Source organism: Schistocerca americana, chromosome 11, assembly GCF_021461395.2.
Source record: "Schistocerca americana isolate TAMUIC-IGC-003095 chromosome 11, iqSchAmer2.1, whole genome shotgun sequence".
Lineage (NCBI taxonomy): Eukaryota > Metazoa > Arthropoda > Insecta > Orthoptera > Acrididae > Schistocerca > Schistocerca americana.
In genome coordinates this window covers 19,506,718-19,578,806 of record NC_060129.1, presented here as the reverse complement: position 1 = coordinate 19,578,806, position 72,089 = coordinate 19,506,718, and the positions used below count along the sequence as shown (strand labels likewise).

Genomic DNA, 72,089 nt, shown 5'->3' with positions numbered 1-72,089 from the left:
GCCACGTGTCTCGTCGATGCTTTATGTTTCCTTAAGATTCTCCCTACGAATGTGTCTGGCATCCCCTTTTGCTGCTAATTGGTTTCCATCCTCATTCCACATAGGTTCGCTGTGGATAGGTACTCATAGATTTACGACTGTCACAGCAGGGGCCACAGAACCACTTGTTCAGAATGTAGTCTGCCACTACTAGTCACACATCCACGGACAGGGATGCCAAGTCTAACTCTACGACAGCAGACAGGGGAATGAACGTTGGAAATGTCGTCTGCCAGAATACGTACACGGGGACGCACACTGATGCTACGAGTGATTTAGATGTGCAAGTCCAGTGCGTCCACCGCACACTTCTCGTAAGTTATTTTTAGTGTTTTTTCATTACCTCCCACCTCACAGCTGTTGCCCCAATAAGTTTCTTCTCCGTCGTTCGCGAGCTGTAACGCTTGTACCGTAAACACTGCTCAATAGTGTGATGACTACGTACATTTTAAAGCTCAGCATAACAAGAACCGTAAGATGCTAGGATCCCACCTAATTTTGTTGTATTTCACCAATCACAAAATCAGTAAGACGATTTCTACAGCCAGTCTATTGTTGATATTCATAACAAGATTCCCAGTCACTATTCAGTAGTTCCAGAGGAGAGCAGCGCGTTTCGTCACAGGTTCGTTTAGCGAACGCCAAAGCGCCTCCTTCTGCTGGAAAAGTTATGGCTATGGTATTTCTCGATTCCAAAGGACTCTTGCTTGTGGACATCATGCCAAGTGGAACCACCATAAATTTTGGTGCATATGTGATGACACTGAAGAAACTTCAAGCTCGATTGGGTCGTGTTTGACCACATCGGCAAAAGCGGCATGTTTTGCTGTTGCACGAGAATGCACGGCCACGTCAGACAAAAAACCGTGGAAGCGATCACAAAACTGGGAGGGACAACACTGAAACACCCGCCTTACAGTCCTGACCTGGCTCCATGTGACTATCATCTCTTTGGGAAACTGGAAGGCTCTCTTCGTGGAACAAGGTTTGAAGATGATGACTCCCTCGTGCACACTGCCAAACAGTGGCTCTAACAGGTGGGTCCAGAATTTAACTGTGCGGGTATACAGGTGCTGGTTCCAAGCTGGTGCAAGGCAGTTGAGAGGGATGGAAATTATGTGGAGAAAAGAAAATGTTCTTCCTAAAGGACGTATCTACACAGTGTACAACTTTCAAACATGTAGAATAAAAGATGGATATTAAAAAAATGGTGTGCATTTCTTTTGGAGTGACCCCCGCATAGCAGCTTTGAGTTAAGTTTCCTGTATCAGCATCATAAGTTAACTTTTGTCACTGGCCTCACTATATTATCTCAGTATGTCTGACCTAGAGTAGTGTGCAAAGTATGCACTGTGGCCACATGCTTAAGCAATAACTATGAGTTACAAACAGTACAGTCATGTTTGTGCATTAAAAATGTTGCCGTCAGTGATATTAGTGATTCATGTTTTCCTTTCGAATATTTCAGTTGCTACTTCTTGCAAAACATCTTGTTCCCTGCAAATAACATACTCAAAATTGAACAAAATGAGAGATGTGAGAAATTGTTTTTCTGTCTGCGATTCTCTCTCAGTGCTGGCTACTGGATCACACGTGTCACTGAGCAGTGAGAGGCCATGAGTGTGAGTGGCCCACCTGTTATTAAGTGCACCTCTATAGAACTTGTTACAGTGGTTTAGCCAAGTATACAACATCAGCACATCTCGTAATCAGAAAGCCTTGTCTTCTCAAGGCAAGGCAAGGCAAGGCAAAGCATACAGTATCAAAGGGAGAGCCACCTGCGAAATGACACATGTCATATACCAGCTGTTAAGTAAACAATGTCTTCTACATAGGCAAGACTACCACCAAATTATCAATTAGGATGAATGGGCGTAGGCAAATGGTGTATACTGGCAACTCACAATATCCTGTTGCAGAGCATGCTCTACTACATGACATTCGTGACCTGGGGACCTGCTTCATCACACGCACCATCTGAATTCTTCCTCCAGACACCAGTTTCTCAGACCTCCGCAGATGTCCTTGGTTCTCATCACCTGCCTGGCCTTAATTTATGTTAATTTCTTCTGTCTCAGCATTTGTTCACTGTAACTACTCGTTGCTTCACTCCATTTTGGTTTTCTACATCTTTCGTTGTCTGACCTGTCAATTTTTCACTGCCCTCTCCACCTCTATTATGTACAATGCACTTGGCTTTTTAGTCTTATTAACTCCTGGATGATGATTAAGCAGTAATCTGTCTGCATATTACCCTGTCTTCCATCTTTAAGCTCTCCGGTTTTCGAATCTTGTCCGTTGCAGTCCCCAACAATAAGTATTTCCTTTTCATCCTGTCCAAAGTATCTACCCTCACCTTGGGTACTGGGTGACTTTTCTGAACTATACCCCTTCTATAAACCTCTCCACTACTTTTCCTTCACCCTTCTTCCTTCCCCTTCAACCCTTCTGCCTGAAGAAGGAGCCACTGGCTCCAAAGGCTTGTAAAAGTAAATCCTTTGTGTGTGTGTGTGTTCCCCTGTCACTGCTTGGTGAGTCAATTTTTTATCTATCTGTTTATACTATAATTGTATTTCTGCATTTGTCATCCTGATAAGACTTTCAAACCAACATTTTTCTTTGAAAACCCTAGATTCAAACAAGAACAAAGAACTGTTTAAGTTTGTAGGACTTTGGTTCCAACTTGCCAACTTACAGAATTGAACATTATTTTTGTTGGTTGAGGTGTATCAATCCTGAAAGAGTTTTTAACCTTATATTTTGATATCAGTATAACATGTGTTAATCAAGAAAGCCACAAGTTTTATTATCACAGCCAAGTGCACTTCCAAACAAAAAGGGGAGACATGAAAATAATTTCTGTGTATCATTTGGACAGCGCAGCACTTAAATTAAGCATAATTGGCTCTAATGTATTACTCAGCCAAGCAAACCATGGACCTGGGCATAGCTGGAACTGGAACACTTACCCTGTGACGACAGTGTCATTAAATTTGTTGGTAAGAGGAAGTCACAACTGACAAAATGTGAATAAAACAAAGTAAAGAAAACAAAATTGAGCAAATATGTTTCTAGGTACCAATGTTTTATGATTAATTGTGCTTCCATTCTGTGCACCATATTTCATTGATAGACCCAGCTGTCTTTCAGGTGCTCAGAGTTTTGCTGTTGTGTGCTCACTGCTTGGACCAGACTGAAGTATTGTTTAGTCTCTCACTTACTTGTAGCTGAGTTACATTCCTGAACTGTACTATACCATTTGATGGACATGTCCTTTTTTTTTTTTTTTTTTTTTTTTTTTTTTTTTTTTAAGAGCTAGCATTGATCCTGTCAACTGCAAATTCAGAATTTCTAACTCTGGAAAATGTTATGGGCACTGATTGCCATATACCAAGCATTATTTAAATTGATCCCCATGTCTAGTGTAACAGGTTCCCTGATGTCTTTATTTCAATATATAAACTATGCTGTTCCAGTGACTGTTCCCACCACCATACTAGTTTCATATTTCGTTTCACAATTATATTGGAGGCTCTGCTTGGTGACAGCTGCTTTGCTCTGTTTTAGTCAGTCACTGGTGTTCCTTGCACCTTTCTTTACCTGTTCAGGCAGTCTGCCACAGCTAACAGATGCAACATTCACATGGAATATAATACGCATCCAGATTTTGGAGACCTAGGTCATCAATATTACAAAGGATAGCTTCTACCTTACGAGGAGAACGTAGCAAGTGCCACACCCTGATTTCCCAGAAACTTCATTCAGTTTAAGAGTGGTCAAAATAAGCGAACACTTTACTTACCTGTGTAGACACTCTACTGTTTTGAGTAAATGACAGTCAAAGTTTCAGGAACTTTATGTACCTTTTAGTGCATAAGTAATACATGAAGTGGTGGCAGAGTGGCTAGCATCACAGCTTCACATTTTGTGCCCTGTGTTTGAAACCCCACTAACTTGTATTTTTGTTTTTTATTTGTCTACCCTGACCCACATAAGTTTACTACACAAATATATTCCACTGCATACTGAAACAGCATTGGCCATGTTTGCTGCTGAATAAATTTGAGGAAGAAGAATAAATCAATAAGAAAATTGTTTGAAACTTTTAAGTGAAAATCATGTTGTGTATCTTTACCAAAAATGATTAACAAGTGGATGTTTCTAGAAAAGTGATGATCCATTACACATGGTTTGCAAGTCAATTTATTGCCCATGTGCGAAATCTTCAATCTTAATTCTGTTTTGTAAGTGAAATTCATATGGAGAAATGTCACTGGCAAACCTGCATTCTTGCAATGCTCATGGTATTCAAAATGTGTTTCAAATTTTTCTGTGGTCAGCATCATTCAAGGGTGTGCTCCAAGTCTTTCTGAAGACTAGACACAAGAATAAAACATCTCATTCTTATATTATGAGACTAAAAGGATTGTAACACCTTCAAATACTGTGCAAACATTTAACTGGTTGTTACTGACAGTTATGATAAGTCTTAGTTTGCTACACAGTCATGGTGGCACATCAAGTAGTCCCTCATTCATTATATCTGAGAAATAAAATTCTGCTAAGGGGTTTACCAATTAAAAGTTAATCTAGGCCTGTGCTACCCCCACAGCAACTAGTTGGGGCCTTATGATTCATTGAACACCCAAGGGCCACTGAGTACCATGTTATAAATTGTGACTATACACATTTTTATCCCTTCAATTATATCACCATCAGCGACAAAATGAAGAAATTGCTTGAGATAAAATGTATGCAGATTTTGCTTTAGAATCTTAATCTGAAATATTCAGTGGGAACTGCAGATCATTGCAAAGTAGGTCCCTGCCACCCACACACAAAAGGGGGCAGATCGAGTGGGGTATTGTTGGATGTTCACTCTTAAACAAACTGGAATTGTAACTTTTTTGATCTAATGTGTAGTTTGAGATATTTCAATGTCATCACTTAAAATGAACACCCTGTATAATAAATGTGTGACGCAAATCCAGTTGAACTTTACAATTAATGTAACTCTTTTACTACTCAAATGGTTATCTGATTTGGGAATACCTCATGGAAAAAGAAGAAGTAAAGAAAAAAAATCTGTTTTTGATCACAGGGTGGAAAACAGGCTGCAATACTTGCTACTGTGTTACTATTTTGGCTGAGATTAGTGTGCTTTACGACACATAAATTACATCTACAACTGTTTTTTACTCAGCTACTTTCAGGTATCTACACATAGCCAACATTCTTTCCCTTATTTTGCTCTTCTTACACCAAGAAAAGTTTCTGGGAAATATAATTAGGACACTTGCACTTCCTCAATCTCTGTCTCTTCTTTCTCAAGCATTCTTGCCTTTGACTGTATTGCCTGTTCAATAGTTCAGTCTTGTTGGATTTCAGGTGGCCAGTACACAAAACAGCCAAACTCCCAGAAACCTGAAGATAGTTATGCCATCAAAGTATTGTGCACAAAAATCAAAGCAACATCTCTGCCAAATATTAGGTTGTACACTATTAACTCCATTGAGTAAATGAGATTACAGTTTCTATGCAGTTAGAAACAATACAAATCAATAACTCTACAGTTTTTCATAAATACTTACAGGCTAGTGAGAATACAATAAAATTGTTTATATGGGATTTGATCTTTGAATATGCCAGGTAAATGAGTTGTGCAAGCAAGATGACAGCTTCAAGAATAACATCCACCAAAATTTATGTGAAAGTAACCATATTTAAGGGATCCATGATGTGGGAAACTGACCAACTTAATTTACTCATCATTTTTAGTTACATTCCAGAATATGTGAATGTCTATTCTTTGACCTCTGCTTTGCAAGATGGCCAGCCTGGTGCTAAGTGAGTGTATGCAACGGCTGAGCATCATTACAGCACTGTTTTCATTTTACTCTTTGTGATTGGAAATAGGGTAGCACCCATTTCACAAGAATTTCTGCAAGTATGACATCACACTCAACATTGACAACTGCAGGAGCTATGATCTACTCTGTAACTAGGAACAATACAAATTTTATTGTTGTTTCTTTCACTCACAGTAACTTAAACTGTCCTCAGGTTTCTGCCTAGCCCCATACTCTGAATTTACCAAAAATTTATTTCATTATCTGTTTTCAAATCAGATGGAAACATAAATAACATTTAATATTGCAGAACATACTTCATTACATTCCTAATAAAGTACCAGAATGTGTTAACACTAAGAACAAAATATTTTCATGTAGCAGGAAAATAACCTATGTCAACTGCATAAACTACGACATTATCCATTATGTTAGCACCTCATCATGTGAATTAGTGTCCTGTGTCATGAAAGCACCTTTTGGAAGATTAAATTGATGCATTGTTAATGACATTTAGCAGTAATCATGACATGTCAGAAATTTTCAGTGCACTGTTATCTTGAAACAGGGTACTGCAAGTTTTAATACAAGTATGTTCCATGCTTAGCCACCAGTAAGTCATACAATCAATTGTACCAAGGATGGAGTGTTTTTATAACTTATACACATGAATGAAGTCTTGTGAGGCCCATATCTCATGCTAATTAAAGTTTATGGCAGTTCCTGCTGCTGTTAATAGAGGATCTCTGTCATTCTCTCTGTCCAGAGGCCCCAAGTTGCCACGTATTGGAGAACTAGTGTACCTGCCAATGAATATAGACACAACCATCCCCCCCCCCCCCCCCCCCTCAATGTCAATAGCAAATGTTATAAAATCTGTCTATAGATACTTAGCTAACAAAAACATGCTTGATAATAGTAAGTGAGGGAGAACTCATTCCCAGTGAAGGTTTCAATAATTGTGTGTGGGAATGCATGCCTGTAATAGTGTTTGTGGCAAATGTAGGATAAATCTTGCAATTCACAACCATATTACCCAAAATCTGAATAATTTCCATGTGAATTATGCATCCCTTTTTAGGGGTTCATAATGGAAATTTTTATACTTAGGCACACGTCACATGCTGCTAATAGAGGCTGTTTTCATTTTGCAAATCTACAAGGTTTTGGAAGACCAAATATGGTTAAGCTGTAGCTACAAAATATACTGTGTGAAACATATCTTGTACTTTTAAAAGATTTCTTTCCCTTGTTCTGCTACAAGGTCCTTTGCAACATTCTTTTTTCTTTGTCTGTATGAAATTAAATAAACTTTGGAATTCCTATGTTTATGTATTTTAATCAGTGGTGTTAACTGAGCTTGTTTACTTCCACAGATTGGACCAACCCAAATACACTACTCTTTAGACATGGCCACTCTCTATGATTTACTCATTCTTACATTCTGCACTTCTTTCCACAATGAGCCACCCAGCTTGCCTTCGTTACACACCCACTCATATTTTCTCACAAATTATGTGTGTACTGTTGTTGAAATGAGTGAGATATGTAGATATTTTGAGACTCCAAATATGAAGGAATTACTTCATATGATTTGCTTGTATCTTCAACACCACCTGTTCCAGTGGTACTGTTTATATATGGTGCAGGTTTACTGTTACCAGTTACACACCCTTAGAACTGTGCAGTCAGTTTTCTGCAGCTGAGACTCTGGAACTCACTGAAATAATTTGCTATACTGTTTCAAACTGAAAAAATGACACCTTTCAATTATGAGAACATTTTATACACTTATCACTTAGAAATGTAATAAATCAGGAGTGGAAACAGGGAATTTACACACAGAATCACAGAAGTAAATGGAACTGTTTGCTTCTGTGACTACCTCTTTGCTGACAAGAAAATTGAAACAATACCCATCCCATCCTTCCATGTTGTGACTAATGATTAAAGCTGTTAATCACACTGTAAATACACAAATGGAAGACACAGTGACTGAAAATAAATAGCTCAACTACTTACTGCAATAAATCATAGTAGATGATTAACATCTGACATTAAATGTTCCATAATTAAGGATGTAATATCAGTGTATGGAAGCAGGAAATGTTTTTATTTTACCAATGCCTTCTTATAGCTTAAATTTCAGATAAGAGTGAAGTTAGATTACAGCATTAAAGAATGCAACACCAGTGCCAGAAAGCACTAAGAAGTGAGTTGTCATGAATTTTCATCGATCATGTTACATACTGGCTCTTGTGCAGTATTCATTCCATTCACTTGCTTGAACACTGTTCCTTAAATTCCATCATAAAACAGAGCCTTATATTTTCCCTCTCTTCTTTCATATTAAGATGTTCCGATTTTAATCTAAAATGTGGTCGGGATTGTTGGCGAAAAAAGTAAAGGATATTTATTACAATGTTGGCATCACATATATTCTGCACAGTCACAAATACAGTTTACATTTATGCTAATGGTAATCAAGGTTGCTATGGAGGCACAAGTATTAGTAAAAATGGATAGAGTTTTGCTTGTAATGGTTTAATTACATTAGCAAAACTTGCCACTCGCTAGAAGATATCAGAAGTAGCCCGAAACTTTTACTGTTATTACCAATTAAATTAGTTGTTGTGAAGAGAGGCAACCTATGTAGAGTAAAGATTTGTACTCATGAAAAATAAGTTTATTCATAGCCAGATGGCATTTGATGTTAAGCATTTCCGTGACAGAAATAAATTCAATTGTGATCTCACAGACATTGTGAAATAAACCAAAGTCTCGTTGCTTACTGCAGTTAAATATGTCCATGCAAGCCCATAAAAATTCAGATAAAATGAACTTTGCAAATATTAATGCTTGAAAATTATAAATATGCAAAGTATTTATAATGTTAATTTGAGGGTGAAGCCAATATTTAATATCTAATTAAATATTTTGTAGTGGCTGATTGTGCACCATTACAATAAAAGCCAGATGGCCAACCTTCTACAGACTATGCTTTAAATTATTTTTCACTTAAATGTTTCCCCAGAGAGGAAGAGATTTTGAGTAGGAACAGGAGAAATTCACTTTTAACCATATATTACAAAAGAAAATACGTATGTCAAATACCTAGCGTGTCAGAATACCAAAGCGATTTAATTCTTAAACATCACAGACAAAAGTAGTAGTCAGTCTTTGAAACAGCTGTTTTTTTTTAATTTTAATGAGATTTGATAATAAAATACATTTTGTTTACATTTTTAACACAAATATCACTGAGTTGCAGGTTTTATAGTTACTTGTTTATCACAGAAATACAGGTTTGTGCTTTCTTTACAATGGACATTTAGACATGTGGTATATGTTTAGCATCATTTTTATAGGGCTTTCCAGGAGAAGTCACACCCTTCAGCAAGTGTGCAAAGTGTAGTAGTCACTAACAGGCAAAAACCACCATTCCAAGCAGTTTTTTTTATAAATACACTAAACACAAACTGATTAGTCTAAGGATAACTTAAAAAATTAACAGTGGACTTCAAAAAACAACTCATACAGATTCAGATTCAGCAAATATTTGAGCAAATATTTGAAACACTACACAGGACACTATCATCTGTGTACCTACTGGAAAACTCAAAACTACTCTGTGTTAAACATTACAGCTAAGGGGAATTTACATCCTTAAGTTTGTGTTCTGGAAAAATATACAAAAAGAGTCTAGTAAGATAATATCTGAAAATTCATGGGTACTGCAGAATGTTTCTGCTTCATGTTGTAATATTCCTAACTTTTCACATTTTGTAGTTCTTGTTGTCAGTCTTGAAAAGATGTTTGTTCACCTTCCAGTGGTGTATTACAAGTTCACTTTCATTCATCAGTGCTCTAATCCTAAGATTGGATTGTGTAGAGTACTTTCCAGATAAAATACCACAGGTCAACACTTCACATAATATGAGAGGCTTAACAAAGCTTTTAAGGTGTTAACGCAGGCATTATAAGGCGTAGTGAATACCAGCTTCACACTCTCTGAAAACTACATGTTTACAATTTTATTCTGGGGTACTGACGAGTTACATAAAGAAACAGATTGTGCATAAGTTCATTGCTAGGCCCCAACTCTGATAGATTTGTACGTCAACAACTGTGTGATGACTTATGCTTTGTGCATGATCCCTATTTATAGGTGAAAGAATTACAAAAACTATACATACACAAAATACTCATCTATTACACTTTAGCTGTTAATTAGAAGATAGCAAACTTAGAGGGTCCAAAGGTGCTGTTGTTGTTGTGGTCTTCAATCCTGAGACTGGTTTGATGCAGTTCTCCATGCTACTCTACCCTGTGCAAGCTTCTTCATCTCCCAGTACCTACTGCAACCTACATCCTTCTGGATCTGCTTAGTGTATTCATCTCTTGATCTCCCCCTACGATTTTTACCCTCCACGCTGCCCTCCAGTACTAAATTGGTGATCCCTTGATGCCTCAGAACATGTCCTACCAACCGATCCCTTCTTCTGGTCAAGTTGTGCCACAAACTCCTCTTCTCCTCAATCCTATTCAGTACCTCCTCATTAGTTATGTGATCTACCCATCTAATCTTCAGCATTCTTCTGTAGCACCACATTTCGAAAGCTTCTATTCTCTTCTTGTCCAAACTATTTACCGTCCATGTTTCACTTCCATACATGGCTACACTCCATACAAATACTTTCAGAAATGACTTCCTGACACTGAAATCTATACTCGATGTTAACAAATTTCTCTTCTTGAGAAACGCTTTCCTTGCCATTGCCAGTCTACATTTTATATCCTCTCTACTTTGACCATCATCAGTTATTTTGCTCCCCAAATAGCAAAACTCCTCTACTACTTTAAGTGTCTCATTTCCTAATCTAATTCCCTCAACATCACCTGACGTAATTCGACTACATTCAATTATCCTCGTTTTGCTTTTGTTGATGTTCATCTTATATCCTCCCTTCAAGACACTGTCCATTCCGTTCAACTGCTCTTCCAAGTCCTTTGCTGTCTCTGACAGAATTACAATGTCATCTGCGAACCTCAAAGTTTTTATTTCTTCTCCATGGATTTTAATACCTACTCTGAATTTTTCTCTTGTTTCCTTTACTGCTTGCTGAATATACAGATTGAATAACATCGGGGAGAGGCTACAACCCTGTCTTACTCCCTTCCCAACCACTGCTTCCCTTTCATGTCCCTCGACTCTTATAACTGCCATCTGGTTTCTGTACAAATTGTAAATAGCCTTTCGCTCCCTGTATTTTACCCCTGCCACCTTTAGAATTTGAAAGAGAGTATTCCAGTCTACATTGTCAAAAGCTTTCTCTAAGTCTACAAACGCTAGAAACATAGGTTTGCCTTTCCTTAATCTTTCTTCTAAGATAAGTCGTAAGGTCAGTATTGCCTCACGTGTTCCAGTATTTCTACTGAATCCAAACTGATCTTCCCCGAGGTCGGCTTCTACTAGTTTTTCCATTCATCTGTAAAGAATTCGTGTTAGTATTTTGCAGCTGTGGCTTATTAAACTGATTGTTCGGTAATTCTCACATCTGTCAACACCTGCTTTCTTTGGGATTGGAATTATTATATTCATTTTGAAGTCTGAGGGTATTTCGCCTGTTTCATACATCTTGCTCACCAGATGGTAGAGTTTTGTCAGGACTGGCTCTCCCAAGGCCATCAGTAGTTCCGATCCGTAGAATGCCAGTTTTCTTTCTCCTGATAACGACATCCTCTTGAGTAGTCCCCGCCCGGAGATCCAAATGGGGGACTATTTTACCTCCGGAACATCATTTAATCATACAGTAAAGCTGCATGCCCTCGGGAAAAATTACGGCCGTAGGTTCCCCTTGCTTTCAGCCGTTCGCAGTACCAGCACAGCAAGGCCGTTTTGGTTATTGTTACAAGGCCAGATCAGTCAATCATCCAGACTGTTGCCCCTGCGACTACTGAAAAGGCTGTAGCCCCTCTTCAGGAACCACATGTTTGTCTGGCCTCTCAGCAGATACCCCTCCATTGTGATTGTACCTATGGTACGGCCATCTGTATCGCTGAGGCACACAAGCCTCCCCACCAGCGGCAAGGTCCATGGTCATGGGGGGTCCAAAGATACTGATTCTGAAAATACACCAGAAAGTTTAGAGAAAGTATGCTTTAAACTTGGATAGTTAAATAGAAGTATGCATTTAATAAACAGAAAAATGAAGCCTCCAAACCTATTTTAATGGATTGTGAAAATAACTTGATTTTAGTGTTTGAACACTGTAGATAAAAATTATGACTATATAGTTTTTGGGAAAAGTGTTTATTGACCATAGGAAAATGATTGCTTTTCAATACATTATAAGAATCTGAAAACAAGAAATCTAGCAACATGGAAAATTTTTTATCTTTTGCATGTATAGTAAATTAAAAATAATTTAGATTCAAATGTAGCATTATCAGAAGTTTGAAAACGTCACTGTGAATAAATTTTAACAGATGTTCAAATGAGATGAGTAAAAATGAAGCATGAGAGAAGAGTTCAACAGCGTGCAGAAAACACTATGAAGCCTCAAGTTTCTGTGCAACAATGCCCTGCTTTCTCGCGTGTTTTTTTGGAGATTAGTATTTTCTCAGTACCTCAGAAAGGACATAGGTGTACATTCCATCATACAGGGCAATTATGAGGTCAGTAGAAGCCATTGAACAATTTAAAGAAAGCCATGTGCTTGAACAAGGGAAGCAGAGAAAGTTATTTCAGAAGAGCATTTCAAAAACATTTCACTGGTTCCTAGAAGATAATTAAGCAAAATGACTTCCCAAATTAACAGGAAACAATTTTGTCAGGGCATTAGAGACAATGAAGCAAATGCTAATTTCAAACAAAAATACTCAAATCCTACATGAAAGATATGAATATTTTGTACATTAAGAAATGGCCCTGTGACATTGCAAGCCCACTGCTACACTCCTGGAAATGGAAAAAAGAACACATTGACACCGGTGTGTCAGACCCACCATACTTGCTCTGGACACTGCGAGAGGGCTGTACAAGCAATGATCACACGCACGGCACAGCGGACACACCAGGAACCGCGGTGTTGGCCGTCGAATGGCGCTAGCTGCGCAGCATTTGTGCACCGCCGCCGTCAGTGTCAGCCAGTTTGCCGTGGCATATGGAGCTCCGTCGCAGTCTTTAACACTGGTAGCATGCCGCGACAGCGTGGACGTGAACCGTATGTGCAGTTGACGGACTTTGAGCGAGGGCGTATAGTGGGCATGCGGGAGGCCGGGTGGACGTACCGCCGAATTGCTCAACACGTGGGGCGTGAGGTCTCCACAGTACATTGATGTTGTCGCCAGTGGTCGGCGGAAGGTGCACGTGCCCGTCGACCTGGGACCGGACCACAGCGATGCACGGATGCACGCCAAGACCGTAGGATCCTACGCAGTGCCATAGGGGACCGCACCGCCACTTCCCAGCAAATTAGGGACACTGTTGCTCCTGGGGTATCGGCGAGGACCATTCGCAACCGTCTCCATGAAGCTGGGCTACGGTCCCGCACACCGTTAGGCCGTCTTCCGCTCACGCCCCAACATCGTGCAGCCCGCCTCCAGTGGTGTCGCGACAGGCGTGAATGGAGGGACGAATGGAGACGTGTCGTCTTCAGCGATGAGAGTCGCTTCTGCCTTGGTGCCAATGATGGTCGTATGCGTGTTTAGCGCCGTGCAGGTGAGCGCCACAATCAGGACTGCATACGACCGAGGCACACAGGGCCAACACCCGGCATCATGGTGTGGGGAGCGATGTCCTACACTGGCCGTACACCACTGGTGATCGTCGAGGGGACACTGAATAGTGCACGGTACATCCAAACCGTCATCGAACCCATCGTTCTACCATTCCTAGACCGGCAAGGGAACTTGCTGTTCCAACAGGACAATGCACGTCCACATGTATGCTGTGCCACCCAACGTGCTCTAGAAGGTGTAAGTCAACTACCCTGGCCAGCAAGATCTCCGGATCTGTCCCCCATTGAGCATGTTTGGGACAGGATGAAGCGTCGTCTCACGCGGTCTGCACATCCAGCACGAACGCTGGTCCAACTGAGGAGCCAGGTGGAAATGGCATGGCAAGCCATTCCACAGGACTACATCCAGCATCTCTACGATTGTCTCCATGGGAGAATAGCAGCCTGCATTGCTGCGAAAGGTGGATATACACTGTACTAGTGCCGACATTGTGCATGCTCTGTTGCCTGTGTCTACGTGCCTGTGGTTCTGTCAGTGTGATGATGTGATGTATCTGACCCCAGGAATGTGTCAATAAAGTTTCCCCTTCCTGGGACAATGAATTCACGATGTTCTTATTTCAATTTCCAGGAGTGTAGAAGGGCAAGAACATTAGGACCTTTTGAGAATTTTCAAATGTAACCAAAGTTGTGTTGATGTACTCCCTGTAGTACATCATAGAAAGAGTCTTCCGTACAGTTTTGACAGCACTGCATAATTAACTTTTTTGCAATCTACTTTGATGTTTATTTCAGTTGTGGGACCTCCACTGCATGTATGGAACCCCAAAAATTACATCAAAGTAAGGATGAAAACAGGCATGCCGATATCCTATACTAAAAGGCTAATCTGCATGCGCAGCAGTGAGTGATACTTCAAGTTGCAGAATCTTTACTCATGTCCTGATTTTGTTAGGAATGCAGCACTGCAGATAAGGTACTAAGTTAACATTAACAAGTGGTCCAGGTGTGAGCACAGCTTTCCATGTACAAAGGGTCCAAGTTCCCTGGTACCAGCAAGCTTGTGCTCACTGAATGTAGGCCCTTGAGAAACCTTAAGACAGATGAACCACAGTCCCAGAGCCTGATACTACTGGTTCTTTACTGCAGCCGTCCACCTGTTGTCACATGGAAAGTGCACTCAAACCTTCCCAGCTACTGCAACACACATGACTTAGGTAACATCAATTTAAGCATATGTTAAGTCCCTGTCCCCTCCTGACATTTAACAAATGTGCAAATAAATAGTTCTTTCACAGGTATACCTACACTGAAGTCTAGGAGAAGCATTTTTGACTCTATTGCAATGTGGGTTATTTCACTGTCTCAGTTATGAACCCAACACATTTATACTGAGTCGATACAGTAACATTCTTTAGGAATGCTGTGAGTGTGAGTGCTTGAGTTCCTACAGAAAGATGCTTATAGATACTGCTTTAGCAGGACCTCATGAAAAAACCCGTACTCCATTTGGATAAACCTGCTTTTGTTTCAGGCAGTGTCAAACAACTCACGTGGCAGACATGGGAGAGCAAACAACTGCTCAGCTGCTTGAGCAGTGATAGCAGATGTTGATGAAATGTATTTGTAGTATGTCAGCTGAACCAGTACTGAGGTTACAATGTAAGTGACATTAAATATTTGAAAATTTAAGGATACTGAAATGTGTTTTAATTACCTGAGAGCAGCAAGTTGCAGCCTGCAGTGCTTTGCTGGCATAATGTACAAAATCTGTGCATAGTGTTATTTTCTGACAAATGTGTGACCTACTGCAGTTCACACAGAATGATTGATGTTTTTGTACCCAAGGACGACCTTCATTATGTGAAAGGGTCAGAAAGGAACTCACCTCATATTAATATGGACCAGGATGCCACCATACTTTGCCTTTTTAAGTCTACATTAAGGAAACATTTTTTCAGATATAGTGGAAACATTGTTGACACCTCAGGTCAAAGACAAGGGAGCCATGGGTCACCATTACAGCAGCACACCTCACTGTTCAGGTACAAGAGTTTCTGCATGCAACAATTTTGAGGCCAATGGATTGACTCTCCAGCTGCAATAAAATGGGCACCATAAGCTCAGACCTTGCCATATCAAACATCTCATTATGAGGAACAATTAAGTTCTACTCAGTCCACCATTAATGCAAGACTAAGAATCACATCAAAGTGTACGACTTTCAGGGTATCAGATTTTCTCCAGCCTTGTCAAGCATGACATGAGAGACACAGGTATCTAAAGCATAATTGTGCCCATGCAGATCCACTGGATATACAGCTTTTTTATCTAACCATTGTAGTACAAAGTATACTTTTTTTTTGGACATGGAATAGTACTAACACACTGCGTTCCCTGTATCTTGAAACTGGCCCTGTCCCTTAAATGACTGCTTACGAATACTTGAGAAACATTCTACGATATTGCTCAAATATTTGGAGCCCATACTAAAGAGCACTAACAGGATATTAACATAACACAAAGAAGGGCAGTGGGAACAGTTACTGGTTTATTTTTATCACCCAAGAGCATCTCAAAGATGATGAAAAACTGGCAGATCTTTGAGAAACCAGCTATCCCACAAACCCTGATTAAGAAATTTCAAGAATGAGTGCTGACAAATTGAAGAATGCGTCACAGTCCTCTATGTATTTCTCCAATGATGGCCACCAGAACTGGATTATTTATTACAATATGTGCAGCGGTGCTTAAGTAATCATCCGTCTGAACACTGCATCAAAATGCTACAGGAAATAGTCAAAGTTGTACAATATGACATTCTTTCTACCCTGCATTTATTAACAGCAGTTTTCAGACCATGGACGTAAATGTGACTGAAGTTCAGTCACAAAAACTCCTAAAAATTATTAAAACCATTTAGCCTCACTGCACAAAATTTACAGTGAAGATATGCTCAGTTTTACATAGTAGAACAAGAGGAGATAGCAGTCTTGGCTGTGATGCTGAAATTAGTGTTTCTTTATTCATCAATGACTCATGGCTTGCATAATTCCAGGCATTTTCAGAGTGGCTGATGTTGATAAGCAAGTTGAAGATATCTGTGATACGGAAACAGCAAAAATCAATTTTCTTCATGGGGATGTTTTATTGATATCCATAACTTAACACATATCAGAAAATCTGAAGATACTTTGAATTAGGCAAAACACAAATCACTGATGAATGAATAAGCAGTAATTTCAACATTGCATCTAAGACTATTCACATTCTATACACTGGTTGCTATATCTGAATGCCATAGCAAGTGGAAAACGTTTCGCATGTGGAGAATAGTTTTGTCAGTAATATATGCATCTAAAATAACAGTTTAGCTATTATTACCATCAGAAGTAAGACTTCCTATGGTGCTCATCCCCATATCTGCCACAAAGACTCGGTCCAGGCTGCTGTCTTACCACAGAGACACGTAGGGCCCCAACACATCCCTCAGCACGTGGACCTGCTGTCCAGAACTGTCCACCAGGATCTTACCATGTCCACATGTGAAGATGAGCCAAATGCCACAAACACGTACCTGTAGCAGAATACCAGACAGTCCATGTTATTAAAGTCAATTTCTTATTTTATAGTAAGTACAGCATTTTCACCAAATCTAGTGAGCTTTACAGAACATTATAACCTACAAATCATTTAAGGCAGTCTGCTTCCCATTTTTCAATCATTACCTGCCAAATCATTTGGCTTCTACAGTATTTCAAAATATACCTAAACAGACAGCTGAATAACAATACAATAACAAGTACCGAGTAATACCATGGCTTACATCTTATTGGATTGTGCTACGTTAGTACAAACAAAAATGCTGGGAAAGGAAACACTGAACCAACCAATACTGTGTCTTCTTTGATCCACTGCAAAATGACGGACATTAACTTCTCACAGAATTCCAATATGCATAAAATAGGCACCACAAGAATTTTAATTATGCTCATGACCTAACAGTTTGCTTCATAAATTTCTAACCAATTTGTCATCTATTAATATGAAGGAGACCTCGGCACATAATACAGTTTTGTCACCACCATCTCCATTCCACAAAATAGAGGAGGCAAATTATATCATCAGGAATCTGTCCAATTTGTCTTTGTGTGGATGAAAAAGCCAAATCAGGTAATGGGTTAAAGATGAGGTTCAGTATCATGTTCAGTCTGTGCAAGAGCACTTCTGCAACCCCATGTTCACAAAATAGGTAGTTACTTGCAACATTTACTGCCTAACCCAATCAAAATGCAAAGATAATTCCTTATGCTACATCCTTACAGACTTCCAGCACTTTATATTTTCCCTTAATGCAGAGTGCTACATCGGTTATTCTAATTGGAATACAACAGCTGTGACTTTTCTACAAGGTCTGTTCAACAAAGACCTTCTTTCCTGTTGCTTCTGTGACACTATGCTGTCTCTACCATGAATTGGAAAGAGCAGATTTTTATATATAGGTGGCAGCACACACTCAACAGTAAGTTGGTAGTAATACTCTATTTTGTGGACACTATGCATTTCACACCTCAAACCATGGAGGTATTGGAAGAGGAGGAGTATGGGGCAATAAAATTCTGTGTTTTTTAAAACTGTACAGCCACCAACACATACACAAACCTGCAGTAAGTTTATAGTGAAGATGCATTACTTTGAGCAACAATTTTTAAATAATTCAACCACTTAAAGAAGGCCACCTTGTCTGTGTTAAACAAGGTGAGCTTTGTGTTTTGGCTTCTACTATGACTGAAGCCAACATCACCAGCATGCTGCAACTGTCCATAAGGATCAGCAGGTAACATTATGTAACCTCAAAGCAGTATTAAAAATTTCATATGTCACTGTCCTCAAAATTATGCAGGATCATATCCTTATAACCCATGCTTGTACCTGTTCAAACAAAATGCTATGTCAGTAGCAACAAGCCATGACGTGCTGCACCTCTTTGCTGATGGAGGGGATCTGTGTTTGGAATCTAATATCACTGGTGACGAGTCACAGTTCAGATGCATCATTATGATCTTTAAGGAGAATGAGCCAGCACAGTGAGGAAACCACTCAGTTTTCCAACTCCAAAAGATAACTGAAAGTTTTTCCATCTGCAGGGAAGTCCTGGAATGATTTACTGGCATGCAGATCCTTCACACTACTGTTACAGCAGCATACTGCATGTCAGTATTGGCTGAACTGGTGAAGCACACTGCAAGCAAAGACCAGAAGTTCCTGACTGGATGACAACTTCATAACAATGTGCAGCCTCACATCACAAATCAAGTTTTCCAGTTTCTGGTTCAGTTCAACATTACCTGTGTGCTGCATCCACATTATAGCCCCAGTCTTGCACTCTGTGATTTTCTTTTTAATTCCTTTCACTAAAGGCAAAACTTTGAGGCCTTTTATTTGAGGACTGTAAGCATTGCTGAAGAAGTGAGCAGTGCTTAAGAAGTGAGGATTCTCAAGGACCTGATAAAAAATTGTCTGCAGTGTGTGTTTGAGCACTAGCAGAGATGCTATAGAAGGTGCATTTCAGTAGGAGGGAAGTACTTTGGAAAAGTTGCTACCATTTGAATGGAGTAATAAACATCTGTGAACAAAATTAGTCTGTCTGTTAATCAGCCCTCTTAAATCACATGATGTGGAGTGATTCATGGTATAAACCAAAGTAGTAGATACCGGTTGACATGCCACTTGGACACACACACTTCTGAAGTAAGGACATTCATGAATGAGCAGTGCTAGTGTGTTGGGCTTCAACAGTGTACCACTAACCTAAGTTCATAACTTTGAGTCAGGTCAGGACTGTACACAGAATTTTACATATCTTACTTTAAAGTGGCAGAAGTCATCGAATTATTTATACTTGAGCTGCCAGATGAAAGCATAACATCTCTACACCAGAGGCTTCAATGAAAAAACCATTACAAACTCAAACAAACTCTGGAAGTTTAACCCCTGAACATAAAACCCTGAGTTCTGGGTTTTATTGTCTGACAGAAATGTAAATCCTGAGTACACTCAGTCAACTCAAGAACAGAGCTTTAAAACATTAAACCCTGCATTTGTCTGTTTCAAGACTGGTAGTCAGGTTCTACATTTGTAGCGTGTTTCAGTTGAGGTGGTTGCCAATAGATACCTTTACTGTGTGCAGTTTTGGATACTCAAAACACACACTTTCAGACTCTCCTGTATTGCTTAATCAATGCTTTCAAAAAAGGATGGCAACAGTGAACCTGTGTTTTACACAGAAACATTAAATTATTGATAAAATTATTTAATTCGACACATAAAAAATCTACTCATCAACCAGCGGCAGAACACACTCATAAAAGATTGTTGTCAATGGCAAGCTTTCAGAGCCAGTGGGTCCTTCTTCAGGCAGAAGGGTTGAAGGGGAAGGAAGAAGGGAGAAGGAAAAGGACTGGAGGGGTCTAGGAAAGGGGTAGATTTTAGGAAAGTCACCGAGAACTGTGGGTTGGGGAGACTTTCCATACGGAATGAGAAGGAAAGACTGATTGTTGGGGAATGCATTGGATCTGAAAACCTCAGAGCTTACAGGTGGAAGAGAGGGTAATATGCAAGCACTACTAAATCATTGTGCATGAGTTAGTAAGAGTGAGAAGCTAAGTGCAATGTGTGTAACAGAGGTGGGAGGGATCAGTGAAAAAAGATGGGAAAGACAGTAAATGATGTAGAACAGAGTGAAGCAAAGAGTAGTTTCAGTGAAGAAAAGCTGAGATGGAAGAAATTAATGTCAATTAAGGTCAGGTGGGTGGCAAGAGCCAGGGACATGTTGTAGTGCTACTTCCCACCTGCGGAATTCTGAGAAACTGATGTCTGAAGAGGGTGTTGTGAGTTGTCGGTATATACCCTCTGCCTATGCCCATTTATCCTAATTGATTATTTGGTGGTAGTCATACCAATGTAGAAGACTGAACAGTGTTTACATAAGAGCTGGATGGGGCTTTCCTGGGGATCTGTAAGTCTTGAGACTTCTGGTTTGGTTTGAATACTTGATGACATATTTACCATATGGACTCATGGTGATGCTGAACTGCTTAAATTCCTGGAGTCTCATAATACCTTCTCCCAGTTAAATTTCACATAGTCTTATTCCAAATCATGTGCCACTTTCATTGATGTTGATCTCGTCCTCACCGAAGGCCAGCTACACACTTCTGTCCACATTAAACCTACCAGCAAACAACAGTACTTACATTTTGACAGCTGCCATCCATTCCATGTTGAACATTCCCTCCCAGACAGCCTTGGCATCCGAGGCAAATGTATTTGTTCAGATGCAGACACTTTACAGCAATACACCACCATTTTCACCTCAGCCTTCACTGCACGTAATTACAGCACCAGTCTAGTTGAAAAGCCAATTTCTCAGCCCATTACATTCAATCCTGGTACTGCTGATCCCTCCACAAAACAGCTTCAGAGCACACTATTGGTGACTCCCGGTCTGGAATGTGTTAATCAGCTACTTTGACAGGACCATGACTTCCTAAAATCGTGTCCTGAAATGAGATCCATTCTGTGAGACATTTTTCCCACTGCATCTATAATAGCTTACCATCACTCTCTCCATCTCCGCAATATTCTTGTCAGACCCTATGCTCCTTATGCACCCATGTCCCTACCCTATGGCTCCTACCCCTGTCATGATCCCCTACGCACCCTCCTGCCACCACCTGTAACAGCCCTGTAACTGGCAAAACATGTACTATCAAACGGAAAGCCACCTGCAAATCATCTGACATATACCAGCTAATACGTAAACACTGTTCATCCTTCTACATTGGCATGACTCCCACCAAATTATCAATCAGGATGAATGGGCACAGGCAGAGAGTATATACTGGCAACTTGCAATATCATGTTGCAGACCACGCTCTACAACATGACATTCACGACATCGGTGCCTGTTTCTCCACTTGTCTGGATTCTTCTCTCAGACACCAGTTTCTCAGAACTCCACAGGTGTCAACTAGCTCTACAACATGTCCTTGGTTCTCACCACCAACATGACTTTAATTTACGTTAATTTCTCAGCTTTTCTTTGCTGTAACTACTCTCTGCTTCAGTCCGTTTTATTTTTCTACATCTTTCATTATCTTTCCCATCTATTTTTCATCGCCCACTCCCACCCCCTTTACATACAATGCACTTAGCTTCTCACTCTTATTAACTTGTACACAACGTTTTAGTAGTAATCTCTGTCTTGTGTATTACCCTTTCTTCCGCCTTTAAGCACTAATTTTTCAACCTTGTCCGATGCAGTCCTCAACAATCAATCTTGCCTTCTCATTCCGTACTTTAAGTCTCCTCTGACTTGCAGTTCTGGATGACTTTCCCAAAATCTACCCCTTTTCCTAGACCTCTCCAGTCCTTTTCCTTCACCCTTCTTCCTTCCCTTCAACTCTTCTGCCTGAAGAGGGAACCACTGTCTCCGAAAGCTTGCCAACCACAACTGTCTAATGTGTGTGTTCTGCCACCGCTTGGTGAGTACATTGTTTATCTATCCACTTTAATGAGCTTGACACTGAATTTAGTGGCCAAGAAAGTGAAGAATATTGTTGTTTCATTGGTTACTGAAAGCAATGATAGTTTGTCAGTTGAGTTACAGGTGCTCACCAGTGTTTCAAGATAAATACATTCACTGTGCTCCAGCCAGCTCCACCACTTATGTACACAAGAAATTTTTGTGGAATACATGGTTGGACTTCATAGCTACACACATCCAAAAATAACTTCAGGTTTCAGGATATATTAGTCAAAGTCCAGTGCATGAATATATGAGGTCTGTTCAAAAAAATTTTGCAAATTACTCCACAAAATTTTTCTACACTTGTCTTTTACTTATTGTGTATGGTCTACTATGAAATACTCTTCCACAATTGGTAGACTGCTTCCAACACCATTTCCACTTCTGGAAGCAGTCTTGGCACACCACTTGCTAGACCGTGCAAAGTACTGTCTACAAATTTTTAACTCATCTATCACTGCAAAATCTTCATCCTCTTGACAGGGTTTTCAACTTTAGAAACAAAAGAAGTCCACGGCTTCCACGTCTGGGGAGTATGGAGGATGAGGCAGCACACTGATTTTGTGTTGTGGAATAGTCACGCACCAACAGGGATGAATGTGTGGTTGCATTATTGTGACGCAAGAGCCATGAATTCTCTCTCCACATTTGAGGCCATTTCCTTCTCACATTTTCTCACAGATGTCACAACATATCTTGATAGTACAATTAATTGACAGTTTGTCCCTGGACTAATCCTTCAAAGGAAACTATCAGCATGGCTTTGACATCTGACCTGGCCTGATGAGCTTATGTTGGTCTCTGAGAACCTTTCCCAATTCAATGTGAAAGTTGAACCTCAGCCTCAGCGTCATAACCATAGATCCACATCTCATCATGAGTTATGATTCTCTTAATGAACAGCTCTCTCTCTCTCATTTGTGTGACCCAAAAGCTCTTCACAGATTGCAAGGAGAAGCTCTTTCTTGTCTCATGAACCATGGGATGAACTTCGTGGCTACATTACTCATTCCAAGAAACTGTGTCAGGATTTCATGACGTGCTCCAACTGATATGTTACATTCTTCTGCAGTCTCTCAGACAGTCAGTCTTTGATTGGCAGACACAGTTTCATTGACATTCCTGATATGAGCATCGTCTGTGGACATCAGAGGGAGTCCTGAATGAGGATCATCTTTAACTTCTGTCCGGCCATTTTCAAACTGTGTGAACCATTTATAACACAGAGTACAGCTTAAGTACTCATCACCATAGGCTTCCTGCATCACCTGACGTCTCTATAAAAGTTTTCTTGAGTTTCACGCAAAATTTAATACACACGTGTTGCTCCTCTAACTGCCTTTTTGAAATTCGCTAACTGTGGAATGCAACATTCTACTCAATATAGCATTATGGCATTGAACAACAACTCACAGATGTACAACAATGCAAGTTCTGGCAGTTACACATTAAAAGCAAGTGTGTGCATGGATGTCAACTGCATTTTACTCCAACACACCACTGCTGCAAAATTAGGAGAGTTTAGAAATTTTTTGAACAGACCTATAGTTTATTGTTTGTAATATTCAAAATTTTATAACTTATTTTGAACTTTAAAAGCTGTCTTTATATGTCAGTCATGATTTTCATTAATGGAAAGTATTCCTTGGAACAATTTGAAAAAAAAAAAAAAATGTTAAGGGGTTATTTGTCTGCGTATCCAAGCAACAGTCTTAATGACATCAGGCCACTACTCATGATCACAGAATCCTGTCAGTGTGTGTTTTGGATCTTATAGTGAGAAATAGTTGGTATTTGTTTTACTCAGCACTAAGGCGCACAAAATGTCTAAATTTAATCCTCTACTTCTGTTAAGGTAGTTCTGTGCTTTTGAATTTGTGTGGTCTGTACATCCTAGCTTAGTAATGATTGGATTAAACCACAGTAGCCGAGATATGAATTTGGGGCTTCTTTGTCCCAGTGCATGACCTATATTTGCTTATTTATCTGTTGTCTGATCAATCCTTGACCAAGAGTTACCAAGTTTTTCACGGCAGTTGCTTTCAAATGCATGTACCTACATGCCCTGCAATCACTGCCATCCAAGTTGATGGATTCTATTGACTGCAGCTTGACATCCACCCAGTACAAACACTTGTTTGCCAGTGTTTACAGTTATTTCGTTGGGCCAGCGCACGCCAACTGTCGCAATCTTCAGTTTGTTATCCCAGTCACACCAGAACATTGACCTGCAGAACAAATGATCATTGGCTTGCATGTCATGTCAGATTAACAATTCTGAAAATAAAATTTAAACAGAGGAGGGTATAATTAGAAAACACAAAAATAAAATATCTTGTTCTGATAGAGACGCCATGGCTTACATCATCATACAGTTAGCAAACTTCTAATCAGTTCCTAGTGGAAACCAAGGAGCTCAGCACAGTTCAAAACATAAAGCATTACAGTATATCCTACACTTAATACCATATACATTGAATCAATTCAGTATCACTATAGCCTATTCAAGTGAGATTACTGTAGTCAACTGTCCTAAAAGCAAAAATCCCCACAAGATGATTAAAACTACACTACATATTAAAAGCATGTTGTGCTGTTACAGCTACAAATATTTAATTCATCACTATCACAGGGTGTCTCTCCAGTCTTAAGTACATCACACTGGAACACCTCAAATGTAGGACAGATAACTGACCTATGAACTAATGCTTTGGAAAAGAAAATTTAAAGTATTGAAAATGAGCATATGCAACTAGATTCTAAGCCAGTCACAGGTTGTACTCTCCACTGAATGTAGGATTTAAAATTGACAGCATTTTGGATTATGTTAAAATTCCATTGACAGCATTTTAGACTATGAATGACAATATTTCATTCATCATGATTTGTGTAATGGGTCCATGACAATTAACAAAATCATCATCTTTTGAAGAAGCTTTAAGCTTGTGACTTTCAAAGCATAGTTACTAAATGGTTCACTTAACGTTTAACTGATCAGAAGCATGAAGAGAGATACTGTGGAAGTCTGACTTGTTTGGGAGTGGGAAATAAAAGGACAGGCTGGTCCCAGCAAGAAGTTTTGTGGAACAGTGTAGTGCACCGTCACCTCTCCTCTTCTTTGTGATTTTTGACAACAGTGACCAAGGTGGTAGAAGAAACTGGAGAAGACAAGACATAAGGAATACTGTTTAGGCAAAAGCAATACTGTTTGTATTGGTTATGATCTGGGTAAACAGGATATTCATGAACATCTGCATGCTTGGGAATAAGCAGTAGGGGATGAAATTTATTGTAAACAAATGTGAGATTCTGCTTCCAAGTAGAAAGATAGACCAAATAGCAGAATAAGGATAGGAGGAACAATTGAAAGTGGAGAGTGTGAAGTACTTGAGAAGTGTGGCAGAGGAAAATGGAAGAGGTGAGCCTTCAGTGAATGTGGCAGACAGGCTGAGGAATTCTTGCTAAGTGTTAAAAACTTAAAGGATGCCCCACAAAACCAAAGAAGTGATGTACGGAAGTCACTACCATCTGAAACATGGGTAATGAAGGAAATATGTGAGCAGATTACAGGTGTGTGAAATGAAGTTTCTCAGAAGCAGGACGGCAGTAAGAAGAAGAGATGATATGGAATGGAAATGTGAGAAAAATAGTAAAAAGGAATGCTTACAGAGCAGGATAGAAACAACAAGGCTACAATGGCACCAAGGCTATGATGGTATGGGCACTTAAATTGAATGGAAAACAAGAGGGTTCCAAGAAGAGACATGAAATGGAGATGTGAAAGAAACAACAAAGAGGAAAGGCAAGGGGACAGATGGCTGAAAAGTGTGAAGCATTGCTGAAAATGAGAGACAAGGACTGGACCAGAGTGAACGCAGACAGTGAGGAAACAGGACTATATGGTGAGGCTTATGTTCCAAACAGACCCAGCCTGGGGCTGGAAAATGTTCAAGATAAGCAAAATGTGGTAGACAGCTCACACAGCTCTGGTGAATATTCTAATGGCATTTAACAGGACCCACTCTTTCTTCTCAAGCAAATCACCTATCTCATACCAAAAAGATAAATTAGGCTCACTTATGATTCTTATGTGATCAGCATAGCATACAACAGAGCTGCAATAGCACAACAAGAGTGCTGCAGCAGCAGTACAAGTAATTAGTTAAGGTCTTCATCCTTAATAAATGGAGTTTTACTTAGAAAGACTGTGCAAGGCAAGAATATCAACAATTCAGCACAGGAAGGGAACTCAACATTTAAGACCTCACTATTCCCAAATGTCCACATTTCTGAATGTGCATTTTCCACAATTAGCAGGAAGTCACAACCAGATCTTTCCAAATGCTCCTTAAATTCAGAATCAGAAATTTAATGTACTTTGTCTACGTCCATTCTATGTTAAATGGACTAATTTTCTGTGACAATTCCAGACAAACTACTCCTTGCACAGAAAGACAACATCCTGTGTATCCTTACTTCAAGAAGACAACTGTCTAAAAGCATGAGGCTGTTATGTCTTATGTTTTTACCGAGTTTGTTGGAGAGAATTGTGAGACATTTGACAATAATTTTCATAAAACAGTATAACACTAGGAGCAAAAAACCACCACTAGCCACACTCCTCGACAAAGGGGAGCAAAGTACAATGCCATAATCCATTGCGAATTAAATAATGATGTTGAAGTATTTGCACAGGCCCTACAGAAACTGGTACTACACCTCGATAAGTGGCCTAAATATAGGATTTTAATTTTTAGTGACATAAATATTGATATAAGGCAAAACATTCCTAAACAACTTAATCTTCTGAATATGCTAAGATCACATGACTTGCACTGCATTAATGGAAACCCAAGAAGACAGTCTGCCTGCCTTGAGTATGTAATCACAAATGTTGAGACAAATCGGTATGAACTAGGGCTATTCAATACTCATTATTTATCAGACCATAAAGGTATTTGGTTAAAATTGATAACAAAAGAGCCATAATCTGTCTCCAATAAAATTAAATACATTAGGCTTTTGAATGAAGAGAACATTGATAACTACAGAACACAAATAAAGATGACAAATTGGAATTACATTCTGCTAGAAAGTAATCATATCGAAAAGGCATTTACATTATTCATTAGTGCATTGTCAGACACATTTAAAACTTGCTGCCCTAAAGTAATGAGAAAAAATAAGGGAACTATGAGGAAACATGGTCTCACATCAGTGCATAACTGGTTCACACCTGACCTACAAAGGCTCAGAGCTCTGTTAATGATTTCCTATGACAAATCAAAAAATAGTGAAGCCAAAAAAGCAAACTACATAAGTTTGAGGAACAAATACAAGGCAGAAAATAGGTTAAGCAATTGCAAGGCAAATGATGATTATATTAGTAAGTCCCAAAATAAATGAAAGGCCTGGACTGTTATCAAGACTCATCTGGGTAGAAATAAAGATGCTAACAAAAGTAATTCGTGTTATGCTTGTATCACACCAGATGAACATATCCATAAATGTGACAACAACCATATCTCAAATAATAGAAATTCATTTCTACAAAATTTTGAGGGTATGGTTCCTGTGTTTAAATGGAAAGAAGTAAAAGTAACAGGTATTAAGACTGCAATAGCAAAATTAAGTTACTCAAAATCAGAAGACATTTATGGTCTCTCCAATTTTGTAATAAAAAAAATAGCAGATGTAATAGCACATCCACTCTGTTCTCTTATGAACCGGATGTTTGTCAGTGGCTGTTTCCCTTCATCCTTAAAAATGGCAGTCGTTACTCCACTGCACAAGAAAGGTGACAAGTCTTGTCCTAATAATTACTGTCCAATCTCCTTGTACCCATCATATCAAAAGTAGTGGAATATTGCATACAGCTCCAAATCAGTCAACATCTGTCTGTGAATAATATTCTTAGTGACTCTCAGTATGGCTTCAGGTCTATGGCAAAAGCAGTTGAAGATGATGTTTCATATATATTGACATCATTCGAATCAGAATTATCAGTTAATGCCACTTTTGTGGACCTCAGCAAGGCATTTGACTCTATCAGTCACAGGATACTATTAGAAAAACTGCACTGCTATGTTATTAGAGGCTCAGAACTATCTCTGATCAGATCCTATATGAGCAACAGAAAACAAATTGTGCATTTTAACAATATGAGGTCAAATGTCTTGGATATCATGCAGGGTGTACCACAAGCCTCTGTATTTGGTCCTTTACTTTTTATAATATATGTAAATGACTTGCCCAGAACCATGTTATGTAAATCCACACTCTATGCAAATGATAAAACTTTTGTTAGAGCAGGGAAAGATTTAGGAAAATTAAATGAGGAAAGTGAAGCTCATCTCAGAGCAGCCATCAAGTGGTTCCAGCTCAATGACTTGCATATAAATCATGATAAAACTTTAAATATTCTCTTTAGCTTGTGTGTTAAGAGTGATAAGATTGATTGTGTCTCAACTAAACTACTTGGGATCCATCTTGACTCAAAATTAACATGGAAGAGTCATACCGATTATATTTGTACTAAGTTAGCACATGTGACATATTTGTTAGGTAAACTAAGGTCATGTGTTAGTGATAAGTTATTACTCAATGCATACTATGCCTTTTTCCACACCCATTTAACATACGCCACTATGTTGAGGGGAAACTCAGCTGGAGCAAAACAAGTTTTCATTTGGCAAAAGATGGCAGTCAGATGCATCCATGGAGTCAGAAATAATGAGTCTTGTAGACCATATTTCAAAAATCTAAAAATACTAACAGTTGCAGCCCTCTTTATACTAAGTTGTCTGATACACACAAAAGAAAACCAACACAGTCACAAACTACGACAATCTATCCATCACCATGACACATGTTTAAACAGCAAATTGACATCCCAGTTGCTAGACTAAAGAAAACTCAAGATAGTTACAGGTACATGGGAGTAAAACTATTTAACATGTTGCCAATAGAGGCACAATGTGTCACTGAATGAGTTTAAAAGTGTAACAAAGAAATGGCTTAGAGAAAAAGCTTTTTATTGAATAGAAGAGTTTATAATGTGCACTAAAGATGATCTTAAGTACTGGTACTAATAGAGTTTCACTTAGATTAAACTTATACATGTAAATATAATGCAAATACCTTGTGCAGCATCAAGAACAAATTTTTTTACCTTATTAGACAATAATGATCTACATTATATTAGACCATTTCTGTTACTTATGTAAACTGTATATGTACACAAATGATGACATCAATTGCATTTTTAATGCCTAAAGATGGATAATAAAATAAATAAATGTCTGCTTGTGTTTGTGTATGTGCGGATGGATGTGTGTGTGTGTGTGTGTGTGTGTGTGCGAGTGTGTGCCTGTCCTTTTTTCCCCCTAGGGTGGGTCTTTCCGCTCCCGGGATTGGGGTGACTCCTTGCCCTCTCCCTTGGAACCCACATCCTTTCGTCTTTCCCTCTTTCTTGGTGGGGCAGCCGTTGGTTGCAAGGGCTGGAATTTCGTGTGTATGTTTGTGTTTGTTTGTGTGTCTACCGACCTGCCGGCGCTTTCGTTTGGTGAGTCGCATCATCTTTGTTTTTGGATATATAAAATAAATAAATGTGCTGGAAGATAAAGATGTTGACAAGGAATTTCAAAATTCTGGAAAATTGAGTATATTTGAACTACAAAAATTAGGACTAAAGTTATTTGGTTTGATGCTGTTTTACTGTAGCAGTTTTAAAAGTACTGAAAATTGTTCATAGTCCAAACAATATTGGCAGGTGGTGAAAATATCTTATGTATCAATAGTTTATTTCAAATTCACTTATAACAGGAACTAAATACATGTAAGAAAGATGGAACATTTATCTGTTCAGCAAATGGTAAATGTGTGCTTTCAGAAAATGTGTGAGAGTACACAATTTTGTTCAACTAAATTTGGGACCTTTTCACCATAAGCATTAGAAGTGCCAAGCTATCTGTATCCTTATCTGTAAATGGAGATATGCACCAATAATTTAATGTTTAAGATTATACTTTATTTATATTTTATATATAGGATATTCTCTATTGCTAGCCGGAGTGGCCGAGTGGTTCTAGGTGCTTCAGCCTGGATTTGCGCGACCGCTACGGTTGCAGGTTTGAATCCTGCCTCGGGCATGGATGTGTGTGATGTCCTTAGGTTAGTTAGGTTTAAGTAGTTCTAAGTTCTAGGGGACTGATCACCTCAGAAGTTAAGTCCTATAGTGCTCAGAGCCATTTGAATGATTTTTTTATTCTCTATTAGTGCAAAAATTTGTATTGTAGAGGTACTTCAGCACCAAGCAGTCGTTTTAGTTCATCAGGAGACATCTTTATGTCACAGGAAATTTTGCAAAGCTAACACCACACAGACCACCCCAAGGGGACCTTTTAATAGCCAACTATATGAGTTGCCAATGAAAATGAGAAACGTCAAGAACTTATGTAGTTTTGGCATTTTGAATGCTCTTATGCATTCTTTCACCACCATCTAAGATTTCATTTTCTTATAATAATCCTTTTGGCAGGAAAAAATTTGAATGCGGAGGAAGGTTCACATGTGATGTCTAAGTTAAACTGTAGTATCTTGTGGGTCTTATTTAATAGACAGTATAATTATTCCACCTTCATATATAGCTGCTGTATTGCACAGAAGAACTTAATGTGGTCTTTGTATCTAGCTAATACTTAAACATTAAAGTTTCATTGGCTTTCTTTAACCCACTTTTACAAAGGCAATCCTAAGTGAAATTTACATGTTTTATTCTTTATGGACTGTATACCAACATTTAAAGTTCCACTGCATTTTCCATTCCCCAAGAACAAAATTAAGTCTTTACCATCTGCAGAGAAACCAACACAATCGTCACTTGCTTCAGATTGATCATCTTATGTTTCAACACTTCAGTGTTCCTATATGTTCAAGACTTTTTGCTTGTCTCATAGTACTTTATGAAAAATATTTGTCTCAGTTATGATGATGACATTGCCCACAACTTTTATTTGTCATTAATAGGAAAGTTACATGCAGACTGGTAGTGCCAATTCTTAGTTAAGGATTATTTTGTGGCAACTGATGCTATAAAATTATTCAAATTCTTCAGTTATCTCATAACTTACAGGAAACTTACTGCATCCTTAAGAGGTAAAATACATAAAGTGAAGCTGATAGGAAGCGATTTTAAAGGAGGAAAGTGTTGTAGCCCACACATTTTAGTCTGTACATGCAAGAAAAACAAAAATATGGAAAAGAAAAATAAAACATTCAAATGATACTTAAATTCCACCAGATGGCAAGTATTTAAAAACAGTGATTGATACTTCCTTGGAAAGAGGCTTTAAGACTAAAAGTACAACACTAGAGAGATGAGAGGTTAGCTTCAGATATGAGAAAGGTGTAGTAAAGTTACTGGCAATGTCAGAAATACAGAAGATATAAAATGTAGTTTGTGTACAGCGAGAAAAGCTTTCCTTGGAGTTAAATTTCTTTATCAACACATTATCTTATCTTAGAAAGTAGATTAAGGAAAGCCAAACCTACGTTTGAACATTACCAACACATTTTCTTTCTCGTCCTTCCCTCCTTGTTTTATTCCTTCTTATTATTACTATTTTAACTTTATTTATTTAATTTCCCTATCCACCAGTTACCCACTGTGTACCCTAATCCTGTATCACATTATTTACATTCATTCCGGAATCATGCATTCACTGTAGCCAAACTGCAACCCCACATACTTTTCCTCCGGTCCTGCTTAAACATTGGAATTACCCCTAAAGGACTTACCTTAAAAGTTCCCATCCCTTGGTGCAATCCCTCCTTCCACCAGTCTCTCCCAGACTTCCATAACCTTCAGTCCTTAGCCCTTACCCAACTTGTCCTGAATCTCCGCACTATTTCGTCTAACCACCACTCCCAATGGCTCCTATCTCTCATCAAAGTCCTCCACCTCTCAGACCCCTGCTTGGAGAACACACTCAGGAACATCATCCTAGAAGCAAGCTGTAAACTTGAATTCCATACCACACACCACCTGAAAAAACTATCCACAGTGCTAGTGCAACACTTAAGAAGTGGAGTCCCTCTCCCTATCCCTCACAAACACCAACCACAACAGAACCTGCAACAAACCCCCCTCATAGCCAACAAACCTAGCCTTGCCACCCTACTCAATCTCCCAATCCCAGCACATACCCCACACAGGCCAAATCTCAACTATAACCACAGTCAAATGCCTCATATCACCAGTCCTAATTCAGTTCTAAACCTCTCATCCAGATCCCTCTCTCCTCCAGAGATATCTGTTCTATCAAAAGGCTTAACCTTTAGCTCCACATCTAAATTCAACCACACTGCCCTGGTTAAAGATCTTCTCTCATTCACCCAGAACCTCAACTTGACCACCCAAACACAGCCCCCAAATAGTAGACCCAGTGTTGAACCCTGTCTAGAACAGCTCTGACTGTCTTTTCAAAGGGATCCTCCTCCCTTCCCCCAAAACCATCCCTTGCAGACATTTCAGGAATTCCTCACATCCAGTGTTTCCTCCCAGTCCTTTTTGAAGAACATCCCGACAACCCCCTAACATCACCCCAGCTGAATCCCGTGCCATTAAGGAGCTGAAAACAGACCACTCTATTGTCATCCTCCCGGCAGATAAAGGCTCCACAGCTGTGGTACTTGACCATGTGGAGTAGGCGGCAGAAGGACTGCGTCAACTCTCCAACACCTGAACCTACAAAGCTGTTACCCAGGAGCCCATTCCTCCCATCCAGACTGAGCTGCAGAAAATCCTAAAAATCGAAGGTCCCTTACAAGGCCTCACAATGACCTCCATAGACCTACTCACTCCACCTGAGTCACGTACCCCTACCTTATACCTATTACCCAAAATCCACAAAGAGAACCATCCTGACCGTCCCATTGTGACAGGCTTCAAAGGCCCAACAGAATGTATCTCAGCTCTGGTAGACCAACACCTCCAACCTATCACCCGCAGACTCCCATCCTACATCAAAGACACAAACCACTTCCACGAATGCCTCAAATCCATTCCCACTCCCCTCCCACCTGAAACCTTTCTTGTCACCATAGATGTTACATCCCTTTACACAAACATCCCACATACCCATGGTCTCTCTGCCCTTGAACACTACCTCTCCCAATGCCCACCCAAAGATCTTCCAAAAACCTTGTTCCTTATCACACTTACCAACTTCATCCTCACCCATAATTAATTCACTTTTGAAGTCCAGACCTACAAACAAATCAGGGGAACGGCCATGGGAATCAGGATGGCTCCATCCTATGCCAACCTCTTCATGGGCCGCATGGAAGAGGCTTTCCTGAAGACCCAACAGCTGCTTTCCCTGGCCTGGTATAGGTTTATAGATGACATTTTTGTGGTCTGGACTCATGGTGAAGAAACACTCCTTAATTTCCTCCATAACCTCAACTCCTCTTCGAATCTGAATTTCACCTGGTCATTCTCCAAACCCCAAGCCACCTTGCTAGATGTTGACCTTCATCTTGTTGAAGCTCACATCCACACCTCTGTCCACATCAAACTGACAAACAAACAACAGTGCCTTCACTTTGATAGCTTCCATCCATTACACATCAAACTCTCCCTTCCCTACAGCCTAGGTATTCATGGCAAACGTATCTGCTCCAGTGACGAATCCCTCAACAATTACACCAAAAACCTGACCAGTGCTTTCCTCTCCCGCAACTATCCTGCAGACCTTGTCCACAAACATATCTCCCGAGCAATACATTCCTCCCCATCCCACAAGAATGTTCCTATCCCCAGACCACACAGAAGCACCCCCTTGTCACCCAATATTATCCTGGCCTCGAATACATCAACAAATTACTCTGCCAGGAATATGACTTTCTCAAGTCAAGCCCTGAAATGAGATCATCCCTTGACAATATTCTCCTCACACAACCCAGAATTGCCTTTCATCACCCCCCCCCCCCTAACCTCCGTAACATCCTTGTCAAACCCTACAATATTTCCACACCACCTTCTCTACCCAGCGGTTCCTACCCCTGTAACCGACCACGCTGCAAAACCTGCCCCATGCATCCCCCACAACCAACTACTCCAGCCTCGCTACTGGTAAAACATACACAATTAAAGGCAGGGCCACATGTGAAACAACACATGTCATTTATCAGCTGACATGCCTGCACTGCCAAGCCTTTTACATAGGTATGACGACAACTAAACTGGCTGAGCGCATGAACGGGTGCAGACAAACTGTCCGCCTAGGAGGTGTCCAATACCTAGTAGTGGAGCATGCCCTCCACCATAATTCTCGGGACCTAGGAACCTGCTACACTGTAAATGCCATTTGGCTTCTCCCACCCAACACCAGTCCCTTGGAAATGCGGAGATGGGAACTTGCACTGCAACACATTCTTTCATTCCACCAAACCCCTGGACTGAACCTACGTTATCCAACCTCACTCCCATTTACTCTTCAGTCTTCTCCTCTTTCCCTTTCCTCTTTAGCCATTCACACATCTTTTCATCCTACATAGTTGTGTTTATCTTTTACTATATACCTCTTCACTTGTATATGCATCCTCTTTGGTTTGAAGCTGGCACAGTACTTACAGTAGAATATCTATGGCTTCCCTCTGACACCCATGCCTCCATCTTTGCTACCCTCCCTGTTTACCTTTCTCCTGTTGCTTCATAACCTGGGTTGTGAGTAACTGAATCCACTTTCCCTTCTTCCCCTTCTTTTCCCCTCTCTCCTCCCTGACGAAGGAACAAAGTTCCAAAAGATAGGATAAAAATGTTCTGTTCTGTTTTGTGTATCTATTGTCTGTACTGAGCTGAGGTAAGTACTGGCCAGCCCCTCTATCTCTTTGTTAGTATTTGTTTCAAACCTACGTTTCTAGCATTTGTAAAGTGATTACATGGAAGGATCATACTGAGGCATCAGAGTAATTTGGCACTGGAAGGAAATGTAAGAGCATAATAATAAAAGAGAGACCAAGGCTTGAATACAGTTTAGTATGTTCAAATGGACGTAGCATATAGAGAGATGAAGATGCTTGCATAGTGTGATCTGGAGGCATTTTTTGCCCATCATGACAGGCAGTTAAAAGAGTGTGTCATGTACCTTATTAGGAAGGTTAGGTGCTAAACATCTCATAGTATCCTCACATCCATTGAAGAGATACCTACATATCACCCTATCTGTAACGTGACATAGCAAGAGCAGCACTTCCACCCTTACCTATTCCGTGTCACAAGAGACATTCCTCTGGGCTTCTGGACATCCTCGTTCATGAGCAAAGTGCATTCTGTCCCAGTTTTTGTGCAGACTCCAATGTAGCTCTCCTCACCATTGGTGAAGTAGATGTTGCCCATTATGAGGTCCAATGCCAGGTCTTCTGGTAGACTCAAACCTATAAATTTTGAACCATGTCAATTTACACTTCTCTGTGCCAACTGTGCTAACTCCATAATCCTTATTGAACCCATTAACAGAAAACTGTCCGTGACCCAAATATGAACACCACGTCACAGAGCAAAAGGACATTTTCCCCACTAATAAATCTCTGGTAAAGGTGAAAGGGGCAACAAATGAAAAATTTTTAAAATGACTGGGGATTGACAACCCAAACCTTTGGCTCTTGGCCTACACCCAGTGAAAATCAAAGCCACAGATCCTTTCTCATATATTTCACCAAAACTTAATTTTTCTTTTCGAAACTATACACAAAAATTGGAATCAAAGTGTTCTTCCTTATACACTAGGCATGTACTGTAGAAGAAACAGTTTCCTCTAAAGTTAACAACAGAACAGTGACACTGATACAGTACTGTCTTGTATTCAGTACTCTTCCACAAATGTAAATGTCTTCATTTGTCAGAAATTAATTTCAGTATTATGATTTCCTGTAAGCAACAATTTTTTTAATTTGCTGTGAAGTAGACACATTGGCTGTGTCAGAGATGTTTCTTTATATAAAGTCTATACTCTAGTCTGGACTGAAGGGAGAGATATTTGACATAAGAGCATGGAATACAGAGTCTGCAGAACAGTAAACTGTGAAAGAGTAGGGGATCAAAATTCCCATTACAAACTTTGAGAACTTTTAGAGGGGATTGAGTATGTAACATTTTGAATAGCAACCCATGTCTGGAAACATGCTGTTTCTGTTGTGCAATAGTGTCATTTCAGATGTCTAGCTCTTCTGTTTCTGGTAGATGAATTTAATTAGGTGTGATGCAGTATAATTATTAGATAAAAATTCAAAAGGAAACTTAACAAAACATCCATTTATCACTTTAGCACATTTGTATTAACACTTTTTACATTATGTGTTTACATTATTCCGAAATGAAAAAGAACCCAGCATAATGTACTTAAAAGACAGTACCGATGGATTATGACAGCAACTCAATGTTGTGACCACTAATGTTACTGACATTGTACTTCTGAAGCATGTTGTACACTCCATCCCACTAATGTCTCTTCAGTTTCTGGTGCAACAGCCAGAACTCATGCCAGTAGCTCCTCCTCCTGTCTCTACGGGAGTCAAAAACTTTACATATGACCCCATGCAAAATAGTCCACAGGAATTAAATCTGTCAATTGTGTCAGCTAAGCGGTTGGACCAACTTAGCCTATCCATTATTCACTATACCATATTGTCTGTTGATGTGTGTGTGAGCTGCATGTCTGAGATGAAGTGGTGCCCATCATCCTGAAACCACATTTCGTGACAGACATTCAGTGATGCAGCTTTCACGAACTGGTCTGACAAGTTTTTAGGAAGATTGAGGTTGCAGGACCATTTCCAATTATCATGAGTTGCACTTCCTTTCACTCAAGCTGTCTTAGAACAGAAACAATATGTTTCCTGACAGGTTGATATTCAAAATATTGTTTATCCACTCCCCCTACAGGTCCTTGAAGTTTGTCACAGGAATTTCTGAACAGCCTGTAGATGCCAACTAGCTGCAAGTGACACAGGGTGGCAGTAAGTATGCCTCCAGCATGGAGACCTAGGGCAGTAACACTTTGTGGATGAGAGAGCCAATACAATTCTGCTGGGTCAGAGAACAATGTTAATTTATTAAGAGGCTTCAACAGAACTTTGAAGGACCAGTACAGTTTGGCCAAGGTATGCCAAGAATAATTCACATCTGGAAGAGATTCCACAGTTAACATTATTATGCTGAGCTAATACATGATACCAGCAGCTTCACAGTTAATAAAACCTGTTTTACACGGACGACTTTCCGCTGAAAATTGACTACTCGATTCGAGTGCGTGCTTTGAGGGTCTGCGTGTAAATCAGGAGCCAACCACGACTCGAGCGGATCAGTGACGTCAGTGATCACCTACATCTGCATCTACGTTTATAATTCACATACCACCAAACGGTGTGTGCTGGAGGGCACTTTACATGCCACTGTCATTACCTCCCTTTCCTGTTTCAGTTGTGTATGGTTCGCAGGAAGAACGACTGCCAGAAAACCTCTGTGTGCCCTCGAATCTCTCTAATTTTACATTCGTGATCTCCTCGGGAGGTATAAGTAGGGGGAAGCAATATATTCGATACCTCATCCAGAAATGCACCCTCTCAAAACCTGGACAGCAAGCTACACCGTGATGCAGAACACCTCTCTTGCAGAGTCTGCCACTCGAGTTTGCTAAACGTCTCCGTAACGCTATCACACTTACCAAATAATATGATCATTCCACTTCAAATTGTTCTGTACGCATACTCCCAGATATTTTACAGAAGTAACTGCTACCAGTGTTTGTTCCGCTATCTTATAATCATACAATAAAGGATCCTTCTTTCTATCTATTCACAATAGATTACATTTCTCTATGTTAAGGGTCAGTTTCCACTCCCTGCACCAAGTGCCTTTCTGCTGCAGATCTTCCTGCATTCCGCTGCAATTTTCTAATGCTGCAACTTCTCTGTATACTACAGCATCATCTGCGAAAAGCCACATGGAACTTCTGACACTATCTACTAGGTCATTTATATGTATTTTGAAAAGCAATGAGCCCATAACACTCCCCTGTGGCATGCCAGAGATTACTTAGACGTCTGTAGACGTCTCTCCATTGAGAACAACATGCTGTGTTCTGTTTGCTAAATCTCTTCATTACAGCCACACAGCTGTTCTGATATTCTGTAGACTCTTACTCTGTTTATCAGGCGACAGTGCGGAACTGTATCAAACGCCTACCTGGGAGCCTGTATCTAATATTTTCTATGCCGAGTGCGGAGTTCTAAAATTCGGAGAACGCGGAATACTGCGCATGCACAGAAGGCATAGGCGTGCCATATTTGTTTACAGTTGTGGATTTACAGCAAAAGACAGACAGAACATTTTTGAGCACAATTCTCATAGTGAGTATCCATCATCAATTGTTAATAAATGTTGCTCATATTTTGGTATTGTCACAGTATATATGTATATAAATTATTTGTATTTTATAATTTCGTGTTATTTTTTAAAAATGGAATGGACAAAGAATTTCATCACTGCCATGATTTCTGCATATCAGGGCAAAAACGTTCTAATAGATGCAGAACATTCACTGTACCCCAACAAGGTAAACTTGTAACTTCTGTAACGTTCTTTGTGGTCCTTGTATCTTTATACTACTTATAGGTGCAAGTAGATACATAAACATGTAGAGAAGTATTATCGACAAATCTTGTATTTTTTCTAGAATGCAAGGAAAGAGTGTTTGGAACATGTAGCAACAAAAGTGGCCAAAGTCTTGCAAGGCATTACCGCTGATGACTGCAAGGACAAATTCTCAACTTTGTGGTCTCACTATGGCGCTGAACTGAAGAAAATACATCAGAACAAGAGCAGTGGCTCATCCAGTGCCGTATACAGGCCAAGAGTCTGGTAGTTTGATGTTTTACATTTCCTGAAAGACTTCATTACACCACGCGAAAGCCGGTGTAACATTCCGAACAGTGTTGTAAGTATTTTTAGTTAACTTTTTATTCTCATGTACAGCAGTTTGTAACAGTGCTTTCTATTGACAATGTTAAGTTTGTTAATGCTGTTGGTGCTGCCCTGAAATGAAGAAAAAGATTTTAGTGAATTTTAAATAAAATGTTGAGCATAGTTTTGAGATAAGCTATTAAATGTAGGAAGAAGAGAGAGCTGAAATTGCATGTATTATCAGTAAAGGAAAATGTAGTTAACTTTTACTGAGTAACTGAATATATTACTTGAAGCAGTAACTCCAGAGGCGTTCAGTGAATGTAGCATAGCTGGCAGTTATAGAACATTAGCTCTATTTAGTATGTGCATTTGTCCATTGCATCTATAACAGCAGTAACTGCTGCAGATATATCTTGCCAGATTCACTGAACTTGTACACAACTTTTTGCAGAATTAATTTCTTAAAATGCTTCATGAATGAAACATGTATTTTTCATCTAACTTTACAATTCATGCTCAGCTTGTACATTTAAATGAACCATACAGGAATAGAAAATTGAACACTGTGCAATAAAAGTGCATATATTTATGGACTGAGTGGACTGCGTGTGTTTTTTTAATGTAGTTTATATCACAGGTAGATTTCTCAGTGAGTTTAGCAGTGTAATCTGCACTGGCAGTGTTTTCTTGTGTGGTGGTTTATGCTGAGCATGGTGTTACTTTATGATCAGCTTCTTTACCAGTTAAATATATGTTAAAGAGTTGAAATGTTTGGCAAATAGAAATGCTTGGCAGAGAAAGTATGTCATTGTGGCCGTAGGTTCTTATCAGTTGCTATCCTTCCTCCTTCCCAGCCTAGATCCTGGATATACTCTAGATTTAGTTTACTTTGCAATTCCACTACATTACTGTCCAGAGATTTTTCTACTGGCATTGTACTCATACTTAGCATTACTTTTAGAAACAGAGAAATATTGGTGACAAAGGGTTAGTGTTTTAGTGCTAATTCCCCTCATCTCCCTTCTTCCCCTCCACCCCCCACTCCCCATTTACACGATTTCTTGGTTGTGTTGGCATACTGATGTGTAACATAGCCCGAGGTCTGGTTTAGATTATGTGGTGTCAGTTTCATTGAAAGTTTGGGGAGCTGACATTTGTGAATGCAAACAAAATGTGTGGTATGCACCACATGTGACTTTCTTTTTAACCTGCAACATGTTAATGTAATACCTCGACCATAACCAACAAGTGTGAAGACTTGTGGGCCACAAATTACCAGGAATAGGAGTCACTATATGGGTGTTCAATGTATCCCCTGAGTGTTACATATCTTTGGTAGTGTGGTGGGATTAAAGTGAATAAAACAATTTGTCTGATAATGTATTTTACTCCATGGGATAGTACCTACACAATGTACCCTGAGCTTTCCTCCAGCAACTAGGCAGTTCTCTGTTGGGTTGGTGGCAATGGTAGGAGAGTATTCTGGTATGTTATGGTTAAATAGTATGGGGGTGTCTCTCAGCTGCAAAGCCCACTTATAATCTGACAGGCAATCCACAGGGTCTTCTCCAATGTTAGCAGTTTTGGATAACTCAGTGCCACCAACATCAATGTCATTGTCACTTAGCTCTGAAGTGGTGTGGAAAGTAAACATGTGGAAGTACTCATGGATCTTCTTCTTTGGAAGGAAAATACTTAGCACTAATTCCAGTTGTTTCTGTGATGTTACATTCATTTAGGGATAATGAAGAAGATGTATCTATTTGGAGTAAGGGACCCTTTTCCAGAAATGACAGTCAGAAGTTATAAGTGGAAACCACTCTGGTGCCTTTGACTATGACACTTTTCTGCTGCAAGGTTTTTGCTTACCATATTTTGGGAGTAAGTAGTATGGATCAAGACAAGAAAAAAATTGTCTGGTAAACATGGGTCCTAAAACACTTACCTTAGGAGCTATGATCAATTAGTCAGTATAAGAGATGTTTCATAGTAGCAAATATGAATAAGTGTTTATACAGCTCTTGATGTGTGCACTTTCAAGCCCATGCATACTGGATTTTTTTTATTGATTTGGTTTGTACTACCTCCTCCAAGAAATACAGAAAGCAAAGAGATTACAATACAAGAGTTTCTCTGTCAGAGGTATGAGAACAATTTTCGCGTATGACTTACAGCTTTGCTGTTTTTCAACTAGGGCTTCTTACCTCAAAATGATACATTTACCTCCCTCCATCATATATCAAAGTTGGTAACATCTTTACAGACTCTCCCTGTAATACTTTTATTTCATTGTTCAAGCGGACTGTACTGATTAAGGTGCAGTGAATGTTGTGTACCAAGTGTAGTCAAAATTATGAATGCTCTCTCCCAATGCAAGACCAAAGTAATAACAAAAAGTATGCAATCAGATATACCATTTCTTCCCCCTTCAACTATTAATACACAATGATGGTCAATGGTGTTCAGTTTTTGTTGTTGTTCTTTTACTGAATATGCAGTTTGACACATCACTGGCTAGTTACATATTACTTAACCACTTAATTGGTCTCCAGCTTAAATGACATTTACTTCATTATATTTACATAATTATTTTTTTACTTCTCGGCTGTATTTCACTCATTACTTATTTTCCAAAAAAATTGCCTCAATTACAATAATATGACACCCCTACAATTACTGTTTACTAACCACAGGACACTAAACATTTGAAATAATTTGATATGTCTTAGCTGTAAATGGTGTAGAGAATTCTCACAGTTCTCAGTGGACTAGGCAGTATAATATTCATGTTGACTGCTTACAAAAACAGCTTATTCTTGATGAGTTTTGTTTAGTGAGACCTTCATTAATGTGTAACCAGACCAGATAGCAGCTTAACATCACTCACTGTGGATAGTAGAAAACTAGAGCACAAGTATGTTGAGTAATTGTTCATGGCATGAAGACTTGATTTCAGTAAAATTTTGGGTAACATTTGTGATAAATGTGGTTGTTCGGATGGATAATGATATATGATATTGTCAATACACAGTGACCAAATGTGTTATCAATAAGGCTCATAAATTTGGAAATTCTCTTTTGATATATGTGGCCTTGTGATCCATTTAATGTAGAAATGAATTCCAGTTTGCTACAATTAAATGTTTAATGAAAAAACAGCAGAATAAAACTCTTTAGTATTTATGTAGTCAGTTCAGTTGATTAGCCTCCTTGTAAGTCATTAGTCATGTTTCATTAAATGTCACATTATTAGATCTGCATGGAACAATTTCAGTTATATGTTGATAAAATATTATATACAACATTGGGTCATATAGTTACTGGTTTGTCCTCTCTGCAGCCATGCTCAAAGCAACCTGAGGTCTAATACACAACTAAAATGAGGGAATTTTACAGGTGCCTCACAACTCTGGTACAGAAATCCCGAGGACTAGGAAGACGCCTGACAACTCAGTGATAGAAATCAACAGGACTGAGATCATAATTTTTTATGATGAGAGTAGTAATGTAAGTCAGGTCAATAACATTTTTCCTTTTTATTGTACAGTAAGTAATAATTGATATACTGAAACATTTTTTTCCCTTAGATCGATAGCCCACCATGTACATCAAATAGTGAACGCCCAGATATCACAATTGATGTAAGTAAAAGACTCGCTTGAGGTAATGTTCATAACCTCCTACACAAATAAGTTCATTCCAGCTTGCAAATACAGAGATTAAATCTTAACCTCCCAGCGTTACTTTTATTGATAACAGTAGCCGTTAATGAAATTAAACAAACTTAAACAGTCCTCTTGAACACTAATGCCATTTTCCATTACAGAATATGGATGTGGTGGTAGTTAACAACAGTGCTGAATTTGAGGTGCCTAGTACTCCAGTGGTTTCTGGTGCATATTCCACTACACCAAAAGTTCGGAAGATGAGAAAGAGTGATAGTAATCCCTTACTAAATACAGTACTGGAGAACTTAAACTCAAAATTAACCCAAAAGGCATTAGACCCATCTCCACATGATGCTTTGGGACACTTCATTGTTGAAGAGTTGTCCAGAATACGAAATCCAATGACTGTGAGAGACACAAAACATAAGATACTGAAATTTATCATGGAAGCTCAAATAATGGATGATAATTGTTGAATTGTATGTATTTAGTGTTTATTACTTTGAAAATACATTACCATTCAAAAATTGTAGTTTTTAATTGACTCCATTGCCAAGGGACAGAAACACTCGTATTAAAATATTCACAGTATTCACAGACTTCCTTTGCTTGCCTCGCAGTTCTGCTGGTGTACGCTACCCCACAGAGCACCAGCACGCTATGACCCTTCCTCCATCGTACAAGACTCCGTGTTTTCCACGTCTCTGGTTGACATATATGTGCTGTCTGTTTCATCAATCTAAAAAAATATGTAAAATGCAAAGTGTTTCCGTAATTAATTCCACTTTGTCTACAGCAAGTTTAACAGTTGTCAGTAATATTCAGAAAAGGTTGCTCAGAATACCAAAGGCATTTTCAACAACTCGTCTTGCCCTTGATAATCTGTAATTGAAAACATTTTTGTGAGTTTCATTTTTATAGTCTTTATAGGGCTTCATGCTGTATGACTGGAGTCTGAAAGCGTCATCTGCCACAACAACATGTGGAAGAGATATGTTGCTGTTTTTTAGCACTTTTTCTTGTGGAACTTGCAACCAATTTTCCCTTAGTGCAGAGCTTATTTTACATTGCTGAAAGACTCCTCCATCGCTTACTCGCCCATTGCACCCAATGTCAATCAGAGAAAACCAATACCTAGCATCAACGATTGCTAGTAATACAATGCTATTAAATTTTTTGTAATTATAATAAAGTGAGTCAGCTGATCTTGGTTCAGCAATCGCAACATGTTTCCCATCCATTGCACCTGTCAATAAAACAACAGAGATGATTTGTCAATTTTGTTTAAGTAGATTTTATTTGGAGACAGTTATAATAAACTACACAAAATGTAAATTCCTTGATTAAGTAACATACCTAAGCAATTTGGGAACTGCCACAGTTCATCAAACATGTCATCAGTCAGCTGCCACTCTCTTTCTGTTGTTGGAGCCTACAGAATGGTGACAGCAGTGAGATATTGATGACATTGTTTTCACAGTAATGATGGAGGATATTGGTTTTGGTGGGACGATACTTCAACTATAGCTTTAAAGAACACACTTACCTTCAAATATTTATCTTTCAGTACATCTCGAATTGCTGTGCATACTTGCATGATAATATGTGAAATACTCGGCACAAATATTCTGTGCAAGAATGACAAACTCTTGTAACTTTCCCCTGTTGCCAAGAACCTGAGAGTAACAGCAAGCCTGTAAAAAAAATTTTATTCATTCACACATCAAGTTCAATAGATCCAATACTGAACGACTCAAGACATGTACAAGAGGCAGAAGCAATATATGCTGGCTGCTTCTATATTCTATACTAGCAACAAAATGATGACTAGCATCAATCTACTCAGTTATGGTAATTATTTGTAGATTATATAAGTATGTTACAATAAAACACCTTTTTTGAGAAAGACAACTGCTTCATTGCTCAGCTGCTGCTGTATAATACCTCACACAAACCAGTATAAGCTGTCTATATACAGGCAAAGTAAGGTTGCACCCTAATACTAACATTACTGTTATGCAGAAATCACATTCTGGGGTCCCAGTATTCAAGTATCTTAGAGTGGCTAAAGAAACACTCATTTCCTTTATATTTAAATATATCAAATTTTCAGTCTCCTGCTTGATGTCCACTGGTAACTTGTTAGATGCTACTACATTAGAATGTAAAACTCCTCTCTGTTACCTTTAGTATTGTGGCTGTGAATTACTGAGTTCAAACTAAATACTATTTGGCGTTATTATTATTGGCATGTAAGAATCCCTAGGTCTTTGAAACTTCAGCAAGATGTTAAATTAGCAATTTCCTAATACGCTGTTACTGCACAGTTTGTAAAATGGTTACGTATCCACCATGCTTGTAACATCTCAGTTAATTATCCGTCTAATGCCCACAAACTTAACATTTGGAGTCTTATAAACTGAATTCCCTATTAATCACTACTTCTGGTACCTGTTAAGTCATTTTGATATGTTTGTAATTTCATATTAAGGTTAACACTCTAAGCGCCAAGCCCGTAAAATTTACGGGCCTGGGATCGCGCGAAAATCACCAAGCCCGTAAAATTTACGGGCCGCTACATTTAATTTCATTCAAAACACTGCAACGTTATTTCTACGGGTTTGGCCAGCGCTATACGTTTTTCAGATGTTTATTAACAAAATGCGTCCATAGATGTCACGGCAGCGCTGTAATTCATGTTAAAACTTATCTTTGCGTTCTCAGTCTGTATATCATTCAGTTGTTTGTCATCATGTTTCGGCGCGGTTTATCAGACGCAGAAATTGCGGATTTGATCAATCATAGCGACACTCTGGATAATGTAGAGAGTGATTCAGACGATTCTGAATGCAATGGTGTGTTTGAAGGTACGTATTTCCGAATTTTCCACGTAATTGTGCAGTACGCACATATCTGTTGAACATGTGTAAACGATGTATGTAGTTACACATAATGTGATATTCTTTTTAGAAGACGAGATTGATGACAGTTTGTCTTCAGATGAAGACGAGAATGATGTTGAAGGTGTTGCTTCAAATCCAGCAGCTGTGCCGTATCCGAAAGACAGTGAGTGGACTGCAGTTGACACCTACCGACCTCTGCCTGTCAACACGACACCCAGGCAGATACTAGTGGATATTGATGAGTCGAGTTCTGTACTGGATTGCAGTAAAGTGTTCCTTACTGACAGTGACGTAAATGAACTCAAGAGACAGACAAATTTGTATGCATCACAGACAATACAGAAGAAAAGAAGAGGAAATAATCTGAAGCCCCATTCAGTTTTGAGTTCGTGGAAGCCAGTGACTATAAGTGAGATGAGGCGTTTCTTGGGTATTATTTTCCACATGTGTGTTTCGAAAAAGCCCAAAATTGCGGACCATTGGAGCACTAATCCTGTTCTTAGTTGTAACTTTTGTCCCCATGTCATGAGCCGTTTGCGTTTCACTCAGATACTGTCATGCTTGCATCTTGTTGACAATTCAAATCAGAAAAAACCAGGCGAAGATGGATTTCATCCACTTTACAAAGTTTTGCCATATTATAATAATTTGAAGGAGCGATGTATCCAGGCATATCGTCCCTCAGAAAAAGTGACAATTGATGAAGGAATTTGCCCATTTCGAGGTCGTGTGAGTTTCCGTGTTTACATGCAAAATAAGCCTCATAAGTATGGACTGAAAGTATATGCTGTTGCTGAAGCCAGTAGTGGCTATGTTGTAAATTTTGAAGTTTATGCTGGTAAGCATATTGTTGACAATTCTTCGTCTGCGGTTATTTTGCGATTGTTGTCTGACAGCAGCTTGCTGAACAAAGGCCACACTGTGTATTTAGATCGATTTTATTCCAGTCCAGAGCTATTTCAGCAACTGGCAGAGAAAGGCACTGGAGCTGTTGGTACTGTGAACAAATCCAGGAAAGGATTGCCTAAAGATTTAGTATCTGCTAAGCTGAAAAAGGGCGAAATGTCTTTTCGGCGTAAAGATAATGTATTGGCAATGAAGTGGAAAGATAAGAGAGATGTGTATACATTGTCTACAAGGCATCAAGCAACATTTGGTACGCATACTAAGAGAAATGGGTCTGTAGTATTGAAACCACTTCAGGTACTTGATTACAACCTCAATAAAATTGGAGTGGATATTGGAGACCAACGCCTGCAGTACAATCCGTTCCAGCACAGAACTGTGAAATGGTGGCGAAAATTATATTTCCATTTGCTGCTTATGGGAGTATCAAATGCATTTTGGCTGTACAATGCAGTGCACAGGAAGAAAATTACAATAACAGACTTTATAACAGTGCTTGCAGTTCAGCTTGTTGAAGACGACACACTTGAATTCATTCCAAGAAATGAAGGAACTGTAGGTCGGCTAACAAAGAGACATTTTTTGCAGCACATACCTGCAACTACTAAGAAGTATGCTGCTCGTGTGTGTCACGTGTGCAGTTCCAGGAGCAAGAAACAGAGTGGCAAGGCTTCTCGCAAAGAGACACGATACGAATGTGAACAGTGTGGCGTTGCACTCTGCCTGGAACCTTGCTTTAAAATTTTCCACACTAAAAAACAATATGATTCTGTGTGAAATTTATATGTAATACTGTATACTATCAGAAACATGTAATGTAGTGCCACAATTTTGGTTAAAAATAAATCACAATTGTATTCCCTTATTCGTATGACTTTTTCTAAATTCTTAAAACATCTAAGTGATTTCTATAACTGTACCTTAAAGCTGTGCATTGTAAAGTAGTTTCTTTCACTCAGAATTAAAGTAGAAATGTGCAGCTTCAAGATGGTACCAAATTTGCCACAATCCAAACAGTAGATTTGATGCAGTAATTTTTTTAATATTGGTAAAATTGCCCGGTTTCTAGGGACGGGTGCATAAAATAGGCCTGGTACAGAGAGTGTTAAAGGTAGTGGCTGTGAACCAGTTGTAGGCCTTTATTATTCTGCTGGTTGACTCTAGTATTGATATGTTTGGACATTTTATCAGTACAGTAGCGCCATCAGCAGACATTGGAGATTTTGAAGTCACATGTTTCTTATAAATTGTTTATGTAGACCAGGAACAGGTGTCAGCTAAGCACTAAACTTAGCAGAACAGCATATTAATATTTTCCCACTGTCAATTTATTCTTATTCCCATTTTATTTAGTAGCCTCCATTTTCCAGTGTTAATATATGACTGTCAGTATGTGGGGGAGACCACTACTCCCATACCATATTACTTTCCCTAGCAGAATTTTATAATCTACACATTCAAAGGCCTATACAAGATCACAAAAAATGCCTATTAGATTTTTTAGTTAGTTTTACAACAATTTATGAGATTATTGCATCTTCAGTAGAGAAGCCTTTTCAAAAGCCAAATTGAGCTGTTACAAGGTTATCCAGAAGACTTATTTACATTGATGGTTGCAGAATGAATAGTGATATATATACAAATTATATAACGATACTGCAGTTAGGAGTAATCAAATATTAAAAGAACAAATGCAATCTAAATTACCACTCAAAATCCCGCTGTATACATCAATGTGCAAAGTTGCCTGAATACGGTGAAATCTGGAAAACATAACTGCTACAGGATATAATGCATTTGAATTACAAATAAGTGGCCAAAAATAATACTAACAGTGCTAGATTACTGTGATTTTTCTGTGTAAACCGTAAATAATTTAGCATAAAAGTGCTCTTCAGCAGCTTAATGATGTAGTGGAAGGGCACATAAACATTCCATTTGGTCTTAGTAAAAGTTAATATGTGCAACTGGTATGCATTCAAATACACTTTTCCAGTTATGTTTACAGTGCCACTGATTGTACCCTACCAATGAACGAAACTTTGTTGGTATTCTCAGACTCTAAATGACAACCCACTTGCAGTATTGTTGAAGAAATCACCACAAAGTAAATACAGACAGTACACACACAAAAATTGTAATCCTAACAATATGGTATATTGCAGTACATACAATCCTACCTTTGACTAGGAGAAATTGATTCCTTCATGACGGTGTCTTTGTGACAAATGTTATCACTGATGAACGACAACAATTTGTCATAACATGACTTGTCCATGCCTACAAAATTGCAGAATTCATTGGGGTCCTCTGGTTCCATTTTGTTCATCGCATGTTGTATATACCCCTCCCTTCTTCACGTCTCTGCAGCCAATGTCGAGCCCAACAACCTCTTTTTCTGCCTCTTCTGTCCTTCTTTCCCACTTCCAGTGCAGCGATTGCTATCATTGCTGTAGCAATTTCTAGCAGATTCCTATCCATTGCTGTGTTTTCAGAACATTGAAACAAGTATGTAGTTGCACACGGTTAAATGCAGATCATAAATTCACAGAATACGGTGCATATGATATAAATGCATGTCCACAAATAAATTAGATATACCTTTAGAACTGAGATACGACACTCAACAACTATTCATGGGTTGTTTAGAGGAAGCCTTCTTAGTTAGCCAGGCCTGCCAACCCAAAGTTTGGTACAGATTAATTGATGACATCTTCATGATCTGGACTCACAGTGAAGAAGAACTCCAGAATTTCCTCTCCAACCTCAACTCCTTTGGTTCCATCAGATTCACCTGGTCTTACTCCAAATCCCATGCCACTTTCCTTGACGTTGACCTCCATCTGTCCAATGGCCAGCTTCACACGTCCGTCCACATCAAACCCACCAACAAGCAACAGTACCCCCATTATGACAGCTGCCACCCATTCCACATCAAACGGTCCCTTCCCTACAGCCTAGGCCTTCGTGGCAAATGAATCTGTTCCAGTCCAGAATCCTTGAACCATTACACCAACAACCTGAAAGCAGCTTTCGCATCCCGCAACTACCCTCCCGACCTGGTACAGAAGCAAATAACCAGAGCCACTTCCTCATCCCCTGAAACCCAGAACCTCCCACAGAAGAACCACAAAAGTGCCCCAGTTGTGACAGGATACTTTCCGGGACTGGATCAGACTCTGAATGTGGCTCTCCAGCAGGGATACGACTTCCTCAAATCCTGCCCTGAAATGAGATCCATCCTTCATGAAATCCTCCCCACTCCACCAAGAGTGTCTTTCCGCCATCCACCTAACCTTCGTAACCTCTTAGTTCATCCCTATGAAATCCCCAAACCACCTTCCCTACCCTCTGGCTCCTACTCTTGTAACTGCCCCCAGTGTAAAACCTGGCCCGTGCACCCTCCCACTACCACCTACTCCTGTAACCTGGAAGGTGTACACGATCAAAGGCAGAGCCACGTGTGAAAGCACCCATGTGATTTACCAAATGACCTGCCTACACTGTGAAGCTTTCTATGTGGGAATGACCAGCAACAAACTGTCCATTTGCATGAATGGACACAGGCAGACAGTGTTTGTTGGTAATGAGGATCACCCTGTGGCTAAACATGCCTTGGTGCACGGCCAGCACATCTTGGCACAGTGTTACACCGTCCGGGTTATCTGGATACTTCCCACTAACACCAACCTGTCAGAACTCTGGAGATGGGAACTTGCCCTTCAGTATATCCTCTCTTCTCGTTATCCACCAGGCCTCAACCTCCGCTAATTTCAAGTTGCTGCCGCTCATACCTCACCTGTCTTTCAACAACATCTTTGCCTCTTTACTTCCGCCTCGACTGACATCTCTGCCCAAACTCTTTGCCTTTACAAATGTCTGCTTGTGTCTGTGTATGTGCGGATGGATATGTGTGTGTGTGCAAGTGTATACCCGTCCTTTTTTCCCCCTAAGGTAAGTCTTTCCGCTCCCGGGATTGGAATGACTCCTTACCCTCTCCCTTAAAACCCACATCCTTTCGTCTTTCCCCCTCCATCCCTCTTTCCTGACGAAGCAACCATTGGTTGTGAAAGCTAGAATTTTGTGTGTATGTTTGTGTTTGTTTGTGTGTCTATTGACCTGCCAGCGCTTTTGTTTGGTAAGTCTCATCATCTTTGTTTTTAGAAATAAATTATTTTGTTATGTTTTTGAGCTTCCACTGCAATGTGTGTGAATCCTGAATCCTTCCTGGTGTTGCTGACAAAGTTTTATTAATTTATTTGTAACATTATAGACACTGGAAATTAAAATGTCCTATGTTGACTCTCAGGCCAAAGTCAGCCTATTTGACGTCCTACCACCCTTAATATACATCATACTCAGCATCCAGAAGTCAACAGTTGATGCTGCTTCATCACACGTTTTGGGTAACATTACTGCGATGAGTGGACAAGATACAAAATTTTCTTCCCCCAACTCACTGCAAACAGCATATATAATCCAATGTTTACTGTTGTGTAAATCTTACTTTGGGAGAAAATTAAAACTGTCATGTTCTTAGCATAACACTAAATTGTCTACACAATTCATACAAATAGAAACAAGCACTAATTCAATGTAAAAATCCAAGTAGAGGAACAATCCATTTTCCCCTGATATCAACAATACTTACACATTAATTTACTTTTCAGCTACTTACAGGTTTAAATGTAAGTACAAGGTAAATCAAGTATGTCTGCACAAAATTCTTACCTGTAATAGTAGAATTATGTTATAGTGAGTACCATTAAAATATGAGAAACAAAATGACAGTAGCTGTACCACTGCCTTTTTGTTTCATGGAAATGAGTCCATTGACAATAGCCTACTTTCACCGCCAACTTATCAGCCACTTTTCTAAGGTGGTCCTGGCTATCGAGGATGTCTGCACAGGTGAACAGTATAGGCTCCAATGTGTTCAGATTTGACTTTGTTGTTACCTTGCAATTCTAAACTTATGTGACTGTTAACCACCTTTTTTTGTGGACAATGTGAGTGCAGCTCAACACTTAACAATTCCTTCAGTTCTTCTCGCACTTAATTTCTAAACAGCCTGTAGATGCCAACTAGCTGCAAGTGACACAGGGTGGCAGTAAGTATGCCTCCGGCATGGAGACCTAGGGCAGTAACACTTTGTGGATGAGAGAGCCAATATAATTCTGCTGGGTCACAGAACAATGTTAATTTATTAAGAGGCTTCAGCAGAACTTTGAAGTACCAGTATAGTTTGGCCAAAGTATGCCTAGAATAATTCACAACTGGAAGAGCAGCCACAGTTAACATTACTGTGCTGAGCTAATACACGATGCCAGGAACTTCACAGTAATGCTGGGCCTTCTCAGACTCAGTTCTGTGAAAGACTTTCTATCCTCTGGGGAGGTTTTTGGACAAAACAGTTGTACATACTTAATGATTCTTCTACAGTTGCTACTGATCCATGTAACTTACCACAACCAGGGTCAACATTCTGTTCTCCTTAACACTGATAATCACATGAGCTCCAGAAACTTCAGTTTGAGAGAAACTTAGCCTAACTCTCTGGCAGTTATGGTAAGTTGAGAAACAATTTCTTGTTGATTAATCAAATTCCCTATGCAAATATTTTACTGCAATCGATTTTACTAACTTTTGTAAGGAACATTTGATAATTGCCAAAAATATTGAACGTGGAAGAAGAGTTTACTTTAACTCTCAGCCAAACGTACTAACGATTTTTATGTGTCTCGATAAATGTGAATATCAGTGTCTTTGTATTCTAATGATTTGTCATCAGCTGTCATTATCAAATTACACTAATGGTACCTTGACCTTTCAAAGTCTCAAACATCTATGATGCATGCACACAGACTGAAGTGGCAAATGAAAATTTGTAGAGAGGCCAAGATTTGAGCCCAGTTCTCCTCACTGCTTCACTATGCGGATGCACTACCACTACACCATCCTTGCACAGTGTCTTTGGAGACCTGCACAAACTATCTTAGCCCGACTCCTTCAATCCAGTTTTCTATTCACACCTTGTCCAATGCTGAGATGCTATTCCAACACATTTGGAGAACCTGTGCAATGTTGGTCAAGTTTGGGGGGAATACCATGTGGGCTGAGTTGTGAACAGGAATGTCGATTGAGGAGACATGTGCTAGGGTAGTCTGCAGTTGTGCAAAGCCACTGCACCAGTGTGGTGTAGTGGTTGGTGCATCCGCGTAGTGAGCGGCAGGTGTGGGTAAAAATTTTCATTTGTCTGTCCTGTCTGCACATATAGATTGATATCTATGTTTCCAACACTGAATTTTAAGTATTTTGAATGGTTCATTTTCCAAAAGGAATAACAGTTAAGATAACTTTAACAATACACTTATAATTATGCCACAATGCAGTAATTCAGTTTTGATCTCAAAGAGCTTAATCTTGAGTGCTCATTATGTACTCCAATTTTTCTAATGACTTCCTGTGAGCCATGACTTGTTGTCTATACCCATATTACTAATTTTTATGTACACTTAACTTTAATCAAATGTAAGTGGTTTCAGTAGTCATCAATTTTAGGACTGGCAACCCTATTTCTTTGTATAACTGAAGTTTCATTTAACTGCAGTTTCTTTAATAACTAATTCAACTATTCAAAATTTATTTGTAATTATGAGTGTTTCCATTTATTAAGATAGTATCCACTTGTGGAGAAGTGTAGAACTAATCTTCACATTTCAGTTTGTTTTCTTTGGAATCTATGCCTTTCCGATAACTAGGTAAGCTTAATCATAGTCAGTATCAAAGTAAACTGAAGGATGTGGGTGGATTACAAGGTCACTCAATACTGATTCCATACCATTCAACAGCAGTCAAAGTTCCAAATTTATTATCCTGTCTTGCACTGAATTTTGACTATACTAAGGCTTTCTACATGGTTATATGAACTAGGCTGTGGGAAATATCCTGAAGTACGGTTTTCTCACTACACCCAGTGAAGGTTGTATAATGGTTATTCAAATACACCTCCATTCCCTTTCCCACTTCATATGTTTTGACTATAACAACTAAGCTGTTAGTCAATAATCCAGTATTCTAATGACACAGAGAAATGTAAACCAGTGTTTTTAATGTTTTTTGAGCTTACTGCTCTGTCCTGATTTGCTCCAACATTTGGATTATCATTTAAAGGTAACATACACCAAAAATTACCTAAACAATTCAGGACTATTTTCTACAATTTTTAAATCATTAATGCCTGAACAATGAAGCTCAGTTTGGACATGCATTTGGTGAACAAGCAACCCTCTACATCAACTACAAATGTTAAAACAAATTCAAAGGAGATTAATGATTTCTCATTGTTCTAATTCTTAAATGCCCAAGTACTACTGTTACTGATGAAAAAAATATTGCCATTGTTTGAGCAATGATTTAGTAATACCGAAATGAGTATTGCTCAAACATTGGGCATTGGTGTGATAATGTAACATCAGCAGTTCAATTTGAAAAGTTTTGATGGATTATCCATAAACTGACTAAACAACACCAATAGGTGGAGAAAAAAACTGCAACAGCACTTTAAATTTATTTGTAATACTGTTACTGGTGAGTTTTCACTGTTGTGATCCTGAAAAGAAGTCCATCAGCTGAGCACACATTTTGAACAGAATCTAAGCCTACTGAATTACTGATGACTGACAACAGTAAATGGAGGACTGATGTCTCACAACATACCGGCACCCTAATCTATGAAGCAGAGGCAATTTTATAGCCTAGAATATAATTTTCATGCAGTTGCCTGGCAAACTTACCATGGTTATTACACTGACACAGATATTTTGGATATTTTCAGTTTTGCAAAAATATAAAATATAATGTAATGGAAAAATGAACATTCTGATGATGATGATGATTATTATTATTTTTTTTTTTTTTTTTTTTTTTTTTTTTTTTTTTTTTTTTTTGCAAAATTTATAGGAGAATTTGGAGACTTTCATTTTTACAACATTGTGGTCATCTTTGGTCAGTCAATAGATGAAAAGTGAGGACTGATGCCTACAAAACCTCCACAGCAAACATTTACTTAAGAAAATCCTAACCTAAAGCACATGGTGAAGCAGTTTATTTTGCTTATAATGTTGGCAACAGCCTAGAAAGTTAAAACACTGGCAGTATTAAATCCCTCTACTAGCAGATCAATATAAAAAAAAAACTAATTTGAAGGTAATATAAATGAACTTAAAGCAAGCAATGCTGTAGAGTTTATTTCTTAATCTAGTCTATGCACTGCCAGAGATATTTGGTTAGTGGGTATGGCCAAAGCAAAGAGAACAAAGTGCAGACTGCCAATAGCTGTAGAAGTTTCTCTGAAAAACTTGTGGCAAAATCAAAATTTTAAGTGTCAGGATCTCCTGAAGAAATTTATTTGGAGTGTGGAATTTTGTGCTAGGGAAACACTGACAGTGCAGAGAAGAATAGAACACTTTTGAAATACAGTCTCACAGAAGAATGCTAATAATTAGTTGGGTATATCTGATAACTTAGGAAGTATCTATATGGGTAAAGGGGAAAGCAAAGACACAGTGAGGCATGTAACTGCTCTTCAGACAATATTCCAGTGCAAACCATAGTGACTGAAAGAATTACAACAGCACTTAGAAACTGTAACAAAAGTGTTAAAGCACGCAACAAAACTGCTTAAATATGCAAATCAAAGTAATTAATGCTTTTATATAAAAATTAAAAATCTGGCACAATTTGCTTTCTTTCAGCTATATCCTCTTGGACTATGTTTTACCTGACTTTGTCTATATGTATCTGTCTTTTAGGATGTTGTTGTTGTTTTGGTCTTCAGTCCTGAGACTGGTTTGATGCAGCTCTCCATGCTACTCTCTCCTTTGCAGGCTTCCTCATCTCCCAGTACCTACTGCAGCCTACATCCTTCTGAATCTGCTTAGTGTATTCATCTCTATGTCTCCCTCTATGATTTTTACCCTCCACGCTGCCCTCCAATACTAAATTGGTGATCCCTTGATGCCTCAGAACATGTCCTACCAACCGATCCCTTCTTCTGGTCAGGTTGTGCCACAAACTCCTCTTCTCCTCAATCCTATTCAGTACCTCCTCATTAGTTATGTGATCTGCCCATCTAATCTTCAGCATTCTTCTGTAGCACCACATTTCATAAGCTTCTACTCTCTTCTTGTCCAAACTATTTATCGTCCATGTTTCACTTCCATACATGGCTGCACTCCATAGAAATACTTTCAGAAACGACTTCCTGTCACTTAAATATATACTCGATGTTAACAAATTTCTCTTATTCAGAAACGCTTTCCTTGTCATTGCCAGTCTATCCTCTCTACTTCGACCATCATCAGTTATTTTGCTCCCCAAATAGCAAACCTCCTTTACTACTTTAAGTGTCTCATTTCCTAATCTAATTCCTTCAGCATCGCTCGACTTCATTCAACTACACTCCATTATCCACGTTTTGCTTTTGTTGATGTTCATCTTATATCCTCCTTTCAAGACACTGTCCATTCCATTCAACTGCTCTTCCAAGTCTTTTGCTGTCTCTGACAGAATTATAATGTCATCGGCGAACCTCAGTTTTTATTTCTTCTCCATAGATTTTAATACCTACTCCAAATTTTTCTATTGTTTCTTTTACTGCTTGCACAATATACAAATTGAATAACATTGGGGAGAGGCTACAACCCTGTCTCACTCCCTTCCCAACCACTGCTTCCCTTTCATGTCCCTTGACTCTTATAACTGCCATCTGGTTTCTGTACAAATTGTAAAAAGCTTATCGCTCCCTGTATTTTACCCCTGCCACATTCAGAATTTGAAAGAGGGTATTCCAGTCAACATTGTCAAACGCTTTCTCTAAGTCTACTAATGCTAGAAACGTGGGTTTGCTTTTTCTTAATCTTTCTTTTAAGATAAGTCGCAGGGTCAGTGTTGCCTCACGTGTTCCCATATTTGTACGGAATCCAAACTGAACTTCCCCGAGGTTAGCTTCTACCAGTTTTTCCATTCGTCTGTAAAGAATTCACATCAGTATTTTGCAGCCATGACTTATTAAACAGATAGTTCAGTAATTTTCACATCTGTCAACACCTGCTTTCTTTGGGAGTGGAATTATTATATTCTTCTTGAAGTCTGAGGGTATATCGCCTGTCTCATACATTTTGCTCACCAGATGGTAGAGTTTTGTCAGGACTGGCTCTCCCATGGCTGTTAGAAATTCTAATGGAATGTTGTCTACTCCTGGGGCCTTGTTTCAACTTAGGTCTTTCAGTGCTCTATCAAATTCTTCACGCAGTATCATATCTCCCATTTCATCTTCATCTACTTCCTCTTCCCTTTCTATAACATTGCCCTCAAGTACGTCACCTTTGTATAGTCCCTCTATATACTCCTTCCACCTTTCTGCTTTTCCTTCTTTGCTTAGGACTGGGTTTCCATCTGAGCTCTTGATATTCATGCAAGTGGTTCTCTTTTCTCCAAAGGTCTCTCTAATTTTCCTGTAGGCAGTATCTATCTTACCCCTAGTGATATAAGCCTCTACATCCTTATATTTGTTCTCTAGCCATGCCTGCTTAGCCATTTTGCACTTCCTGTCGATCTCATTTTTGAGACGTTTGTATTCCTTCTTGCCTGCTTCATTTACTGCATTTTTATATTTTCTCCTTTCATCAATTAAATTCAATATTTCTTCTGTTACCCAAGGATTTCTACTAGCCCTCGTCATTTTTACCTACTTGAACCTCTGCTGCCTTCGCTACTTCATCCCTCAAAGCTACCCATTCTTCATCTACTGTATTTCTTTCCCCCATTCTTGTCAATTGTTGCCTTATGCTCTCCCTGAAACTCTGTACAACCTCTGGTTCTTTCATTTTATCCATGTCCCATCTCCTTAAATTCCAACCTTTTTGCAGTTTCTTCAGTTTTAATCTACATTTCATAACCAATAGATTGTGTTCAGAGTCCACATCTGCCCCTGGAAATATCTTACAATTTAAAACTTGGTTCCTAAATCTCCGTCTTACCGTTATACAATCTATCTGATACCTTTTAGTATCTCCAGGATTCTTCCATGTATACAACCATCTTTTATGATTCTTGAACCAAGTGTTAGCTATGATTAAGTTATGCTCTGCCCAAAATTCTACCAGACGGCTTCCTATTTCATTTCTTAGCCCCAATCCATATTCACCTACTATGTTTCCTTCTCTCTCTTTTCCTACTCTTTAATTCCAGTCACCCACGACTATTAAATTTTCGTCTCCCTTCACTACCTGAATAATTTCTTTTATCTCATCATACATTTCTTCAATTTCTTCATTATCTGCAGAGCTAGTTGGTATATCGACTTGTACTACTGTAGTAGGCATGGGCTTCGTGTCTATCTTGGCCACAATAATGCATTCACTATGTTGTTTGTTGTAGCTTACCTGAACTCCTATTTTTTTATTCATTATTAAACCTACTCTTGCATTACCCCAATTTGATTTTGTATTTATAACCCTGTATTCACCTGACCAAAAGTCTTGTTCCTCCTGCCACCGAAATTCACTAATTCCCACTATACCTATCCATTACCCTTTTAAAATTTTCTAATCTACCTGCCCGATTAAGTGATCTGACATTCCACACTCCAATCCGTAGAATGCCAGTTTTCTTTCTCCTGATAACGACGTCTTCCTGAGTAGTACCTCCCCTGAGATCCGAATGGGGGACTATTTTACCTCCAGAAAATTTGACCCAATTGGATGCCATCATCATTTATCCATACAGTTAAGCTGCATGCCCTCGGGAAAAATTGTGGCTGTAGTTTCCCCTTGCTTTCAGCCATTCACAGTACCAGCACAGCAAGGCCGTTTTGGTTAATGTTACAAGGCCAGATCAGTCAATCATCCAGACTGTTGCCCCTGCAACTACTGAAAAGGCTGCTGCCCCTCTTCAGGAACCACATGTTTTTCTGGCCTCTCAACAGATAGCCCTCCATTGTGGTTGCACCTACAGTATGGCCATCTGTATCACTGAGGCACTCAAACTTCCCCACCAACGGCAAGGTCTATGGTTCATGGGGGAAGGGTTTTTAGGATAACATTACTTAATTTTTCTTTGCTCTAGGAAAATGACACTATCTGAAAAATTTCCTTAAAAAATTTCCCACCAAATTAAGTGGAAATAGGTGGTTAGATCAGAAAGTCTGGCAGCAGTATTGAACCTGCCTAGTTGGTTATTGGCTAAACTTTTTAGATGCTGTACCACATAAAAAAATACTGCTAACAGCGAGTTTTTACTAGCATTTTTGTTCATCTGATGTGTTTATGCCAGTTGCATGAACTTTGTTTCATGTTTGTGTGAGGTTAATTCCTGATAAAGAGTATGTTAAAAGCACATGATTAATACTACATTAATATACATCATACTCGTCATCCAGAAGTCAACAGCTGATGCTGCTTCATCACATGTTTTGGGTCAGTTTACTGTGATGAGTGAACAAGATACAAAATTTTCTTCCCCCAACTCACTACAAACAGCATGTATAATCCAATGTTTACTGTTGTGTAAATCTTACTTTGGAAGAAAATTAAAACTGTCATGTTCTTAGCATAAGACTAAATTGTCCTCACAATTCATACAAAATAGAAACAAGCACTAATTCAATGTAAAAATCCAAGTAAAGGAACAATCCATTTTTCACTGATATCAATAATGCTTACACATTAATTTATTTTTCAGGTAGTTACAGGTTTAAATGTAAGTACAAGGTAAATGAAGTATGTCTGCACAAGATTCTTACCTGTAATAGTAGAATTGTGTTATAATGAGTACCATTAAAATATGAGAAACAAAATGACAGCAGCTGTACCACTGCCGCTTTGTTTCATGGAAGTGAGTCCATTTCCTCACTGCCATAGCAGAAGGATGCGTTGTGCATATTTTGACACACTACTGCATCATATATATCTATGTGATTACTCTGCGATTCACAATAAAGTGCCTGGCAGAGGGTTCAATGAACCACCTTCAAGCTGTCTCTCAACTGTTCCACTCTTGAACGGCACATGGGAAAAACAAGCACTTAAATGTTTCTGTGTAAGCCCTGATTTCTCTTATTTTATCATGATGATCATTTCTTCCTATGTAGGTGGGTGCCGACAGAACGTTTTCACAATCGGAGGACAAAACTGCTGATCGAAATTTAATGAGAAGATCCCGTCACAATGAAGAATGCCTTTGTTTTAATGATTGCCACTCCAATTCACATATCATGTCTGTGACACTATCTCTCCTATTTTGTAATAATACAAAACAAGCTGCCCTTCTTTGTACTTTTTCGACGCCATCCGTCAGTCCCACCTGATGTGGATCCCACACCGCACAGCAATACTTCAGAATAGGGCGGACAGTCTCTTTAGTAGACCTGTTGCACCTTCTAAGTGTTCTGCCAATGAATCACAGTTTTTGGTTTGCTCTACCCACAATATTATCTATGTGATCGTTCGAATTTAGGTTATGTGTAATTGTAATCCCTAAGTATTTAGTTGAATTTACAGCCTTTAGATTTGTGTGACTCATTGCATAATCGAAATTTAGCTGATTTCTTTTAGTACTCATGTGAATAACTTCACACTTTTCTTTATTCAGGGTCAACTGCCACTTTTTGCACCATACAGATATCTTATCTAAATGAGTTTACAAGTCATTTTAACCATCTGATGACTTAACAAGACGGTAAATGACAGCATCATCTGCAAACAGTCTAAGAAGGCTACTCAGATTGTCTCCTATGTCATTAATATTGATCAGGAACAATAGAGGGCCTATAACACTTCCCTGGTTAACGCCGGATATTACTTCTGTTTTACTTGATGACTGTCCATCTATTACTATGAACTGTGACTTTTCTGACAGGAAATCATGAATCCAGTCACACAACTGAGGCGATACTCCATAGGCACTCAGTTTGTATAGAAGACACTTGTGAGGAACAATGTCGAAAGCCTTCTGGAAATCTAAAAATATGGAATCAATTTGACATCCCCTATTGATAGCACTTATTACTTCATTAGTATGAAGAGCTAGTTTTCTTTCACAAGAATGATATTTTCTGAAACCGTAATGATTATGTGTTAATAAATCGTTTTTTTTTTCGAGGTACTTCATAATGTTCGAATACAGTATATGTTCCAAAACCATACTTCAAAACGACATTAGTGATACAGGCCTGTAAGTCAGCTGATTACTCCTAATCATATTCTGAACTGAAGCTTTACTGCTGAATAAATAGGTGTGTCCAAATAAATATCACCTACCAAATTTGTATGAGTCAAATTTGACTTAATTTTCTGGTTTTAGAAAACATTTACTGATCGGTCTAGCATTTGTAAGAACAAAGTGACATAATCAGGGGATGGTGTTTGAAGATATGTCACTGTCTTCGAGATAGGGAAGGAAGTTACAGGAAAAAAAGGTAAAGAAAGATTGATTAGATAATGGATGAACACCCCCCCCCCCCTTCCCACACACCATCTCAACAGTTACTGACAATCTGAAATTTTTCACTGTGTTCATTATGCTTTAATTGTTTTTTCTTCTGTTTCTACATCTACATACATACTCCACAAGTACCATACATTGCATGTCAGAGGGTACCCTGTATCAGGACGAGCCATTGCTTTCCTATTCCACTTGCAAACAGAATGAGGGGGAAATAATTGTCAATATGCCCCATATGAGCCCTAATTTCTCTTATCTTCATGGTCCTTAGACAGAATTTTTGCTGGGGCTGTAGAATCGTTCTGCAGTCAGCTTTTAACTTCTTTGATTGGGGGAAGATCCAAGCACCCCAGTAGCACTCAAGAATAGTTCATATGAGCACCCTATATGCAGTCACTTACCTAAAATTCTCCAATTATGTAGGTTTCAGACACCTGCAGGTGTTTTAGTCTTTGTATGACTGCACATCAAAAGTAGTTGCTACAATGCCAACAAGGGTTTATCAGTGTCCAAAACCTTTTGAGGTACTGAACAATTCTTTTACCTATTAACTAGGTCACAACAGGAATGCTAAGTAAATTTAGGCTGTAATGCAGTAATGTAACCAACAAGCAAGACCTGCAGGTTGTTTAACTTCACTACAGCTACTGAATTTCATGCACTTTGGCATGTATACATTCACATTTTGCTTAATGTCCTTAAGGACTCTCTAGTTTAGAATCTGTGAAGGCAACATCAGTTCGCTTGTCAGTATTTTCCCAAAATCCTCTGTATCACTGAGCATTCATCAACAGACATCCAACAGAGAAAGAAGAAAACTAGCAGGCAGATCTGTCTGCCACACTTGCCAGAAGATACGAGCACATCAGTAACGGATCCGTAGTGGCCGCTCCGGACGACTGGCGCCTCTCCGCTGTGGACGCTCGCCAAGTAGACGTACGGCCCATAGTGAGCTACTCCTGCCGTGTGCTGCTGCCCGTCTGCCACCAACATTTACACCTCTTTCCACATGAAAGGGGTAGGGTGCTGCTCACTGTGTGGCGGAAATGTTGAGTCACAGACATGAACAACAAAGACTACTGAACATGTAGGCTCATGGCCAGAATGAGACTGTAGTAATGTTTTGTTACCTGTGTGAAACTCTTAAGACATTTTTTATTTCTTCATGTTGCACAAATTGTGAGACCTGACAACTCATTTACTCTTTCTTCTCATATACTCACAAACAAGTGTATCGACTGTGTCGTTGCCAATCCTGCTGCCACATTCGCCCACCATGACGACAGCACAGAGCTTCTCTATCAGGTGGCACACCTGTGGGAAGGAAAAACACTGCTGAGAAACAACTTCTAGTATACTCTGTAACTGAAACTAGTTGTCACCTAACTCATTTCACACAGTGCTGGAGTGTCACCACATCGGCTGTCGCCTGCACCTCTCAACGCTATGGCAAAAGTGGGCTGCAGTCACAGAGGAAACCACTGTAACCAAAAGGAGTTAAATTAGCTGCTAGAAATGCTATATAATTACCCATGCCTACTGCACTACTTGCAAACTGCAGGTGAAGTGACACATTGACGTGACACTCGACAGCCTTACGGTGGGAGCTCCAATCTGAGAACAACTCCGAGGAGATGAATCAACTGACAAGCAGTTTTAACCAAACTGAGTATCAGTTCTACCCCCTTGCACCCACTTGTACGTCACTCTGACCAGCTGGCACATCATTCACATGGTAGATGTTCTTTGAGATCCAGTCTACTGCCACCTCTGTTGAGTTACCTATCCCTTCCACATATGTCCTGCTGTGGTCTTCAGTGACTAGCAGTAAATTGTTGCTGTTTCTCCTGCATGTTAAGGAGTTTTAGTGCTCCTTCACACTGTTTTAAATCTTTCATTATGTATCTCTCTGTAGTGAAATAATGTTTAAACATATTGTGAGGAACCAGCCAACTTAAATAATGACCAAAAACTAACAGCAGTAAACATTATTAGTTAAAATTCAGTAATGAATCAGTGGAGAATGTGAAACTTTAGGAACATTTAAATTTAGTCACATTTTGAACTGAATTGTTATATATACAAATACTTTTATCAATAACTGGAGAATCTATTGAAGGGAAGGGTAGGTGCAAAAATAGTGGAAGAAAATTGTATTTGTCCATAATGTTCAGCCTGATAGCTTCTTAAAACTTCACAGCATCTATAGTCCTATATGTTACGGATAGGGCATTTTATACAAAAGTTAGTTAAAGTCACAAGAACCACATGTTGCACAGCAAAAGGAAAATACCATTTTATAAGGATCCTTAACAATGTTTTTTCTGTATAAAATATTTCTGTAGTATAGACAAATAAGTAAATGTGAATAAATCCAAGTTGTGAGGTTTAATACCACTTGAGGGAAAATGCAAGCTGGTTGTGTTGTTCAATACCTCTTTTCATTAATTCTCAAGCTTTGGACAACATATTTCCAGAGAAATGGTTTTCTAATCACGTTCAGGTAATTCAAGGTCAAAATGTAATCTCATTATCAAAGATATTTGGATCTAAATAGTGGTGATAAAACTAAACCTGAGAACAATTTATGTATAAAGCAGGTTAAATACTTTGGTGTTCAAAGAAGAAATACTCAACAGTAGATTAGGATTTAGAGGTATTCCAGCTTTATTTCAGCCTTTAGCGCTGAAGACATTGCAAAATAAAAGTGAGCTAGCAAGAAAAGTACAGTCATCTGGAACTCAAATAGCTGGCCTGGGTAGTCAACATTATGAAATATATTACCACATAATATACTTCCAGTAGCATAGAGTAAATAAACCCTCCATTTTGTCTGAGTTCCACAAACAAGACTCAGAACTTTACATTCCAGTTTTTATTTTTGGGCTCTGACCCTAGAAGATTTGCTTATGTTTATTTCACATGTTAACACTATCTTCCCCCTTCCCCCCCCCACCCCCCACCCCACCCATTAACCATGGACCTTGCCGTTGGTGGGGAAGCTTGCATGCCTCAGTGAGACAGATAGCCGTACCGTAGGTACAACCACAGCTGAGGGGTATCTGTTGAGAGGCCAGACAAACGTGTGGTTCCTGAAGAGGGGCAGCAGCCTTTTCAGTAGTTGCAAGGGCAACAGTCTGGATGATTGACTGATCTGGCCTTGTAACAATAACCAAAACAGCCTTGCTGTGCTGGTACTGCAAACGGCTGAAAGCAAGGGGAAACTATGGCTGTAATTTTTCCCGAGGGCATGCAGCGTTACTATATGATTAAATGATGATGGAGTCCTCTTGGGTAAAATATTCCAGAGGTAAAATAGTCCCCCATTCGGATCTCCGGACTACTCAAGAGGATGTCGTTATCAGGAGAAAGAAAACTGGCATTCTACGGATCGAAGCGTGGAATGTTAGATCCCTTAATTGGACAGGTAGGTTAGAAAATTTAAAAAGGGAAATGGATAGGTTGAAGTTAGATATAGTGGGAATTAGTGAAGTTCGGTGGCAGGAGGAACAAGACTTCTGGTCAGGTGACTACAGGGTTATAAACACAAAATCAAATAGGGGCAATGCAGAAGTAGGTTTAATACTGAATAGGAAAATAGGAATGCAGGTAAGTTACTACAAACAGCATAGTGAATGCATTATTGTGGTCAAGATAGATACGAAGCCCATACCTACTACAGTAGTACAAGTTTATATGCCAACTAGCTCTGTAGATGACGAAGAAATTGAAGAAATGTATGATGAAATAAAAGAAATTTTTCAGATAGTGAAGGGAGACGAAAATTTAATAGTCATGGGTGACTGGAATTCGAGTGTAGGAAAAGGGAGAGAAGGAAACATAGTAGGTGAATATGGATTGGGGCTAAGAAATGAAAGAGGAAGCCGTCTGGTAGAATTTTGCACACAGCACAACATAATCATAGCTAACACTTGGTTTAAGAATCATGAAAGAAGGTTGAATACATGGAAGAACCCTGGAGATACTAAAAGGTATCAGATAGATTATATAATGGTAAGACGGAGATTTAGGAACCAAGTTTTAAATTGTAAGACATTTCCAGGGGCAGATGCGGACTCTGACCACAATCTATTGGTTATGAACTGTAGATAAAAACTGAAGAAACTGCAAAAAGGTGGGAATTTAAGGAGATGGGACCTGCATAAAATGAAAGAACCAGAGGTTGTACAGAGTTTCAGGGAGAGCATAAGGGAGCAATTGACAGGAATGGGGGAAAGAAATACAGTAGAAGAAGAATGAGTAGCTTTGAGGGATGAAGTAGTGAAGGCAGCAGAGGATCAAGTAGGTAAAAAGACGAGGGCTAGTAGAAATCCTTGGGTAACAGAAGAAATATTGAATTTAATTGATGAAAGGAGAAAATATAAAAATGCAGTAAATGAAGCAGGCAAAAAGGAATACAAACGTCTCAAAAATGATATCAACAGGAAGTGCAAAATGGCTAAGTAGGGATGGCTAGAGCACAAATGTAAGGATGTAGAGGCTTATCTCACTAGGGGTAAGATAGATACTGCCTACAGGAAAATTAAAGAGGCCTTTGGAGATAAGAGAACCACTTGTATGAACATCAGGAGCTCAGATGGAAACCCAGTCCTAAGCAAAGAAGGGAAATCAGAAAGGTGGAAGGAGTATACAGAGGGTCTATACAAGGGCGATGTACTTGAGGACAATATTATGGAAATGGAAGAGGATGTAGATGAAGATGAAATAGGAGATATGATACTGTGTGAAGAGTTTGACAGAGCACTGAAAGACCTGACTCGAAACAGGGCCCCCGGAATAGACAACATTCCATTGGAACTACTGACAGCCTTGGGAGAGCCAGTCCTGACTAAACTCTACCATCTGGTGAGCAAGATGTAGGAAACTTGCGAAATACCCTCAGACTTCAAGAAGAATATAATAATTCCAATCCCAAAGAAAGCAGGTGTTGACAGATGTGAAAATTACCGAACAATCAGTTTAATAAGCCACAGCTGCAAAATACTAACACGAATTCTTTACAGACGAATAGAAAAACTAGTAGAAGCTGACCTTGGGGAAGATCGGTTTGGATTCAGTAGAAATACTGGAACACGTGAGGCAATACTGACCATACGACTTATCTTAGAAGAAAGATTAAGGAAAGGCAAATGTGTAAAATACAGGGAGCGAAAGGATATTTACAATTTGTACAGAAACCAGATGGCACTTATAAGAGTCGAGGGACATGAAAGGGAAGCAGTGGTTGGGAAGGGAGTAAGACAGGGTTGTAGCCTCTACCCGATGTTATTCAATCTGTATATTGAGCAAGCAGTAAAGGAAACAAAAGAAAAATTCGGAGTAGGTATTAAAATCCATGGAGAAGAAATAAAAACTTTGAGGTTTGCCGATGACATTGTAATTCTGTCAGAGACAGCAAAGGACTTGGAAGAGCAGTTGAATGGAATGGACAGTGTCTTGAAAGGAGGATATAAGATGAACATCAACAAAAGCAAAACGAGGATCATGGAATGTAGTCGAATTAAGTCGGGTGATGCTGAGGGAATTAGATTAGGAAATGAGACACTTAAAGTAGTAAAGGAGTTTTGCCATTTGGGGAGCAAAATAACTGATGATGGTCGAAGTAGAGGATATAAAATGTAGACTGGCAATGGCAAGGAAAGGGTTTCTGAATAAGAGAAATTTGTTAACATCGAGTATATATTTAAGTGTCAGGAAGTCGTTTCTGAAAGTATTTGTATGGAGTGTAGCCATGTATGAAAGTGAAACATGGACAATAAAAATGGTTCAAATGGCTCTGAGCACTATGGGACTCAACTGCTGAGGTCATTAGTCCCCTAGAACTTAGAACTAGTTAAACCTAACTAACCTAAGGACATCACAAACATCCATGCCCGAGGCAGGATTCGAACCTGCGACCGTAGCGGTCTTGCGGTTCCAGACTGCAGCGCCTTTAACCGCACGGCCACTTCGGCCGGCCATGGACAATAAATAGATTGGACAAGAAGAGAATAGAAGCTTTTGAAATGTGGTGCTACAGAAGAATGCTGAAGATTAGATGGGTACATCACATAATTAATGAGGAAGTATTGAGTAGGACTGGGGAGAAGAGAAGTTTGTGGCACAACTTGACTAGAAGAAGGGATTGGTTGGTAGGACATGTTCTGAGGCATCAAGGGATCACTAATTTAGTATTGGAGGGCAGCATGAAGGGTAAAAATCGTAGAGGGAGACATAGAGATGAATACACTAAGCAGATTCAGAAGGATGTAGGTTGCAGTAGGTACTGGGAGATGAAGCAGCTTGCACAGGATAGAGTAGCATGGAGAGCTGCATCAAACCAGTCTCAGGACTGAAGACCACAACAACAACAACAACAACACTATCTCTAATAAATCCTGTTTTCCAAAACTCAGATTTGATACCAGATTCTATATTTCTTAATGGTTACATATTAGTTGGAGTTTTTTCTAAAACCTTCAGAAATCTTCACTAATAGGTTCAATGTTTCTAACAATCCCAACATGCCAGAACACGAGATCCAGGTCCTTTAAGGAATTCTGTTAACAGATACTGTGTTGAAGTGGTTAATTTTGATGTAAGCTGCAAAACCGTTTAAAAGAATGCTGCTGCCTCAGACAGACTCAGACAGTGGCATCTGGAACTTAAATCAGTAGGAGCCCACCCCAGCTTCAAAGCCACATGCACATTAAGCAAGACAATGCATATGTGGTGTTCACTAAATGTAATACAAACACTAGTAATATAACAGTTCATATTTACAATATTGTATGATACTTACTGACACAGTAATCTAACTTATTGCCTATTAAAGGCAACTTTTTATTAAAATGCCAGAATACCAAGATTTAGGATTTTTAGTCACAAGCAGTCAAAAGTATATACAAAGATTTGCTAGGTACTGCACACAGCAACAACAGCCAGTTTTTCACAGAAACCTGTTGAGTGACACTTCTAAGAAGTTGAAATTACAGCATTCCATGCTTTTTAATGTTCTAGGTAATGGCAACCAGACTGCTTAACTACAGAAATTAAATGTATCAGAATAGTTGTGATTATTGAGATGACACAAGGAAGATGTTAGACTTGGGTATGGACTAGACTTTAGAATTCTGATGTTTAAATGTGTAATTCTTATTGAGTTGGATTAATGGATGTGGTAGTAAGCATTCAAAGAAGAGTTTGACAATTTGTTGCAAGTTTGTGTAGTATTTCCATAACTCAAGTTTGTTAGATGAATTGCCTTATGTCTCCCATTGCAGTTTCCGACATACAGAGATTTAATAATGAAACAGAACCCATGGCCCAAAAATAGTCATGAAACCCATGAACTGCTGAAGCAATTCACAAAACTACTTAAGGTAATGGAGAAGGTTACCTAGACTGCTTTTGCATACCTTTCACAAATCAAACACAAAGTAATATTTCTACAGTGCATAGCCTGTGCCCACACAGTGGCTGGTAGCAGAGGTAGAGATGGATATTAGCAGTAATAATACACTCACATAACAAAAATGGAGACTCTACTGGGAGATCAAATTATTTTCTTGCCAGTTTTCAACTTGGAGATATAAAAGGGTTGCTCAGCTGCCTAATGATAAAGGCTTTTCCTCTGTTCACAGGCAATGGCTCTTTTGTTGCTGAGCATTAACTGTGAGTTGAGTGTAGGTGACTAGTTGGTGAGTATTTACTGTGGTGCCATGTTTCTGTAATCTGGCCAGGAGAGGATGAGGGTGAAACCTGTCTCCAGTGCATGACATCCACTCTCTAACAGTCCCCACCTGCAACTATATTATGAAGAAGCTATCACGGTTAGGGAAGCAGTGAAGTGCACCAGATTATTCACACAGAGCAGTACAGTGATACTGATTTTGCAGTCACATTAAAGTGCATTAAAATTGTAACCTTGGTTGGGAAATACAGATATTATTCATGAAGTTGTCGTAAATAAGCAAGCCGGAATATTAAGATTCCGGGGCACAGTGACATCTTTCATAATGCAAGACAGCAAAGTGAATAACAAACTCAGGCAGAACTGTAAACACCAGTTGCTTGTCCAAGCAGTGTCCACTGCTGCAAGAGAACTCCTCAGTACCACAGGTAGCTGTTGCTGTAATTTAGTGACAGTCACATTGGGTTTAAATGATAACAGTGGATAGACTGGAATGAATGCCATGTGCAGAGAGACTGACTTGAGCTTTCATGGTACATTTATTTAATATAGGGCTCCCATGCCCCTGCCACATCCAGTTGTGTAAATCTGGATATTTCCCCAGGAAAACCCTGCACTGATTTGACCTGGTTGCTGTCAGATCACTCTGCACCCAACTTCTTACAGAGATCCCACATTATAGTGATACTGAGTCCAACTGAGGAAACAAATGGTGAGAAAAAACCAGTATCAAAAAATCTCCACTATCTTCAGATAACTGTTTTCTAACCACTTGTAAACCTGAGGAAATTGCCAGGTTCTGTTAAGTGAAAAATAGAGGAGGTGGTTCAATTACCTCATTGTCTCTGGTGTCTGTACAAGGAATCTACTGTATCCACAGTTTCAACTTTCTGGTACCAGTGGTAAATAACACTGTCTGTAGAGATTCCTCATCATGAGGGGTGTAAAGCAAGGCGATCCCATCTCCTCAAAACTGTTCTCTGCTGTATTGGAAGTGGCTATGTCAAAGCTGAGCTGGAAAGGCAAGGGAATTAGAATTAATGGAAGAAGGCTTACCAACTTGAGATTTGCTGATGATACTGTCTTACTGGCCAAAGACTTCGCAGAGCTCCAAAACTTAGTTACATATCTTGCATCAGAATGTCAGCTGGTTGGCTTGAACATGAACTTTTCCAAAAGAAAAGTAATGTGCAACAAATGGGTCCCAGCTGGAGATGTGAAAGTCAAGGACAATCTATTAGAAGAGGACACTGAATCTGTCTACCTTGGCCAGATTATAAATATGACGGGTGACGGGAGACATAAGGCCAGAAATCTATCGACGCATCAAGCTAGGCTGGCAAGCATTTGGGAAGAATTCAACAGTATTCAGATCAAAAATGACAGTAAATCTGAAGAAAGCAGTATTTGATCAATGCATTCTTCCTGTGATGACGTATGGCTACGAGACATGGACACTGAACTCATTTACAAAAGGGAAACTTACGACAGCACAGAGAGCCATGGAGAGATCAATGCTGGGCTATACAAGAAAGGATACGAAAAGAGCAGATGACATCCGGTCTGTGACAAAGGTTAACGACATCTTAGAGCAGTAGGTTCCTTGAAATGGCAGTGGGCTGGCCACGTCACGACAAGAAAAGACAACAGATGGATGAAGCTAGTACTGGAGTGGAGTCCGAGAGAGCACCGGAGGCCTGGAGGAAGACCACCAGACAGACAGGTGGGACAAAGACATCAAGGAGATCGCTGGTGACACCTGGCAGGGAACTGCCCAAGGCCGTCCCACTTGGAGAAGACTGCTGAAAGCCTACCTGAATCCACGACTCTAAGAGGCCACATCATTTAATGATTGAATTGGCTGATGATGATGATGATGATGATAGAGATTCGGGCAATCCAATTGCAGCCTGCACTTACTGCCATTAGATCAGAATGCAGGGAACAGGAATTTCTGAATACAGCTCCAGAGCAGTGCAGTAGAGGACCCACACTGCGACCTGTTTTGGTTCCACTTTCAGACAGCAATGCCTAGTAGCAGCACCAGTGCCTCTGAATATATGCTTAAGGTCTCAGTTATTCCTAGTAGCTGGCTCCACGCAGATACTAAAATCTGGAATCAACTCCCTTTCACGTACTTGACTTATGGATAGTGCATCTCTAAGGAGATGGCAGCAGTGTGTATAGTGACAGATGCCATTCACCCACAGAAACCACCTGAAGATGTCTAGCAGTTGCCACAAGTAAATAGTATGCAGTTTACACTAGAGCAATACAGTCCTCTTACCAGGAAAACTTACATATTCTGTTTTGCATTTCAGAAACATACTTTACACCTGTCTCACAGTAACAGATCACTTGAAAACTTCAACATGAAGATAAACAACACTCACTTTCATCCTCTAAGTGATTATGGCAGCTACATAAGAAGTAACTTCCATACCATTTGAAAAAGCAGATTGAATAACACATATGCAGCTTTAATAAATTAACAGTGATTGCTTACTCTTTGTATACATTTAATCACCTAATTAAGTTCTAGGGGGCATTTTTGGTAATTTATCTTTCATATTTTTGTTAAATCTTTGAGTTTATCCTCTCATGGCATGAATAGAAAGCTTTATCTTTCTACTTACTGGAACTGTCATGTTCATCTGTGTAGTCTGGGCGGTTTACTTCCCCATCACATTCCCACGTGTCCAGTATACAGGTTCTGGAATGGCACCTGAACTCCCATTCTCCACATTTAACTGCAATGTTGCAGATTACAATTTAACAAAATCTTCCAGTAGACAAATACCAGGTTACTGTAGGTGAAAGTATTTGATAGATTCGTGGCCATTGCAATGCATGAATGTCTTATGTAGGAAGATTATTGACTATGTCTAAAAAATCGACTGCTACCTTTATGTAGCAAATTCTCAGCCATAACAAATTGTCCTAAAATGAATCTATGGATCAATCGGATAGATGTCTGGTGGGGAAACCTGCCTACACAGACAATATCCATCCTATTGGTGTTATTCCATTAATAATTGCTTACCACCAGTCTACGATGTACACATTCTTTGGACATCCATACAACACATGGACCAGGGATCTTATGACACACATGTAAGACGTATGGATTACATCTGCAAGATATTTTGTAATAGGGAGGTTAACTTTGTAAAGGAAATCAAAGGGCAGTCTTAAACACTTTGAAGCCCAAACCGAAGCATAGCT

The 72,089-nt window shown here is 39.2% G+C and overlaps 1 long non-coding RNA gene across 2 annotated transcripts; it reads left to right on the top strand.

Annotated features, from left to right (window-relative positions):
- The first annotated feature begins 15,040 nt into the window (after positions 1-15,040).
- On the top strand, positions 15,041-43,313 carry LOC124554048. Of its 2 annotated transcripts, none has more exons than XR_006968218.1 (4): positions 15,041-15,292; positions 42,586-42,696; positions 42,777-42,830; positions 43,016-43,313. It is a non-coding gene; the product is annotated as an uncharacterized LOC124554048 (long non-coding RNA). The 2 variants fall into 2 exon arrangements; XR_006968219.1 differs by lacking the exon at positions 15,041-15,292 and adding an exon at positions 38,966-39,220.
- Positions 43,314-72,089: the final 28,776 nt, after the last annotated feature.